The sequence below is a fragment of the Papaver somniferum genome, chromosome 2, assembly GCF_003573695.1.
Source record: "Papaver somniferum cultivar HN1 chromosome 2, ASM357369v1, whole genome shotgun sequence".
In the NCBI taxonomy this organism is placed as follows: domain Eukaryota; kingdom Viridiplantae; phylum Streptophyta; class Magnoliopsida; order Ranunculales; family Papaveraceae; genus Papaver; species Papaver somniferum.
Window position 1 is genome coordinate 117,617,701 of NC_039359.1, and position 60,948 is coordinate 117,678,648.

The window sequence follows — 60,948 nt, forward strand, 5'->3', positions numbered from 1 at the left end:
AATCTGCGAGTCTTTATCAAATACTAGAGAGATAAACTTGGATGGTACCAAAAACCAATATCCAAGTGTCAATCAATTTAAATCAACAACAAAGGTTGGATATTCTAATTGATTGATATTAGCGCACAACCTGTGATATTTCAATTATATAACAAAATATAATGCAGAATATAAATAACACAGACACCAGAAATTTTGTTAACAAGGAAACCGCAAATGCATAAAAACCCCGGGACCTAGTCCAGATTGAACACCACACTGTATTAAGCCGCTACAGACACTAGCCTACTACAAACTAACTTCGGTCTGGACTTTAGTTGAACCCAAATCAATATCACACTGATTCAAGGTACAATTGCGTTCCTTGCTTCTCTGATCACAGCAGGATACTACGCACTTGATTCCCTTAGCTGATCTCACCCACAACCAAGAAGTTGTTATGACCCAAAGTCGAAGACTTTAATAAATAACTCTGTATCACACAGAAAAGTCTACAAGGATAGATAAATCTGTCTCCCACAGATAAACCTAAGAGTTTTGTTTCGTCTTTTGATTAAATCAAGGTGAACAGTAACCAATTGATAACCCGGACTTATATTCCCGAAGAACAGCCTAGAATTATCAATCACCTCACAATAATCTAAATCGTATGGTAGCGAAACTAGATATTGTGGAATCACAAACGATGAGACGAAGATGTTTGTGATTTCTTTTTATCTTTCCCTATCGGAGATATAATCTCAAGTCAATTATTCAATTCAACTCAGACGATAGAAAATGGCAAGATCAGATCGCTCAACTACAAGAAAAGTAGTTTCGTCTGGCTTCACAATCCTAATGAAGTCTTTCAGTCGTTAACCTACAGGGTCTCGAGAAGAAACCTAAGGTTAAAGGAGAATCAGCTCTAGCAAAACCAACTAGTATCACACAGGAGGTGTGGGGATTAGTTTTTCCAGTTGCTAGATGTCTCCTTTATATATTTTTCAAATCAGGGTTTGCAATCCAAGTTACCTTGGTAACAAAGCATTCAATATTCACCGTTAGATGAAAAACCTGATTTAACCAAGCTAATATCTTTCAACCATTAGATCGAAACTTATCTTGTCACACACAAATGAAATGTATTTCATTTAGGTTTGAGTAACCGTACCTAAACGTGTACACTTAGTTGGTTCACAAATAGTTAACCAATGGTTAGCCATATGAGCACTTCCATATTAATTGTATTCATATTCTTCACATAACTAGTTCAAATGACTCATAAGAACTAGTTGAAGAGTTGTTCAATTGCTTAGGTCTTTATGAATAGACACAATTGAAACAAAATCGGTTTGATTCACTTGAATCAATTCATGAACAATATAACCACGATTTGCAAAGATTGTATTCCTTATTGATTTATTGTTTAAGTTCATGAACTTCCTATTTGAGAAATATAACCAGCTTGGGTACGCGTACGGGTACGTGTACCATACTACCGTATTTGAGTTTAGAAACTCAGCAGAAATTTCCGGTCAAAAACTTCCGTGGGTACGCGTACCTAAGGTGACTGGTTTAACAGTTTGCAAACTTACAAACTCAGCAGAAATTTTCGGTTGGAAAATTTCCGCTGGTACGCGTACCCAACCTGTCTCCTTCACCAATACCGTATGCACACATATGTACACACTTGGTTTCCCGCACATGGATTTATACCCTAATGTGCGAACACACTATATATGCTTATATCCATGGTTACGTAATCTCAGCTCTACATTTCAATCATTGGGACATTCTTCTATAATGTTATAACAGTCGTTATTCACAACTATCGTCATCAAAGTTATTTTCAAGATTGAAACGTCATCATGACTTTCGTCACGGGTTAAGATGAAAAGTGGTTAAAGCAAAAGCTTACCAACACATATTTCGAGAAAAATATAGGTGAGTAAACTCGGCTCGAAATAGCAAATGTGTAGTATGAAAACTATCATACTTATACGACTTTGTCTCAAGAGTAGGAGATAGAGTATATATAATTTTGAGTGATAGATAAGTTCAAGTCTCCACATACCTTTTAGTCGGATGAAGTTCCACTGGTTACTTGAGTAGTTCTTCATCTTCGTAAGATGATCGCGATGGAGTATAGAGCTCAACTATACTAAACTTTCCTAAACCGAGACTTAGCTATAAGTAGTCTAGAAATCAAGACATATAGTTTTGACAACTAAACTTGACAAATATGCTTGAGATAGCAATGCATGCGAGTTCGACCGAGCAATGCTATAACAAGTTTCATTTGAGTCATTTGAACTAGTTATGATGAAGATGAATAAGGTTGATATGAAAGTGATCATATGGCTAACCATTGGTTAACTATTGTTGAACCAACTAAGTATACACGTTTAGGTTTGGTCACCTTTATCTAAATGATGGTACATTTCATTTGTGTATAACAAGCTAAGTTCGATCTAACGGTTGAAATATATTATCTTGAATCTAATCAGGTTTTCATCTAACGGTGAATATTGAATGCTTTGTTACCAAGGTAACATTGATTGCAAACCCTGTTTTGAAGACTATATAAAGGAGAACTCTGCAACTGGGAAACCTAATCCCCACACCTCTTGTGTGATACTAGTTGCGACTAGAGTCGATTCTCGTTTAACCTTAGTTTTTTCATAAAACCCTGTAGGTTAACGACTTGAAGACTTCATTGGGACTGTGAAGCCAGACCCAACTATTTTCACTGTAGTTGCGTGTTCTGATCTTGCTGTTTTCTATTGTGATTGAGTACTATCTTCTCTAAGATTTGATCGAGATTTATTCTCCAATAGGCAAGATTGAAAAGCAGTCACAAACATCTTCGTCTCATCGTTTGTGATTCCACAATATCTTGTTTCTTTAATCGATTAAGATTATTCTGAGGTGATTGATAATACTAGGTTGTTCGTCGGGAATATAAGTCTGGTTTATTAATTGGTTCCTGTTCACCTTGATTTATCAAAAAACGGAACAAAACTCGTAGGTATATCTGTAGGAGACAGGTTTATCTATTCAATAGACTTTTCTGTGTGATACAGATTTGTTTATCAAGTCTTCGACATTAGTTATGGTGAGATCAGCTAAGGGAATCAAGTGCGCATAATCCGGCGTGGTTCAAGAGGCGTAAGGAACGCAACTGTACTTTGATCAGTGTGAGATTGGTTAGGGCTCAACTACATTCCAATATGAAGTTAATTGGTAGTAGGCTAGTGTATGTAGCGGCATAATACAGTGCGGTGTTCAAATCTGGACCAGGTCCCCGGGTTTTTCTGCATTTGCGGTTTCCTCGTTAACAAAATTTATGGTGTCTGTGTTATTTATTTTTCCGTATTATATTTGTTTATATAATTGAAATATCACAGGTTGTGCGTAGTTCAATCAATCAGATAATCCAACCTTTGTTTGTTGATATAAATTGATTGACACTTGGATATTGGTTTTTGATACCGTCCAAGTTATTTCTTATATCCAATCAGGCTCGCAAATTCCTATTTGTTTGATTGCAGAATGAATTGAGAAATTGAGATATAACTCCGTGATATACTTTTCTTAAGATTGATTCTGACTGTCTAGTTGATTCTCTTGAAAGTATATTGGAGTTAGTCCATACAGATTGCTAACCGAAATATTGGGTGTGGTTGTTAGACCTCCGTTTTTTTCAATTGGTATCAGAGCAGACAAACACATTTAAGACCTCATATGTTTGTGTTTATAGCGTTCTAACTATATGGAAAGTAAAGTCTCGATAAACGCTTCACTAGGATTTAACTCTGATCTTAGAGAAATTTTTGAAGAGCTTGTTATTCTCCAGGAAAAGTTGGATGAACACATCCGGATCAATTCTGATCTTATTGCAGAAATTGCAAAGTGTAAGGATTTGAAGTCTGTCAAAGTTTCTTCAATGGATTTGAATAACCCCTCTAACTATTCTCTGAAGAATTGTCGCAAGTCAGGGGATGCGACTCAAAACCACTCAAATAATATTAAAGATGTTGGTCCATGTATGTTTTGTGACTCTCACAATCACTTTCAACATACATGTACATCCTTCAAGAAAAGTTTAAAAGTTGCGAGTAATCTTCATAAGAAAGCTGAACAATTGTTTACTTCTCTAAAAAGGTGTACAAATCTAACAAAAAATCCTAAACGGGATAGTAGTGTTAGCATGGGAGATTTTGCTCTAAAATCAACATCGCCCTTTCAATGGTTTCTTGACAGTGGATATAGCCGACATATGACTGGTGATCTCTCGTAGTTTGTGAATTAAAGCGACTTTGAAGGAGGTCCCGTAACGTTTGAAGATGGGAGTTGTTGCTACATAAGCAAGAAGGGGACAATCAAACTACCTGGCATTCATGAAATCCATGATGTTGTATACGTTAAAGGTATGACTGCAAATCTTCTTTCTGTTAGTAAAATTTGTGACAAAGGCCATAAAGTTGTCTTTAATGCGAATGGATGTGACATTGTAGACAAAACTGGAAAAGTAATTTTTCAGGGAAACTGTTATCTTCTTGATACCCAGTTTAGTAATTGTTGCAATATGACTAAGGTGGAATCTACACATCTTTGGCATGAGCATTTTGGTCACATCAATCATCGCCTTCTAACTAAGATCATTAACAAAGAACTTGTTAGAGGCGTTCCCAAAATCAATGCAAAGTTTGATGGTGTCTGTGGTGCCTGTCAGAAGGGTAAACAAATGAAAGTTCACCATAAATCATCTCGAGATATTCTCACTAAAGCTCCACTTGATTTAATTCATATGGATCTCTTTGGACCAATTCAACAACCTACGGTTGCTGGTAAGAAGTATTCTTTTGTAATGGTAGATGATTACACCAGATTCACTTGGGTGGCATTTTTAGCTCATAAGAATGTAACCCTTGATGAATTCAAGATCATTGTTAATAGAATCCAGAATGAACAAGGTCGCAAACTAAAGAAAATTAGAAGCGACTGCGGAACTGAATTCAAGGACACTAAGGTGTTTGAATTCTGTGAAAAACTGTGGATTATTCAACAATACTCAACACCCATTACTCCTCAAGCTAATGGAGTTGCAGAAAGGAAGAATAGGAACATTCAGGAAATGGCCAGGGTAATTCTCCATAACAAAAACTTACCATTAAGGTTTTAGGGAGAAGCTGTTTTCACCGCATGTTATTTGATCAACCGTGTCTACCTACAGTCGAAAACCCTAAACACTCCTTATGAGTTGTGGTACGGTAGAAAGCCCAACTTACATTATCTCAGGGTGTTCGGAAGTAAGTGCTACATTCTGAAATATCGAGAACAGAAAGGGAAATTTGATACTAAAAGCGATAAAGGTATTTTTCTTGGCTATGCATCTGACAGTCGTGGTTTTCGAGTATTTAATCTCAGGACCCAAGTTATGATGGAATCAGCAAATGTTATTATTGATGATTTAAGCAATTTTCGTCATGATAACTCTCCTGCTGAATTGCCTCCAACAGAGACAATTGATAAAGTCAAAGAAATACCAGAATCAGTAGAAGTTGTTCCAACTGTTACTGATCCTGAAATTTCTAGTGACGAGGAGAAAAGTCCTAGTCAGGCAATTCCTGTTGAACAAGAACGTGCTCCTCCACGACATCTCTGGGTTCAAAGGAATCATGATACTAACATTGTTATTGGGGGAAAAGATTTTACCTTTAAGACCAGAGGACAACTTCAAAATATTTGTAATTTTGGTTGTTATCTGTCTCATGTAGAACCGAAAATATTGACGAAGCTCTTAGCGATTCCTATTGGGTGAATGCAATGCATGAAGAGTTAAATCAATTTGAAAGACAAGATGTATGGGAGCTCGTACCTTGTCCCCCCAATGTTAATATTGTTGGTACTAAATGGATATTCAAGAATAAGTCTGATGAATTTGGCACCATTGTTAGAAACAAAGTCGGACTTGCCGCTCAGGGATATTCACAGACTGAAGGTATCGACTTTGACGAAACCTTTGCTCATGTGGCAAGCCTTGAGTCCAATTGGTTATTATTAGCTCATGCTTGTTTTCTTAAGGTTAAGTTGTTTCAAATGGGCATAAAATCCGCGTTCCTAAACGGAAATTTAAAGGAAGAAGTCTATGTTGCTCAACCTAAGGGTTTTGAAAATCCTGATTTCCCAGATCATGTCCTTAAGCTCAAAAATGCATTATATGGGTTAAAATAAGCACCTCGTGTCTGGTTCGAAAAACTAACCACTTCTCTTCTTAGGAATGGTTTTTCGAGAGGTGGAGCTGATAAAATTATATTTACCAAATGGAGTGGGAAAGATGTAGTCATTGCTCAAATATATGTTGATGATATCATTTATGGTTCAACTTCTGAGAAATTTGCAAAAGATTTTCAAGTCTCTCTTGGCAAGGAATTTGAAATGAGTAATGTTGGTGATTTTAAAATTCTTCTTGGGTATACAAATTCAACAACACGAGGATGGAATTTACTTATCCCAAGAAAAATATGTTAGGGATCTTGTTACAAGGTTCGGTCTTGATAAGTCAACTCCAAAACTGACTCCTTTGCCCACTACTGGTAAACTACATCGAGATGAGAAAGGTGTAAATGTAGATCAAAAACTCTATCGATCTATCATTAGAAGTATTTTATATATCACAACTACTAGACCTGATATTGCTTTTAGTGTTGGTTGTTGTGCCAGGTTTCATGCCAATCTAAAGGAATCTCATCTTGCATCTGCATAAAGGATCATATGATACATTAATCACACTATCGGGTATGGTCTATCCTGTACTTTTGATATTAATATTGATCTTACTGCCTATTCAGATGCATATTGGGAAGGATGTGTAGAAGATAGAAAAAGTACTTCAGGAGGATTTTACTATGTTGGGTTGAATCTTGTGGCATGGCATAGCAAGAAACAAACCTCACAATCCATGTCTACATGCGAAGCAGAATATACTGATGCAGGTTCATGTTGTACTCAAATTCTATGGATGAAACAAATGCTTTCCGATTATGGAATTGACACTGGTGTAATGAAGATCTTTTGTGATAATTCAAGTGCGATTCGCATCACTGGGAATCCTGTTGAGCACTCAAGAACTAAGCACATTGACATAAGGTATCATTTTATTAGAGATCTCTATGAAAATGGCATCATCAATATGGAATATGTGCCTTCCAAACAAAAATTGGTTGATATTTTCACCAAACCTTTAGATACTACCACGTTTCAACACTTACGACAGTCTATTGGTGTTGTCTTGATTCATTAGTTTTCTAGTCTTTTTCCCCTAGACTCATTCATATCTTTTGGGCAATCAAGGCTTAGAACGGCAGTGTAGTGTGTTTCAATTCCGCATTTAATTTTATGTAGAAAACAGTTCTATTAGGTATCAAAGTTTTTTAAGAAAATAAAAATAAATAAAAAAATCCTTCTTTTCCTGTGAAAGTAAGGTCGCTCTTGTTGTTCCTTTGGTGATGACATTTTATGGGGGATAGTTCTTAACTGAACATGTGCTTAATTGCCAAATCTTTGTGGGGAGTGTGGCTGTGGAATATTATAGGGGTTATCTTGTATCTTTATAAATTCCTTGATGAATGCATTTAGTTTCGGCTATATGATTGCATCTAAACAAAGTTGATATGTGGTTCTGTTTTGGTCATGAAGTATCTTTACGGAAATTTCATTAGGATTCCACTAGTTTTTTGTACCTTTTCCAATTTATATTGACAAAAGGGGGAGAATTAATGTGTAGTTCACACTATAAATACATATGGTTTACAGATCATTATGTAAGGGGGAGTGGTTTTCATGTGAGATGAAGTATTGACTAAGGGGGAGTGATACATATCACCATAGTATTTTTGTCAAAGTTGTGACACAATTGAACTTTGATGTTGTGTAATAATACTATAACACTGTATAACAATGATTAAGCTATTGTTTTCTCATTGTTATAGCTACGGATCTTCAACAGCTATGATGCTGAGTTGAACACATTTAGAATCATTGAAGTACTTGTAAGTGACGAAGATTTCAAGTAATGTTGAAGAACCAAGGAGATCAAGCATTTGGATGAGAATCTACAAAGTTTATTTATTTTGTAATCCATATGTATTGATAGTTTTGTCACTAAAATTAACAAAGGGGGAGATTGTTAGAGCAGCCCGGTCGAACCCGCAACCGTTGCTATCTCAAGCTTGTTTGTCAAGTTTAGTTGTCAAAATATAAGTCTTGATTTCTAGTATACTTATATCTAAGTCTCGAATTAGGATAGTAAGTGTAGTTGAGCTTTAGACTTCACGGCGTTCATCGAATGAAGACGAAGAACTACTCAAGGGAACTTGTGGAACTTCATCAACAAAAGGTATACGGAGACTTGAACTCATCTATCACTCAAAAGTCTATCTTTATCTCCTATTTGAGACAAAAGTCGTATTGCTATATAAACTTCAATTATACACATTGATATTTCGAGCCGAGTTTATCTCGCTTATCTATTTTTCGAAATATGTGTTGGTAAGCTTTCGCTTTAACCTAGTTCATCTTTTATTCTTGACGAAAGTCAAAAGATGATCATGTGAAAATCGCCTTGTAACATCTTACATGATTTGTGTGAGACAGTCATTTGATGCAGACTCGGAATGTTTCGTATTGATCATCTGATCACTTGAAAATTGCTTTGAAGCTAATAGTTTGTGTGAGACAGCTATTGTCGTCTTCCAAGAATGTTTCAATGATTGAAATGAGGGTTTAGAACATGTAACCATGATTGGATATAAACATAGTGTGTATTCACATTTGTGTACCCGTACCCGTACTGGTTGGTTGTTGGAAGTCCGGGAACTAAGTATGCGTCCTCGTACGCAAACTGGCGGAAGTTCAAGTTCTGAGAATTTCTGCTGGAGTTTGGAAGTGTAATATGGTATTTGTACCTATACGCGTACTGGCATAACCAAACTCAGTCCGACTACTTAGGTATGCGTACCCGTTTGCATATTTAAGTAGGTTATGTTCTAAAATCGGTTTGTTCATGAACTAATACATTTATATAATAAGGAATGCAATATTTTGCAAACCGTGGCTATAATGTTCATGAAATGATTTGAGTGAATCAAAATCGATTTTGCTTCAATTGTGTCTTGTATACTTCTATGAGAATATAAACAATTGAATAACTCTCTAACTAGTTTCATTTGAGTCATTTGAACTAGTTGTGATGAACATGAATAAGGTTGATATGAAAGTGCTCATATGGCTAACCATTGGTTAACTATTGTTGAACCAACTAAGTGTACACGTTTAGGTACGATCACCTTTATGTAAATGATAGTACATTTCATTTGTGTATAACAAGCTAAGTTCGATCTAACGGTTGAAAGATATTAGCTTGAATCTAATCAGGTTTTCATCTAACAGTGAATATTGAATGTTTTTTTACCAAGGTAACATTGATTGCAAACCCTGATCTGAAGACTATATAAAGGATAACTCTAGCAACTGGTAAACCTAATCCCCACACCTCCTGTGTGATACTAGTTGCGACTAGAGTCGATTCTCCTTTAACCTTAGGTTTTTCACAAAACCATGTAGGTTAACGACTTGAAGACTTCATTAGGATTGTGAAGCCAGACCCAACTATTTCCTCTGTAGTTGCGTGTTCTGATCTTGCTGTTTTCTATTGTGATTGAGTACTATCTTCTTTAATATTTGCTCTAGATTTATTCTCCGATAGGCAACATTGAAAAGTAGTCACAAACATCTTCGTCTCATCGTTTGTGATTCCACAATATCTTTTTTCGTGAATCGATTAAAATTATTGTGAGGTGATTGATAATACTAGGTTGTTCTTCGAAAATATAAGTCTGGTTTATCAATTGGTTCCTGTTCACCTTGATTTATCAAAAGACGGATCAAAAATCAAAGTTATATCTGTGTGAGACAAATTTATCTATTCAATAGATTGTTCTATGTGATACAAATTTGTTTATCAAGTCTTCGACTTTGGGTCATAGCAACTCTTAGTTGTGGGTGAGATCAGCTAAGGGAATCAAGTGCGCAGAATCCGGCGTGGATCAAGAGGTATAAGGAACGCAAACGTACCTTGATAAGTGTGAGATTGGTTAGGGCTCAACTACATTCCAATCCGAAGTTAACTGGTAGTAGGCTAGGTCCCGGGGTTTTTCTGCATTTGCGGTTTCCTCATTAACAAAATTTCTAGTGTCCGTGTTATTTCTTTTCCGCATTATATTTGTTTATATAATTGAAATATCACAATTTGAAATTGAAAATGCGGGGTCTAACAACCACACCCAACAATTCATTTGGCAATCTGAGAGGACGTACTCCAATACACTTTCTAGAGAATCAACTAGACAGTCAGACTCAATCTAGATTAAAGTATATCAAAGAGTTTAATATCTCTAACTCTTAATTCAATACACAATCAGAAAATAGAAATCTGCGAGCTTGATTGAATATAAGAGGAATTACTTGAACGGTACCAAAGACCAATGTTCAAGTGTCAATCAATGTAAATCAACAACCAAAGGTTGGATATTCTAATTGATTGATCTTAACGTACAACCTATGATATTTCAATTATATAACAATATATAATGCGGAAAAGAAATAAAACAGACACCAGAATTTTGTTAACGAGGAAATCGCAAATGCAGAAAAACCCCAGGACCTAGTCCAGATTGAACATCACACTGTATTAAGCCGCTACAGACACTAGCCTACTACCAATTAACTTCAGACTAGACTGTAGTTGAACCCTAATCAATCTCACACTGATTCAAGGTACAGTTGCGATCCTTACGTCTCTGATCCCATCAAGATACTACGCACTTGATTCCCTTAGATGATCTCACCCACAACTAAGAGTTGCTACGACCCAAAGTCGAATACTTGATAGACAAATCTATCTCACACAGAAAAGTCTATAAGATTGAATAAATCTGTCTCCCACAGAAATACCCAACAGTTTTTGTTCCTACTTTTGATAAATCAAGCTGAAGTTAGAGTTTAATATCTCTAACTCTTAATTCAATCTGCAATCAGCAAATAGAAATCTGCGAGTCTGATTGAATATAAGAGGAATTACTTGAACGGTACCAAAGACCAATGTTCAAGTGTCAATCAAAGTAAATAAACAACCAAAGGTTGGATATTCTAACTGACTGATCTTAATGCACAACCTATGATATTTCAATTATATAACAAAATATAATGCGGAAAAGAAATAACACAGACACCAGAATTTTGTTAACGAGGAAACCGCAAATGCATAAAAACCCCGGGACCTTGTCCAGATTGAACACCACACTGTATTAAGCCTCTAGAGACACTAGCCTACTAACAATTAACTTAGGACTGGACTGTAGTTGAACCCTAATCAATCTCACACTGCTTCAAGGTACAGTTGCGCTCCTTACATCTCTGATACCAGCAGGATACTACGCACTTGATTCCCTTAGCTGATCTCACCCACAACTAAGAGTTGCTACGACCCAAAGTCGAAGACTTGATAGACAAATCTGACTCACACAGAAAAGTCTATAGGATTGAATAAATCTGTCTCCCACAGAAATACCCAAAAAAATTTGTTCCGTCTTTTGATAAATAAAGGTGACCAGGAACCAATTGAACCAATTGTTTGTGGTTACTTTTCTATCTTGCCTATCAGAGATATAAAATCTCGAGCCAATAATTTCAATTGTACTCAACACAATAGAAACAACAAGATCAGATCACGCAACTAAAAAGATAATAGTTGGGTCTGGCTTCACAATCCCAATGAAGTCTTCAAGTCGTTAACCTACAGGGTCTCGAGAAGAAACCTAAGGTTAAAAGAGAATCGACTCTAGTTATGCAACTAGTAACACAAAGAAGTTGTGGGGATTAGTTTTCCCAGTTGCTAGAGTTCTCCTTTATGTAATTTTCAAATAATGGTTTGCAATCCAAGTTACCTTGGTAACAAAGCATTCAATATTCACCGCTAGATGAAAAACCTGATTCAACCAAGCTAATATCTTTCAACCGTTAGATCGAACTTAGCTTGTTACACACAAATAAAATGTACCCTCATTTAGGTTTATGTAGCCCTACCTAAACGTGTACACCATGTTGGTTCACAAATAGTTAACCGAGGTTAGCCATATGATTACTCTCATATCAACCTTATTCATCTTAACCATAACTATTTCAAATGACTCAAATGAAACTGGTTAAAAAGTTGTACAATTGTTTAGAAAACACAATTGAAATCAAATCGGTTTGATTCACTTGAATCAATCATGAACGTTATAGCCACGGTTTGCAAAGATTGCATTCCTTATGATTTAAATGTTTAAGTTCATGGACTTGACCGATTTGAAAAAGTAACCAGCTTAAGTATGCGTACGGGTATGCGTACTTAAGCAACCGAATTTGAGTTTGTAAAGTTTCCAAACTCAGCAAAAAATTTCGGTTCAAAAACTTCCGCCAGTATGCGTACGGGTACGCGTACTTAAGGTGACTAGTTAAGAGTTTTGCCAAAACTAAACTCAGCAGAAATTCTCGGTTCGAGAACTTCGGCCACTATGCGTACGGGTACGCATACTTAACATGTCTCCTTCGCCAATTCCGTATACACACATATGCACAATCTTGGCTTCCGGTTTATGGACTTATACACTAATATGCGAACACACTATATATGCTTATATCCAAAGATGGTTACATCATCAACTCTTTATTTCAATCATTGAAACATTCTTCTATAATGTCAGTAACCGTTTTCACACACTATTAGCATCAAAGCAATTTTCAAGATATTGAAATAATCATTATTGAAACCTTCCAAGTCTTACACTAAATGATTGTATCACACAAACCATGTAAGATGTTACTCGGCAATTTTCTCATGATATAAGATGAACTTAGTCGAAGCAACAGCTTACCAACACATATTTCGAGAAATATGTAAGCGAGATATACTCAGCTCGAAATCTCAAATGTGTATAGAGAAAACTATATCGTAACACGACTTATGTCTCAATATAGGAGATAGTATAAATAAACTTTCCAAGTGATAAAGATAAGTTCAAGTCTCCACATACCTTTTGTCGAAGAAGTTCCACAAGCTCCCCTTAGTAGTTCTTCGTCTTCAGGAGATGAACGTTGAGAGATTTAAGCTCAACTACACTATCTATGTCCTAGTTCGAGACATCTACAAATAGGCTAGAAATCAAGACTTATAGTTTAGATCACTAACATTGACAAACATGCTTGAGATAACAACACATGCGAGTTTGACCGAGCAATGCTCTAACAGATATAAGTTGATTGACACTTGGATATTGGTTTTTGATACCGTCCAAGTTATTTCGTATATTCGATCAGGCTCGCAAATTCCTATTTGTTTGATTGCGGATTGAATTGAGATATTAAGATATAACTCTTTGATATACTTTTCTTAAGATTGAGTCTGACTGTCTAGTTGATTCTCTTGAAAGTATATTGGAGTTAGTCCATAGAGATTTCTAAGCGAAATATTAGGTGTGGTTGTTAGACCCCCGTTTTTTTTCCACAGATTGCCTAAACGAAATATTAGGTGTGGTTGTTGACCCCCGATTTTTCAAGATTATCTTGAGAGGCCGGGAGTCTTGAGAAGAATAAGCTGTGAACAATCTTTGCAGAATTATGGTATGCGATAAAGATGCCCAGAACAAGTTTCCCAAAGTGATTTTCCATAGGAACAGTCTTTAGGATCAAACAAACACAAACTTATTAGGGTTTATCGTGTTTTTTCCTGCTCTTCCAATTGAAAAAGCGGGGTCTAATAACCACACCCAATATTTCGTTTAGGGATGGAAACAAGTTCAAGTCAGTATTACTAACCACAAGTGGAAGGATGATGTCTTCGTTGTAGTCCTTACTTCTTCACATTCTTCAGCTCTTCAGAGTAGTACTGGTAAGTCTCAACATTCCTAGACTTTCTAGTCTAACCTAAACAAAATTGACTCTAATAATTAACCAAGCAATTCTAGATGAGTTTTGATACTAAAATATGACGACCGACCTTGACATACCAACGCTTGGTGGGTTCAACCGAGCTATGTTCTAACATGATGATACAAAGGTTGTTGATTTATATTTGATGAGGGCTGGGATTTTCCTTTTTTCATGGAAGAAAGTATTCGAGGAGTGGTGAAGCAAATCATTATTGTAGATTTTAATATTCATGAGAGTGATCAATTTTTTTGGAAATCTTGTATTACGGGTCAGTTTTCAATGTAACATACATTTCTTGTTATTTCTGATCACTTGCCTTGTCCATATTAGAAACATCTTGTGTGGTTACGAAAAAATATTCCTAGACCCTCTTTTATATTCTGGATTGCTTTCTATAAAAGATTAAAAAGAAGAAGTAATAGTTATTTCTGATGCTTCATGTGATCTTTGTGGGGAAGAGGGAGAAAATGAGAATCATCTTTTCCGGCCATGACTGTATTTTTTCCAATGGTATTTGGACTGGATTACTTCTGAATCTCGGTTTAGTTAGAGTGATAGCAAGTACTTGGCATGAAGAAATTAGTAGGTGCCTCAAAATTTCACAGGTCAAGATTGTGTCTCTATCATCAAATGACTTGATATAATTGGTCTCGTATATCATTTTTCGAGAGAAACAAATGACAAAATCTTTATATCTCTCTCAAATTCTCAAGTCCAAGTCAACATATTTATTGTTCAAGATGTGAGGTATACAATGTCTACTTCTATGTGTAATGAGGAGGATAATATGAATGTATGATGGTTTATGAGCAGATACAAAGTGGATTGTCTTTTTGTACAACCTGATATAATTAATTGAACTTGGCTTGCTCCCATCACTGATAAAATAATGATATATACCGATGGTTCAAAGTCTAATGATATGTTGGGAGTTTTCGGGCTATCATTCGGGATCATATGCTGAGGTTTTAAATGTAGCTAGATGTGAGAGCCCTCCTATTTTAATGCTTGCACATGAACTACAGGGTGTGGAATTGGGTTTAAAGATTTCTATTAAGATTTCTCAGTTTAGAGCTTGAAAAAGCGGGGTCTAACAACCACACCCAATATTTCGTTTAGGAAATCTGTATGGACTAACTCCAATTTAATTCCAAGAGAATCAACTAGACAGTCAGACTCAACCAAGGAAAATATATCCAAGAGTTATATCTCTATTTCTCAAATCAATCTGCAATCGAACATATAGGAATCGGTGAGCCGGATCAATATGAGAAATAACTTGGATGGTACCAAAGACCAATATCCAAGCGTCAATCAATTTCAATCAACAACCAAAGGTTGGATTTACCAATTGATTGAACTATGCACAACCTGTGATATTTCAATTATATAGAAAATATAATGCAGAAAAGAAATAACAAAGACACCAGAAGTTTTGTTAACGAGGAAACCACAAATGTAGAAAAACCCTGGGACCTAGTCCAGATTTGAACACCACAATGTATCAAGACGCTACAGACTCTAGCCTACTACAAGTTAACTTAGGACTGGAATATAGTTGTGCCCTAACCAATCTCACATTGATTAAGGTACAGTCGCGTTCCTTACGCCTCTGAATACCAGCAGGACTTTACGCACTTGATTCTGTTAGCTGATCTCACCCACAACTAAGAGTTGCTACGACCCAAAGTCGAAGAATTGATAAACAAATCTGTTTCACACAGAAAAGTCTATTAGAATAGATAAATATGTCTCCCACATAAATACCTACGAATTTTTTGTTCTGTCTTTTGATAAATCAAAACATGAACCAATTGATATACCAGACTTATATTCTCGAAGAACAGCCTAGAAATATCAATCACCTCATAATAACTTAACTATATGGTAGTAGAACAAGTTATTGTGGAATCACAAAGAATGAGACGAAGAGCTTTGTGATTACTTTTTATATCTTACCTATCGGAAAAAAATCTCGAGAAAATCTTAGAAAAGATAGTACTCAATACGATAGAACAAAGTAAGATCAGAACACGCAACTACAGAGAAAATGGTTGGGTCTGGCTTCAGAATCCCAATGAAGTCTTTAAGTCGTTAACCTATAATGGTTTTAGGAAAAACCTAGGATAAAGGAGAATCGACTCTAGTTGCAACTAATATCACACAGGAAGTGTGGGGATTAGGTTTCCCAGTTTCTAGAGTTCTCCCTTATATAGTATTCAAATCAGGGTTTGCAATCAATGTTACCTTGGTAACAAAGCATTCAATATGCATTGTTAGATGAAACCTGATTTAAGATTCAAGATAATATATTTCCACCGTTAGATGGTCTTTAGATTGTTACACACAAATGAAATATACCTTCATTTAGATATGGGTAACCGCACCTAAACGTGTATATTGAGTTGGCTCAATAACAGTTAACCGAAGCTAGCCATATGAACACTTTTATCTTAACCTTGTTCATCTTAAAACTTCTAGATCAATTGACAATCAAATGAATCTAATTGTGCTACTCATAGATTTGTTCAATTATTTATATTCTCATAGAAGTATACAAGACACAATCGAAGCAAAATCGGTTTGATTCAAAAAATTCAGTTCATGAACATTTTAACCACGGTTTGCAAAGATTACATTCCTTAATTTATAAATGTATTTGTTCATGAGTATGAAATCATATATAACAGATTTAAGAACTTGAACCACTTAAGTTTGCAAACGGGTATGCGAACTTAAGTTCCGGACATTGTTCACAAGCCGACAGTTTGCAAACGGGTACGCAAACTTTAGCTCCGGACCGAATTCAGTTGAAACCGTTTGCAAACGGGTACGCAAACTTGGATCTCGTACTTTAACAGTTAAATGATTTTGCGAACGGGTATGCAAACTTAAGTACCCTGACTTAAACAGCTGAATAAGTTTGCGAACGGGTATGCAAACTTCCGGTCCTGAATTTCGTCAAAACAGTTCGTACACTAAGTACACAAACCGTAATGTATCCAGACATGGGTTTTATCTCTTAACTCTCATTTCAATCATTGAAACGGTTTTAGAAGACGACAATAGCTGTCTCACACAAACTATTATCTTATAAGCAATTTTCAAGTGATCGAATGATCAATACGAAACATTCCGAGCCTACATCAAATGGTTGTCTCACACAAATCATGTAAGATGTTACCATGTAATTTTCACATGATCATCTCTTGACTTTTGTCAAGAATAATGATGAACTTGGTTAAAGCAAAAAGCTTACCAACACATATTTCGAGAAAGATATAAGCGAGTTAAACTCCGCTCAAAATATCAAATGCGTATAATGTAAAGTCTATATAGTTATACGACTTTTGTCTCAATAGGAGATAAAATAGAATAGACTTCTGAGTGATAGATGAATTCAAGTCTCCACATACCTTTTGTTGATGAAGTTCCCAAAGCTCCCCTTAGTAGTTCTTCGTCTTCAATCGATGAACGCCGTGAAGTCTAAAGCTCAACTACACATTCTATCCTAATCCGAGATATAGCTACTAGAAATCAAGACTTATAGTTTTGACAACTAAACTTGACAAACAAGCTTGAGATAACAATGCTTGCGAGTTCGACCGAGCAGTGCTCTAACAATCTCTCCTTTGTCAATTTTAGTGACGAAACTATCAATTCATTTGGATTACAAAATAACTAAACTTTGTAGCTTCTCATCCAAATGCTTGATTTCCTTGGTTCTTCAACATTCCTTGAATCCTTCGTCACTCCAAGTACTCAAGTGATTCTGAACGTGTTCAACTTAACATCGTAGTTGTAGAAACCATAACAATAAGAAAACAATTGTTCTCAATTATTGTTATACAGTGTTAAAGTTCAGTTGTATCACAAATTTGACAATAATGCTACGGTGATATGTATCACTCCACCTTAGTCAATACTTGATCTCACAATGAAAACCACTCCCCTTTACATAATGATCCGTAAACCATATGTATATGCAGTGTGAACTACAAAATAATTCTCCCCCTTTTTGTCAATATAAATTGGCAAAGGTACGAAAACTAGCGGGATCATAATGGAATTCTCAAAGAGACACTTCATGACTAAAAGAGAACATATCAACTTTGTTTCGATGATTTCACATAGTCAAAACTTAGTGTATCCATCAAGGAGTTTATAAAGATACAAGATAACTCCTACAATATTCCACAGCCGCACTCCCCACAAAGATTTGGAAATTAAGCACAAGTTCAATTAGGAACTCTCCCCCATAAAATGTCATTCCCGAAATAACAACAAGAGTGATCTTACTTTTGCAAGAAAAGAAGGATTTTTTTGGACATTAACAAATCTCATGAAACATGAATTTGTATCCAGAAGACCCAATTAAATTAACCACAAGGGAACCTTAATGATTCATTTAATCACAAATTCTCAACATAAGAAAACTTACGGAGCCACACAGTACTTTCACATAGAAGTGGATCAGGGAAAGATTAATACTGCGGAATATTCAAAGATTCATTATATTTTTCATCAATATTTGCATAATGATACCATAGACTTAATCTTTGACATATGATTCAAAAGTTCATTCTATTTTCCATCAATACTTGCATAATCACATAATAGACTTAACTTTTGACATACATGGGACAATCATAGTTCACAAACGTAAATGCACATATCCCATAACATTATTTGCAATATATGAAACCAATAAAGATTAATACTGCAAAATCATCTTCCAAATAACTTAGAATTTAAATAAATAAATGTAAAAACATTACAAGATGAAAATCATTGGCAATAGCAATGTGTAATCACAACATAAGCTATTCCAAACCCTAGTTATCCTTCTTAAAACACAAGAATAAATTCTCATAAGAAGTTTACTATTCAAAAGAAAAATGATAAGAGATAGAGAATCTAATCATCATTTTCATCATCGGAATCCATCTAAGAGGCTTGAACTTTTTCCATTTCTTCCTTGATTTCGGAAAACTTTGTAGCAATCACATGTAATTGTTCTTGCACACATTTTACCTTGGAATTTATCTTACGCACACCCTTGCAAATTTGATGAAATAGACTCAAGATGGTAGGATCACAAGAACCGTCAAGGGAATCATACCTTTGTCTCTTTCAAGCATTCGTCTTCATACGTTTGAAAGTAATCGAACGAACAATTTTGGGAGTTCCAATAGAATTTCCAATGGGAGCAATGGAATGCGCACGAAAAATTCTCCCAATTAAGCATGGAAAGCCTAACTTCTTGTTGGATGACGTCATCGAGATCATTTGATGAATAATAAATCCACAAATATCAAGACCTTGACCACCCAATTCAAGGAAATAGACTAACTCCGCAAAATCACGACTCCACCGAGAGTTCTCAATTGTGGAGGGGCAAAGATTAGGAATGCCAAGTTTTCCGAAAATCATCAAAGCAAGACTAAGGTCATTTGTAGGAAGCTTCCCTTCACACTAATCAACATTCTTGCCACAAACACCATTAGAGATGATTTCATAAGATGGTCTTTCTCCTTTTGGTCCAGGAAGACGAAAATTACCCAAAGGAATTTTAGTAATCCTTGAAATCAACTCTCTATCAACAAGAATCCTTTTCCTATTTATCATAGTCTTGAATTCTAAGTCATCAAGATTAACATCACAGATGTTAGCATAAAAGATTCTTGTGAGAGAGTGTCAAAACCTTCACCAAGACCATTAAAGATGTTACCAAGATTATATTTCTCAAAACAAATCAAGTCTTCCTTATGACCACATTCCAATTTCTTCTCTAGAATGAAATCACTAGAAGAAATCTTTTCAAAGATCTTACTACTAGAATAGTTGATGAATCTAATTCTAATAGAATCTTGGTCACTTGGAATATTCACACTCCTAAGAGAGGAAGAATCATGATTTTTTGACATCTTCTTAGTAACCTTTGTTTTGGGGTAAAAACTGATTCTGCTGGAGACGGTAAATTTGGGTGTATGCCGAGAAACGAATTTAAACCCTAAACAAATGCACTGCACGAGAGTACCTTAGATTTGAGAGATCAATTTGTACAATTCTGTCCTAAACCAAGAAATGGCCGTTGCAGCCTTGCTTCGATCACAAAGTGAAGGAGAAGGGTTGATCTTAGGGAGGGAAGCGAAGAAGGTGTTGAGATCTTAATGGTTAACTCTGAAGGTGTGGTTGTTTTATGACTTGTATCAGAATGTGGAACTCGCTTGCGGAATACAAGCTATGAGTTCTTTGGTGTTTTTCTGGATACTTGTGTTGATAAACGTTGTTGGTTAAAACCTATTTATATCAGTCATAGTTGCAGGCGCCCTGATCTCATAGGAAGTGGGAATAGTTGAGTGATGGAGAAGTGGGATCGTGTGAAAACCACGTCTTACTATGAGGGAAGACGGGTCAGTTTACACCAACTACTTCTCTGCTGCCACTAACTGTCCGCCTTTCCTGACACTTTCTCATAATGGGAGTGTTGTACGCCGCACGATGTAAACCGCCAGACCAATACCCTGATGAACATCCCCCAGTTTGTGACATGTTTGATATCTCGAGTATTTTCGTGGAAAATATGCAGCAGGTTGCTGACTGCGTCTTGTTTGCAAGACCTAGTTATTTTAACTAATTGCGTGCAAGCCAGGCGTCGGGCGGTCATATGTTACAAGTCAAATCATGAGACTTGCCGCAACAAATATCATGTAATGCTTTTAAGTCAAATAATTAAATTATTTGTAAAATCGACATTTATAAAACATCGTTTGTAACCAATGCGTATAAAGCATTGCTTTTAAACAAGTAGCTCAAAATAATCGATGCTCGTGAAGGATCGTTGTGTAAGGCTTGTATAAGTTAGTCGCGGAGCCTAATGTCTTTAAAGGAGCATGACCGGCCACATTCGGGAAGATACTAGGAGCTATTCACGCGCGCCAAAGGCAGGTCGGTCGGTCCATATAGGAGAGTGACGGCTGGCGATCACAGCAACATCTTATTGGTCGCCTAAAATTAGATCTAGGACGTTAAATTCGGCTAGCGAAGATAGACGACCGAGATGATTTGCGGAAGTTAATGGCTGTTGTTGAATTTATTAAAATTCCTAAATGCAGCGCGACTAGCCACTTTTGGGCGACCGTTTGGGGCCATAGAGGCAAGCCGCGGCTCGACCAATTGTAGCTTATGGAAGGGGGGTGGCCGGTGATCATGGCCATATCTTGTTGGCCGCCTAAAATAAGAATTAGGACGGCCGATTCTACTGGCGAAGTTGGGCGTCCGAAATGATTTGCGGCAGTTAATGGCTGTCGTTGATTCAATTTAGGTTTTAAAATCCGTGTGGCCAACCCATTTTGGGCCAACAGTTTTTGATGATGGCGGCATGTTGTGGACCATTCGACCAACCAGCTATAGTCGGGACACTAGTGAGCGTATCCCCGCCTTGTCCGTCGATCGTAATTGAATTTAGGCCGTCCAATTCGGCTGGTGAAGCTGGACGGCCGAGATCGTTTTTGGAAGCAATGTAATGTTGCTTAATAGAAATTATGGTTTTGTAAGTCGTGCGGCCAACTAAGTTTGGGAAATCGTTTAATGGCTCTATTGGCGAGTTAATAGGGCTACGATTGGCCGGAGTATTAGTGGGCCCACCGGTGTGGCTGATGACACTTTTCCGGTCGCGTCAGGGAGCGGCCAAGCTTGATAAATCAGCCGGCCAAAACGTGCGGCTGTGATCGTTTTGAGACTGACATGGGTAGCCTATGTCCAATTCCTTAAGGAATTAAGGGAATCGACCAACCAACTTCCACTTTTAATTGAAAGTGCATGTGGCGCTTTTAAAGCAATCTGATTGGTTGATGGGAAAGGATGTCGGTAAGCAGCAACATGGAGCGTGGCCAGCCGGCCACAGGTGGCGCCCGCTGAAGCCAATCGGTCGGCCAAGTGGCGCGGCCACGCCTCGTTTCGTCGCTTCCCTTACTTTCCGCAGTTCCTCTTTATTTCTTGTTTTCTTGTTTTTGGTAGGATCTTGCTCCTATCTGACGGATCAATTCCTAGTTTGCCTAGGTTTAATTTCGACCAATAGGGTTCAAATTATCGTGCAGGGCGCGAAAAACCTAATTTTTTCAAATTGATAAAATTAGATTAAAGAACTGAATTTTACGGGTTGCCGCAAAATCAATCAATTTTTGGTGAATTTTGCATACTGATACAAAAAATCACTAATTTAATATCAAAGGGCAGCATAACTTTGTGTGTCTCTGATTGAGTATTTCCACACACATCTTAATACTGACACTTCGGGAGATTCATGCTACTCGGCTGGGAGCGAGCATTAGTCGTCATGTCATGCCAGTATTAAGAGTTCAACTGGGGAAGATGACATGGAATAAATACTCAGAAATTTACAAAATATTTGGGATTGTTGCTACACGCACCATCTTGGATAAATTTCATATAAATTTAATGAATTGATCAATACACATGTAAGTAAAGAGGCCTGGGTACTCATCAATTTTAAATGGCTCCGTTTCTTTGCAGAATAAAAGCACATTAAAACACATGGTTTCACAATTTTAGTCCTGAACTAAAAACCACCATCAACATTAAGTCCCATGTTTAGTACGTAACAGTGACATTGTTGCGGGGTAAGCACTAGATGGTAACAGAAGAAAATAAAATTGAAAAGACGAAGCGGGTAGATATTACCAGGGAAATTCTAATCGTCCAAAAGCAGCGGAACCGCGCGGCCAGTGGCCTTCGTAGTAGCGTGTTGCTAGTTCGGCTATGGGGTATGAGTGCGGTGTGTCCAGCCATCTATTCCCGTTCATGGAGCAAGAAGGAATCTTTCTTCTGGAAACTCCATTCGTATAAAAAGGGGTATCGACCCTCTTCTGTTTTTTTGTTGCTCGTCCGGCTCCGTGCTTTCGTCAGCAGCAGCCGGCTCCTCTTTGTCACGGTCAACAGCTCTGTCACGAGTGTGTCAATCGTCAGCGACAAGGTAAGTACATCTTGTTATTTCTTATTATTTTTGCAAGTATGAACTTTAGTTGTACGTATAACTTCCACGGCTTTGAAATTTCATAAAATCCTAAGTGAACTCCATCGGTCCTCTCCGAAATGTGTAATAAGGTTCTGTCTCCAGAAGAATGAATACCCAGCCTCTCCAGTGGATTTCAAAATTTTCCATACTCCATTGTATTCCTGAGATGGATGGATGAGATATATGTTCGGCAATGACCATGTCAGAGATAATCTTGGAAAGTTTTGATGCGTTGTTGATCCGTCCTTGATAGGGCTGAACATGGTGTCGGTTAACCGTTGAAACCGACTGAACCAGACCAATAAGCAAGAAACCTAACCAAACCATTTAGATTTGGATTGGTTTGGTAAAAAATGTTGAAAAACCGACATTACTGGTTTGGTTTTGGTTTGACCTGAAAACCGAACCAAAAACCATTGGGGAACCGATTAATTTTTAAACTTAATTTCTACCGTCGATTTAAAAGTATTAGATTCTACCCATTAATTTAGAGGATAAATAGAAACCCTAAATCTAATATTTCATTATGATACTCTCCCTCTTTCTCTTTCTCCTTCTCTCAGCCGCCTCCCTTCTCCACCCCCAACTACAGCTGCTGCTACTCGACTTTTTTCTTCCCGTCTTCCTTCTTTTTTATTTGTCAATATCTAAATTAAGATATATTATATATCTTCATTTGATCTCTAGAATTAGAGTAAGCTTTAACTATTCTTGATTTTTTTTTTCTGTATATTTGTGTAAACCAATACTATCGGCAACTACAATTTTTTTATCTGTAAATTTGTGTATTTTTTTTTGGTTTGACATAATTATTGGTTAACCAAAAACCACTGGGACAAACCGAAACCAACTGGAACCATTTGGAAACCGAACCAATGGTTAATGGATTGGTTTGGTTTAGATTTTTAGAAACCAATAATATTGGTTTCGGTTTTGGTTTGGCTAGAAACCGAACCAAAACCGACCATGAACAGCTCTAGTCCTTGACTTTAAGTTATTTAATGTCTGGACTGCCGAGCCACAATTAAAACGCTCTTTAAACTCCTGAGAATTGACCGGAATGAGATTGTGTTTATTCTGGCTCTTTAGCTCATAGGATTTGTCTTTCCTTTCTAATTGCGATGATGATATGCTGGGGATGCTTCTTTGGGAAAAATCTTCTGGAGCCGTTAGGTGAAGTAGACGAGATGAGGGGCGTTCCGTTGCTGACGTGCTGCCATCAGGTCTTCAAGGACTTCATTCCAAGCGACACCCTTTGAATTGCCTTCTGAATCTTGGATTGTTGTATGGAATGGGATGCGATGAGCAGTACCCGGTTACACTTCAGATCCGATGGCATGGACGTATATGTGAAAATATCTCTGCGACGTACTTTTGGAGTCTTTGATGCAGTGTACGTCTTCATGTTGAGAAACTCTTGCGGCTCGTAAAGCTTTGATAGTGATAATGATGATATCAGAAATAACCTGATTGAGGGACGTGAAGGCATCCTGTGTTGGCAGTCCCCAGGTGTAATCATCATGAGTCTATTTTCTCATGAAAGATGTATTTCCATTGCATTTGTTGGTAAGGCGGTTGACGAATTGACGAAAGCAGCAATCTTTTGGATTCGTCATTTGTTAATCAATGGCCGGGAGTCGCACTTGATAGGCCTGTATTTTATCCAAGCATCCCATGCACCTCTTCCATAGGAAATTGGAAATCTAGAAACACCAAATCCTACTTTGTCGACTGATAGTTGTCGATGCGCAACTTCGTGTAGATCTTGGGTAGGCGGTACTGAGTAGGTGATGTGGCAGACATGATTCGGTTGGTCTGTGTGGATTTCTGAGGTGCGACTTTTTTCTTTGATTCTTCATTGATAACAGTGCTTATGGATGGTTGAACAAAATACTTCTTGTCGGTCAGGCGCCTTCCGGACAGGGAAGTAATGATATCCTTACGTTGCATCTTGGTTGACTGTCCTTCTTGAGTTGAAGAGGTCCTTGATTGATAGTGAAGGAATTCCATGTTGAGCCTCAGTCCCCAAGTGAGGTTTACGTGGTTATATCTTGTATGGTCGATGGGTTGACCATGATAAAGATATCACCATCTTGCATCCATACTGGTGACTCTGTTACTTCCTCCATGGTAAACTAAAATATGCACAAATTCGGATTACCTTTGTCCGTAGTGGTTGTTGTTATGATGAAGCTCTGGTTGGTATCAACAAATAAGCAATAACGGTTCTTGGCAGCAACTGTGATCGGAAGAGACTGCATTTTCATGGGAACAAAATAGGTTGGCTGGATCTTGGATGGATACTGTCACAATCCTTGACATGGAGGAGTGGTGATTATGGGCACAAATCTTGGCAGGGATGAGTGATGGATACGACCATGGATCTTGGTAAGGAGGAGTGATGGTGACTACGACCAAGGATCTCTGCAGGGAGGAGCACCAGCTACGAGCACGAACCTTGGATGACCACAGCCATGAACATTATTTTTTTTTCTCTCTTTATTTTTGGTGAAACAACTTCTTCCTGATTCCATGCGTGCGTAATCTCTCCTATTATTGTTTGCCTGATTGTAAGTGCGACCTTAGTGTATTGACTTGATGAAAATTTCAGATTTGTGTCTCCTTGCCAGAACGGCCACAAAATCTTCATCCGATGTAGATTTTCAGCTGTCACGTAGAAGAGAGTTTCGGCTCCAAATTCTTCACCAATTTGTGCCAGCTTCAGTTCTTCCAGAGGGAAGTGTAAAAACGTTTCGTGGGTGACGCTGCTGATGAGGTGTCTCTCTTTGTGAGTTATCTCTTGATGTGTTAGCACAACAATAGATTTGGAAGTCGAGGGCTTCACTTCTGGATCTCTTGACATAGTCACCGAGATGCCTGTTATTTTGCTGGAACATCCTGTCTAAGTCTTGAAAATGATCATCTTGAGAATGAAAAGATATTTATGGTCGGGAGCATTATCATCTGGAACCAATCAGATGTGTTGTTCGACGCGTTTTTTTTGTACCCGGTATAGGTTCTTCCGTTTCCCTGGGTAAAGGAAATATGGGAAACTTGGGTCCTTTTGGTGTAACAACTTCTCAGATCTCCTCTGCATGAGGTCATCTCGGCTGCGGATTCTTTCCTGGCATGATGACATGGGCATCGATATCTTCTTGAGGATGCTCTCTTGACGTGTCGGCTCCAGTAGATCTGAAGATTTCCCGGGATTGCTCTTGCTTGGGTTGGAAAAATATACGAACCCCTTTATGATAATTTGAAGATGTGTCAAGTCTCCTTTGTTATTGCAGATGTACAAATTCCCGGAATTACGCCATGGTCTGGATCTACACGTTTTGCTGATGAAGTGATAGCGGATATTCCTGACCATAAAATGGTAGCAATGGTGGAATAGAGATATGCCTCTGCTTTCGTGATCTCTACAGGTGCCTTTCTAGGATCCCACTGGTGTTGAGATTTGTTGTCGACTATCTCCATATTGGAACAACGGCTACGTGAATCTTCCCTTGTATGGACCTTGGCGACATTACTATCAGTGATAACTTTGAGGCGTTTCCGGCTTGCTCCATATAACACTTATGGTGTTTCAGGAAAGGCGATTGCTCCATTCGGATCTCAAGAGCAGCCATTGTGCCCTCTTTAGTAGTAGCCACGTCTTCTTGTGTCTCCACGAGGCTTTCTGGTCCTTTCATTTGAGAGATTTACTTATGCTCAGTTATCCAAGGTATTCCCAATAGCATCGCTTGAAGAAGCATTTTTGTGAAGCTTCTTAACGAATGGAACACCGGAATTGAAATTGGTTGTGTAAACATTGTTTGATGAGACTTACTTTTCACGAGGCCTCCACCAAAACTGAATTTTCCCGGATAATTTCTTCAAATCCAAATTCATTGTGTGACGCAGCCCTACCGATGAGAAGTTCCCAGTCGTTTTTTTATTGCTCTTGAAACGTCTGGAATCAGACGAAGCCATTGTTCCTTCGATAAATAGAAGCGTCTACCGAGGATGGCTATAACTAGGACCGTGAGAATATCTTTATGTCGATCCGCGGTAAAGTATAAGATCTTTGGTTTCTAGGCGCAACTCTCCTGAATTAATCATTTCTTGGACAATGTGCTTCAGACCCTTGCATTCACTGGTAGGATGATGGATGAACTTGTGATAGTGGCAATATCTCGAATCTAACATCTCTTGATCAGTTGGTGGATGCCATACGGGAGGCAATTGAACCACCCCGTCTCGTACCCAAACTTTCAGTAACTCCAGAATTCTTCTTATAGGGAGCCGGAAGCGCGGGTACTTTGAGTCTGGCTTCTCTCGCGTTAGCGGCTGTTGTGGTGGAAACTCTTGTAAGCTTTGACACGAAGATCGTTTCGAGGGCGAATTTGAGACTTGAGTGAGCGTTGGCTCAGGCACGGATCGCTTAGTTCGGCAATTTTGTTGGAATGCAACTTCTCTTGACGGACCTGCAGGTGCTTCTCTCTTTAGTAAGGTTAGAGCGGTCGTGGCTGCGGACTGCTGGAAAACTCTCTGAACTTCCGCGAGGGTCTGGAGATACAGGTTTTTAAACAAAGCTTCATGGGCCGGCTCCTTATCTTTATCTTACATATATTGTAACGCACCTGGCAGGTCTCTCCCCTTAGCCTTGTGAAACTATCTCAGCTCTTTGTCGTTGGTTGAGTTTAGTTAGTCATTTCCTTTCTGCTCCTGTCCGACGCGGCTATGTACTCTGTCTGCATTTTCGTTTGCGAGGTATAAAATTCAGACAAGGATTCAACATTTTTTGTGTCACTTCTAAAATTGGTGGCGTTCTCCGAGCGAATGTTCGCTGATTCTTGCCACAACCAGTTTGCCATACTCTTTAGGAGACAAAATGTCTCATTTTGAAGTTTGTTGATATTGGACTGATTTGCGACAGCGTCCTCCAACATTTTCGTCATACCTTCCATGGTGATTGGATTTCGAGCATTCGTGGTTTTGGAAGAGTTTGGCTGACCCGGGCACATCATAAAATGGAAAGTTGGAATTGGTGATTGAAATGAAGTTTGGTTAATGATTGAATTAGATCTAAGATCCACCATCTTGAAGTTGTGAAAACTGGAATGAAAATTTTGAATTGATTTTGCAACCGAGAGATTAATCTCCCACTGTGGTCGCCCGTTGTTTTGGGGTAAAAACTGATTCTGCTGGAAACGGTAAATTTGGGTGTGCCGCCGAGAAACGAATCTAAACCCTAAACAAATGCACTGCACGGGAGTACTTTAGATTCGAGAGATCAATCTGTAATTCTGGCCTAAACCAAGAAATGGCCATTCCATCCTTGCTTTGGTCACAAAGTGAAGGAGAAGGGTTGATCTTAGGGAGGAAAGCGAAGAATGTGTTGAGATCAGAATGGTTAATTCGGAAGGTGTGGTTGTTTTATGACTTGTATCAGAATGTGGAACTCGCTTGTGGAATACATGCTATGAGTTCTTTGGTGTTTTTCTGGATACTTGTGTTGATAACCGTTGTTGGTTGAAATAGGTTGAAAACCTATTTATATCAGTCATAGTTGCACGCACCCTGATCTCATAGGAAGTGGGAGTAGTTGAGTGATGGATAAGTGGGATCGTGTGAAAACCACGTCTTACTATGAGGGAAGACGGGTCAGTTTACACCAACTACTTCTCTGCTGCCACTAACTGTCCGCCTTTCCTGACACTTTCTCATAATGGGCGTGCTGCACGCCGCATGCTGTAAATCGCCAGACCAATACCCTGATGTACATATCCAAGTTTGTGACATGTTTGATGTTAGAGTATTTTCATGGAAAATATGCAGCAGGTTGCTGAGTGGGTCTTGTTTGCAAGACCTATTTATTTTGACCAATCGCGCGCAAGCCAGGCGGAGGGCGGTCATATGTTATAACAAAATCATGAGACTTGCCGCAAGAAATAACATGTAATGCTTTGTAACTTCTTTGTAACAATCAGTCCTTTGTTTTGCAACGCCATTACATCGTTGCAAACAATCAGTTTTATAGTTTTTCATTCTTTTAATCAACTTTTGGGCTATGAACAAATATTTTGAGCAAGTGATTAATATGAGGAGCTAAACCCCATTGCTGAGGCGACGGAAGAAGCCATTTTTCCAATTATTATGTGGTAAATTATATTTAATTTAATTTTTGTAATTCTTTTATGATTATTTGCACTGAACTGAAATCGAATATATGATTCTGATTAAGTGGTTGTGTTCTCAATTGATGGGTCATGCTTAGGTTAAGTCTTTTGTTGGTCCATGCTTTCGATTTACAACTATTGTTTTGAGAATCTACTTGTCTAGGCAAAAATATTAGAATCACTTTAAACGTAAAGAGTTGCATAAATATTGATTAGATTAAATCACATAAAAATTGGAGATTGGTGGAATCCTGAGTCTCAGTGCTTTTTATAATCTTGAATACAATTTCTTTTTAAGTTTTCTATTTTAATTTGAGTCTAAAATCGAGTCTACACAATCCGAGTTGAACGAACTTTACTACCACTTAAAAACTACATCCATTTTTGGCGCCGCCGACGCAGACTTGTATTTAGATTTGTTTTAGGTTTCTTTTTATTTTTATTATTTTTTGTTCTTTTTTACGCGTTTTGGTATTTTTCGATTCTTTTCAGATTTGGAGTGAAGCTACAAGGGAAGAAAAAGTGTTATAAAAGGAAAGCATCGCCAAAGAAGGAAACAAAAGAGGAATCCGAAAGGAGTGAAGAAGAAGATTTTGGAAGGACGACAGTTACGATACTGTCTCGGCCCCTCGGGTTCGTACATTGACATCAGAGTCGGTGGCCTGAGTCGACTTCAACGGTTCATCGCCCGTCTGGTACGGGAGGTAAGACTCTATCCACCCACGAATCCCCTGTAAGTGGGTTTTATTTTGTGTGACAACTCACACCCCTGCAATAGAATGTCGAACTGGTATTACAAGAGCCAATACAACGAATATCCGACTGATTTTCAAAGTGGACGTTACTACTTTGACCATAATGTGAATAGTGGTTGGGAACATCAGCCTTTTCAAGGTTATGGCTCATACCTTGATGAGCCCAATTACTATCCACACACGCACCGGTCATACGAGCAAAATTCTTATATTTCTCCTTTAGAAGAGTCCCTCAGGAAATTAGAGGAGTCGACACGTAAGTTAGATGAGATGAATAACTTAGTTTATGACGAAAGAGAACTTTCTATAGAGGAATCCTTCAAGCTGATAGCTGAGACGAACGAAAGAATTGCTCGAAATAATCTTAATTTCCAATACAGTGATTCCAATAGTACCCTTGAGAATGAGGATAGTTATTTGCATAATCAAGATGACGAGGATAAAATTGGTAACACTACTTGTTTAGATGAGGTTCAACCATTTTCATGTTATTATGATGATTATGATGAGGATAGTGTTGATGAAGAATTTGAAATAAGTAGGCATAGTGATCAGGAATTTGTTACTCCAATTGAGCTTAATAATGATAATGTTTCTAGTTCAAATCCAAATAATTTTAACAATTATTCACCTATTCAAAAGGACGAGGATTTGACTAGAGATACCCCCGTTTTAGACGATGTAGTATTTCTTTTTGATTACGAAGCTAATAATGGTTTAGAGGAACGAGTTTTTTCTGAGAATATTGTTTTAGAGTCTAACGATTTAGAAACATTGGTCTTAGACGAAGAAAATGAACTCGTACAACTATTAAATATGAGTGAGGATGCGTCACTTGAGTATAACCTAGAAGAATCAATTGACTATTTTCAGGATTACAACGATCTAGAAATTGAGGAAATTGTAGCTAGTCTATCTAGAGATACCCACAAATCTAAGTTTGGGGGTGATTATCATTCTGCATGTGCTTTAACTCTTACAAAGGTCCCTCACTTAGGACTTGACATATGTGCCTCAACCATTTTACAAGATTATCTTCATACACGTTTTCCTGAACCTAGTGATGTCCATAAGGAAGTTCAGTTGTTAGAAACCCATCCTCTGGTTGATGTGGTTTACCCAGGCTATGATATCCAAATTGACTTTGTTTTCCCACCAAACATTTTTCGACCAATTATGGGAACGTATAAGTTTCATATGTGTCAATTATTAAGTTTTGAGACTAAACCTAATTACTTTAGGAGATTAGGATCGACACATTTGTTTAAGGAAGACCACCACTCTCATTGTGGTCAACTGTGTGAGTCAAAACTGATTGACTTTAAGGATCCACAATTATTCAGGTTATTATTATGTGCTTCTAAGTTTTTACTTGAGTTTTTCCAGACTCTAATACCTGAACCGGACCTTAGCTTTGAGGAATTCCAGCGCATGAAAATATTTTATCTAGACCCTTTCATAGAACCTGAACCACAGCTAGATGTAGTTGTCTTAAACAGGAAACTAGACAAGGGTGCGCTTTATTTGTTAATTTTCTTGGCATGTTGCAGATTCCTTTTACTTGTGATAGCTCTATTTGGTTTTGATGACCCATGGATATTTCGGCTATTAATTTATGATACGAGGTGATTAATCCTTTCTTATGTCTGGCTGAAGACGTTAAACTTAGAACTTTTTGGGAGGTAACCCAATCTCATGCAACACGGTAATATCTTTCCTTATCTCTTTTGCTTCAAATGGTAACAGTTTCTCCTTGTTCATGATTTTAATTTTATCTTTAGAACATTGAGAACAATGTTAGATTTAAGTTTGGGGGTATGGGAGAAACTTTTTAGTTGCAAAATGAATAAATAAACTCCAGAGCCTAGGAATTTATGCCTGTTTAGGATGGCACTAACTAATCTAAGTGGATGAAAGCATTTTGATTGTAGGAGTTGAGGAACCAATATGATTAGATGGCAACATCTAGAAGAGTCTATTCATAAAAGCACGGAGCTCAGGTGTTAGAAATAACATGATAGTTTCACCATATCTCGTTGAGTCCTTTTCACTTCTATTTTTATTTTATTTTGTTTTTAAACTATGTTTCTAGAAGTGATTAGGTGGGGCCCACGATTCAAGTTGTTACCAATGCTAGGGTGAATTAGAGTGATTGAGTTACAAATAAAAAGAAAAAAAGACCAGACCAATTAGACCAAACAGATCAAAAAAAATAATATTCAGTGAATAAAGTCGACCACTGGTTCCTTGTATATGCTAGTTGTGTTGAACTAGAATTAGGATTATCGATCACTGGTTCCCTTGTATATGCCACTTGTGTTGATATTAGTCAGACTAAGTATCTCAATCCATTAGGATAGGTTCATTTTGGCGGAGGCCTTCAGACAGATATGGGAAACGCCGTTCACTTAGTAAACATCAAAACCATCTATGTTTTTCTATATCCATCTTCTTGATCTATCCATGTGATTAGTTTTGACTCCGGATATTGATGTCCATAGTGCAACTATTTGAGTAGAGCTCTGTCACTTTATATGAATTTTAGTATGCTTGAGTGCAAACTCGTGTACAACAATTGGAATTTCGCATCAGGGTACTTCCTCCTGTAGTCAATAAGTATGCCAACCAAGGAGATTATTTAGTGCCTTCCAAGATTCTGTGTAGATAGCTAGGATCTGGAGTATAAAGGTTTTGTGGGTATACCTCTGGTAAGCCCTCCCGAGACTATAACTGGGCCACTAGGGCCACCTAGGGGTTTAAAGGCATTTTGCATACGCTAAATGCAATCGACGATGCCTGCGACAACGAGTTAGGATTTTATTTTCTATTTAATTTGCTCGAGGACTAGCAAATAATAAGTTTGGGGGTATTTGATAGGCACATTTTTGTGTCTTATATAATCTAAATTGTATATATTATTAGTGCTCGATTTTATATTTATTATGGCTTTTTATGTCCTTGTAGGTATTTTTGGAGAAATAAGTTTTTGCGGCGAAATTGGCTAAAAAAGTGGTTTTTACGCTCGTGGGAGAAAATTACTATACGGACTCTCACTTTGGATAAGAGGTAACCTAATTACTAAGGGGTGACCCATTTCCAGGCATCTGCTAAAGGGAGACCAGCACAAGATAGGGGGAGGTCACTTTCTTCTCAAATTCGAATGAAATTTTGGCGGGAAAAATATCCAGCAAAGAACCAAACTTTGGGTTGGATTTCGAAGGTGTTTTAGAGAGATTCAATCGCTGAAATTTGTTGGGCTGGACGTGATTGAGCATAACATGCTTGGTATGTGCGCTGGAATCGATCAAATTGGGCTGGATAATCCAGAAAAAGGAAACAGAGTTTGAGTTTTGCACGGAAACTTTGTGGAATTATTTTAGGAATTCCAGGGAGACTAAAGGCGTGATATTATTTCCCAAGGTGATATTCTATCTAAGGAAGAGTTTCAGATGATTTGGAAGTCATAGAAACGCTTAAAGAAATCGGCAGAGAAGATTATTGCCGTGGCTTGCACGAAAAGAAAAAGAGGAATTTAATCGCTATTTTTAGGTTTCTGAGGAGTATAAAAGGTGTGTTCGAGTCCCAGGGAAGGGGATGAAGTCATTGGATCAGTCGCAGAGGAGTTTGTAACACCACAGAGCTGAAGAGATCGAGTTGCAGGAAAACCCGCGTTTCTGCTGCTGCTGCTGAAGAACAAAGGTTGCAAATAAGAACAACGTCTCAAATTTGTAACGCTGCTACAGTAACTTCTTTGTAACAGTCAGTCCTTTGTTTTGCAACGCCATTACATCGTTGCAAACAATCAGTTTTATAGTTTTTCATTCTTTTAATCAACTTTTGGGCTATGAACAAATATTTTGAGCAAGTGATTAATATGAGGAGTTAAACCCCATTGCTGAGGCGACGGAGGAAACCATTTTTCCAATTATTATGTGGTAAATTATATTTAATTTAATTTTTGTAATTCTTTTATGATTATTTGCACTGAACTGAAATCGAATATATGATTCTGATTAAGTGGTTGTGTTCTCAATTGATGGGTCATGCTTAGGTTAAGTCTTTTGATGGTCCATGCTTTCGATTTACAACTATTGTTTTGAGAATCTACTTGTCTAGGAAAAAATATTAGAATCACTTTAAATGTAAAGAGTTGCATAAAATCGAGTCTACACAATCCGAGTTGAACGAACTTTACTACCACTTAAAAACTACATCAGATAACGCTTGTCCGGTCGCATCAGGAAGCGGACAAGCTTGATAAATTAGTTGGACAAAACCTGCGGCTGTGATCGTTTTGAGACTGACATGGGCATCCTATGTCCAATTACTTAAGGAATTAAGGGTGTCGACCAACCAACTTCCACTTTTAGTTGAAAGTGCATGTGGCGCTTTTAAAGCAATCTGATTGGTTGATGGGAAAGGGGGTTGGCAAGCAACAACATGGAGCGTGGCCAGCCGGCCACAGGTGGCGCCTGCTGAAGCCAATCGGTCGGCCAAGTGGCGCGGCCACGCCTCGTTTTTTCGCTGCCCTTACTTGCCGCAGTTCCTATGTATTTCTTGTTTTCTGATTTTTGGTAGGATCTTGCTCCTATCTGACGGATCAATTTCCTAATTTTCCTAGGTTTAGTTTCGACCAATAGGGTTCGAACTATCGCGCATGACGCAAAAAACCTAATTTTTGAAAAGTGATAAAATTAGATTAAAGAACTGAATTTTGCGGGTTGCCGCAAAATCAATCAATTTTTAGTGAATTTTGCATACTGATACAAACAATCGCTAATTTAATATCAAAGGGCAGCATAACTTTGCGTGCCTCTGATTGAGTACTTCCACACGCATCTTAATCCTGACACTTCGTAGTGTAAGAATAAAGCAATTCAGAGATTGCTGGAGTTGAGAAGAGAAGAAAAGGGTTGAGAAAACAGAAAGAATAATAGGTTTAAAAGATGAGAAAGAAATATTGCTTTGAAAGAGTTGTTTTGATAATAATTGATAATAATAATTGTAGCTTACAAGAACGAAATAAGCGTGTTTATATAGGCATGACAAGAACCTAGAAATAGTGAAACTCTAAAAGAAGAAATAAGGAAACTCTAAAAGAAGAAGTTCTAGACTTGATAAACAAGTAAACCAAAGTAGATGCTAAGGATCAACTGTGAAAGTTAATACATCGTAAAGGGATCAACTATCATTGTTGATACGGACCAATGGATCAACTGGGACAATTGATACATTGAAAACAGGTAGATGCCCTACATCAGTCCCCCCTTCTTGAGAAAAACTCGTCTCTGAGTTGGTAAGAACAAGTAATAATTCATTATCACCATGAAAGGTAAAAACCTCTTGAACATTGAACACATTATAGATGTTCCAATCCTTAGGTAGATCAATGACATAAGTATTGTCACTGATTTTCTTCAAGATTTTAAAAGGGTCATACTTTTTCATCTTAGTTTTTTTATAGGTACCAACTGGAAAACGTTCTTTGCGCAGATGAATCATGACTAACTCTCCTTCCTGAAAAGTTTTGAATCTTTTATGTTTATCAACAACATCCTTGTATTTAGCATTAGACTTCTCAAGTTTTGTTTTGACTTCATAATGTAGTTGAGAAGCTTGCTCCAACAGATTATCAACTTTGACATTGTAATTATGTAACTTAGGAAGTACAACCAAGTCTAATAGATGATTAGGGACCTTTGAATAAATAATTTCAAATTGAGTTTTACCTTTGGATCTGTTTACAGAAGTGTTGAACGCAAATTTCATGTGAGGTAGCAAAATATCCCATTGTTTGTTGTTATCAATGCTTTTGGCTCGAATCAAATTTCCCAAAGAACGATTGAAAACTTCAGTCTGTCCATCTGTTTGAGGATGTAAAGTAGTGCTGAACTGCAAACTAGTTCCCAAATGCATCCATAATGTCTTCCAGAAATAACTCAGAAATTTTGTATCTCTATCAGAAGTAATAGACTTAGGAATGCCATGTAATCGAACTATTTCTATGAAAAATAAATATGCAACATTTGAAGCATCAATAGACTTTTTACAGGCTATAAAATGAGCCATCTTGGAATATCTATCTACCACAACCATCACTGAATCATCCAAGAATAAAATTCATAGTAATATCCACCCATGGAGCTTCTGGAATTGGTAAAGGAGTGTAAAGTCTGGTATTTTGAACAGTACCCTTAGCTTGTTGGAAAACCATGCATTTCATAACGTATTTTTGTACATTACGCTTAAGTGAAGACCAATAATAGCATTCATCTACAAGTGCAATAGTTTTTTCTTTTCCAAAATGGCCACCAAGTCCACTTCCATGCAGTTCACGTATTATATGAAGACGTAAAGAACCATTAGGAATGCAAAGATGATTACCTTTAAATAAAAAGTCATCTTGAATGAGAAAATCATCAACTCCATGAGCCAAAGAACTGCATTGTTCCCAAAGTGACTTAAAGTCATCATCCTCAGCATAAATCTCTTTGATATAATCAAAAGCAAAACTCTCATTTCGAATGGTTACCAAAATATGTCGCCGTCTACTCAGAGCATCTGCAACTTGATTAAGCTTTCTACTTTTATGTTTGACAGAAAAAAGTGTACTTATTAATTGTGGATAACCACCTATCATGCATACGGTTAACCTTAGATGAAGTCTGGAGGTATTTCAAAGCATGATTATCAGTATTAATCGCAAATTCTTGATGAACCAAATAAGTATGCCACTGTTTAAGAGCTTGTACAAGTGCAAGCAATTCCAATTCATATGTAGACCACTTTTTTTGAGTATCAGAATTCTTTTCACTGTGGTAAGCAACTGGATGTCCTTCCTGAGACAAAACTGCTCCAATTCCAAAAATATAAGCATCACAGTCAACTTGAAAAGGTTTGGAAAAGTCAGGCAGTGCAAGGATAGGAGCTGAACATAGTTTTTCTTTAAGAGCATTAAAACTTTTATCAGCTTCTTCAGTCCATATGAATTTTTCCTTCTTCAAACAATCAGTAAGAGGTGCAACAATGGTGCTGAAATTTCTTACAAAACGCCTATAAAAAGAAGCCAATCCATGAAAACTTCTCACTTGTTTGATAGAAGTAGGAACAAGCCAATCCATAATTGCTTGAACTTTAGAAGGATCTGCATGAATACCCTTGGAAGAGATTATATAACCCAAGAAGGTAACTTTAAATGACATGAAAGTGCATTTCTTCAAATTCACAAACAAAGAATTGTCTAATAATACTTTGAACACCTGAGATAGATGACTGATATGTTCTTTTGCACTTCTACTAAAGATCAAGATATCATCAAAGTATACAATGACAAACTTACTCAGAAAAGGTTGTAAAACCTAATTCATGAGCCTCATAAAGGTGCCAGGAGCATTAGACATACCAAAAGGCATAACTAGCCATTCACATAAACCCTCTCTTGTTTTGAAAGCAGTTTTACATTCATCCCCCACTCTTATTCTAATTTGATGATATCCACTCCGAAGATCAAGTTTAGTGAAAATAATAGACCTAGCTAAAAGATCAATCGTATCCTCAATACGAGGAATAGGAAACCTATAAGAAATGGTGATACGATTCAAAGATCTGCAACCTATACACATTCTCCATCCATTATCTTTTTAGGCACCAGAAAGGCAGTACAAGTACAAAGGCTATTACTAGGTCTAATTAATCCTTTAGTCAATAAGTCATTAACTTGACCCTGTAATTTTTCATGTTCAGTTGGACTTAACCTATTATGAGCTTGATTAGGTAAAGAAGCTCCAGGTATAAGATCAATGCAATGTTGAACATCTCTAAAAGGTGGTAAACTGACAGGCAATTCCTTAGGAAATAATGCATGATATTTAGATAACAAAGGTTGTACTTGAGTAGGAATTTGCACCATAGGCTTGTGGTCTTCATGAGAATTCAAAGTGTGAGATGAATGTAAAGAACGAGAGATAGTAGCCACCAAAGCAGTACTTTTGCAATCACTACATTCTTTAATTACTGAAGAATACTTTGAGGGAAACAGAGTTATCCGTTTACCATCCTTGTAAAAATTATACGTATTCTCAAAACAGTTATGAACTGCTCTAACATCATATTTCCATGGTCTTCCAAGAATAAGATGAGTTGCAGTCATATCGATAACATCACAGAGCACAGATTCCTTATATCCAACAAATGAGAACTCAATAACACACTGATGAGTAATATTTTTTGTGGAAGAAATATTCACCTAACCTACATATTAAGGAGAAGGATGTGGGATAGTTGCTAAACCCATTTTCTCCACAACAACAAATGCAATGTAATTGTCTACACTGCCACTGTCAATAATCATGTCACGGACTTTACCACCAATAAAACACTTGGTTTTTAAAATATTATGTCGTTGAGAAAAACATGGTTCAGTAAGCATAAGTGGACGAATCATCCCAACAAAGTGATCACCATAAGTTTCATGTAATTCAAGATTCTCAACTTCTTCATTTTCATCCTCATCACAAGCTTCAGTATCTTTTGAGTCACTCTGTACCTGATTTTATCAAATGAAACCATTAAATCAACGACAGTTAGAGGAAGAATGACTAGGTTGATTGCATTTATTGCATTTATCTCCACGAAATTTCGAATAAATATTAGTTGGCTTATTTGGAGGAGGAAACTGATTCTGCATCTATTAGAAAATCTGACACTTGTTGGTTTAGGTTGATGTTGCTGAATGGATTGATGCTCAATAGGAGATGGTAAGATAGGTGAAGTATTGGTGGTTGAAGTTGGATAAGCAAAAGAAAAGCTCATTGGTTGTTGTTGTGAACTAGAACTGAGGTCTTGTGGATGAACAACCATTGTTATCCCCTTTCACATTGGTTACCATAATAAGAATTTGATGGTCTGGAAGCTTTATAAAAATGTTGATAACGAGCTTGTCGTAGAGTTGTTTGTTTGGAAGAATTTAGTACACGCCTTTCAATCTTAATAGCCTGTTGAATAGCTTCAACCATTGTAAATACAGATTGTGTCATTCCCTGTTGAATTAGGTTGTTCAATCCATCTACAAAACGTGCAACTAACTGTTCTTCAGTTTCATTCTATCTGTTTCGAGCAATCAATGCATAGAAGTCAACTACATATTCTTCTACTAGTCTAGCTCCTTGTCGACAGTTTTGAAGTTTGAGAAACAACTGTTGTTTATAATCTTGTGGTAAAAACTTATCTCTTAATAAATCTCTCATTCTATTCCAAGTTCGTATAGGAGGTTTGTGATATTTACGTCGGTCGTCACAGAGAGTTTCCCACCAAGCTGCAGCTCCACCTTTAAGTTTATGTGCTACCAGTTTCACCTTAGAAGAATCAGGGACTTCCATAAAATTGAAAAACGATTCTACTTCATATAACCAATCCAACAAATCTTCAATATGTAAACCACCATGAAAGTTAGGTATTTCAGCCTTTAATTTATATTCTAGAAGATTTCCATAAGGACTCATCTTAGACTTTAATCGTCTTTCCTCAATCCATTGTTGTTCTTGGATGTCTTCGTTTTTGTCTTCGTCATCATTGTTGATAGTTACTGTTGCAAATTTTTTGTGAATATAACCTTCTAAAGGTTCACTGTGTTGAAGATTGTTTGAGACGTCTTTAGGAATAGAAGTATTCCGAACAAAATTATTCGTAACCTTTTTTGTTCCATCATCTTCTAGTCCTTCGATTTTCTTTTCTTCTTCTTCTTCTTTATCATCGACTAACTTTGGCATCACCAAGTCACCGAAACCAGCATGTTTCCATAATTTTTCTAAACACTCTCCATGAATATCAAGTCTTGTTTTCAGTGACTTTGTAGCTGAATCAAACTTGGTTTATAGAGAATCAATGGACGTTTTAATGTCTTCAAATTTGGTCCCAAGCTTGGTTTCAAAGATTTTTTCAATTTCAGCTAAGGTGATAGGTTTATCTTCCATTGAGTTTTAAAAAAGGAAAAATAGGATTTGTAGGTTGTTTAGGGTTTGAGTTGCGGAAGTGTTTAGGATCGTACTTTTAGATAAGAATCTAAAATCTTTGGTAACCGATACCAACTAGTATAGTACGTGTAACAAGAAAGCAATTCAGAGATTGCTGGAGTTGAGAAGAGAAGAAAAGGTTGAGAAAACATAAAGAATAATAGGTTTAAAAGATGAGAAAGCAATATTGCTCCAAAAGAGTTGTTTTGATAATAATTGATAATAATAATTGTAGCTTACAAGAACGAAATAAAGCATGTTTATATAGGCATGACAAGAACCTAGAAATAGTAAAACTCTAAAAGAAGAAATAAAGAAACTCTAAAATAAGAAGTTCTAGACTTGATAAACAAGTAAACCAAAGTAGATGTTAAGGATCAGTTGTGAAAGTTGATACAGTATAAAGGGATCAACTATCATTGTTGATACGAACCAATTGGATCAACTGGTACAGTTGATACATTGAAAACAAGTATATGTCCTACATCACTTTGGGAGATTCATGCTACTCGGCTGGGAGCGAGCATTAGTCGTCATGTCATGTCAGTATTAAGAGTTCAACTGGGGAACATGGCATAGAATAAATACTCAGAAATTTCATAATATTTGGGATTGTTGCTACACGCACCATCCTGGAACTCATAACTTTTAATGGATTTGTTTCTTTGCAGAATGAAAGCATATTAAAACACAGGGTTTCACAATTTTAGCCCTGAAGTAAAAACCACCATCAACAACCTTATCATCATTATTGATTTTCCCCATGAACCCTAAAGTTGAGAGTAATAAGAAAGAGAAAATCATACTTGATAAGCTCCTTGAGAATGATGATAAGCCTGTGTCTCTTATTTATCTCCACAAGGAATTTAATGGAGTAAACTCGTGAATCCTAGAAACAACCTTGCTCACGAACTCGGACAAAGAGCTGAAGATGAAGGGTACGCGTACACGAACCCTTAAAATAACCCGGTAGTGGGCCTGGACCCATACTGGTGCGGTAACCCATAAAGGGAAATATGATTCCAATTTTAAACCAGAACAAAGAGGTTTGCACACAGAGAGGAACCAGTGTGATGACGAACAAGGTGCATAACTGCAAAACATCAATTAACCTATAGTGGGCGGGAGGAATCCATTGAGAGAGTTTTTCCTCAAAAAGAAAGAAAAAAATAATTCCAAAAACTAACCCTTAATACAAAAAAATCATACCGTTACTTGCCCCACTTTAATATATATACAAATGGGGTAGAGCCAATCTTGTTACCAAGAGGCAAGATGAGCAGAGGAAACCTTCTGCACCTTCTCCGATCGATATTTGTGAAATGTACCAAAAGTATAATCATAGTAATGATGATACTCAGGGTTATTTGAAAATTTTGACTCATTTTTATTATGATTAAAGGAAGGATTTTTCCAATAACTGGAACTCGCAACACCACTAGTAAAAATCTTTTTATCGATTTTGACTGAGTTGTTGCCAAAATTCGAAGGTATGTCATGGATGACAGAATCAATTTTTTTTTCCAGTACAAGCCTTTTCCTTAATCAAGACAAGTCGTTCCAGAGATTTAAAAACGTTTTCAAAAGCCATAAATAGATCTTTGTCAATTGATCCATCACGATAGTATTCCTCAAAAAGATTAATAAGAAATCTAGTGAGGTTCCATATCCTTGAGTTTTTATTCACACGTTTCCTGCAACGAACCTTTTTGAAGAAATCATTAGTTTTTCCTTTAGATTGTTTTCTATCATCTAGGATTTCTAACGTCTTAGATGATGAGAGATTATCTTGAGAGACCAACAGTCTAGAGAAGAATAAGCTCTGAAAATCTTTGAGGAATTCTGGTATGCGTTACAGATGCTCAGAACAAGTTTCCCAAAGTGATTTCCCATAGGAACAGTCTTTATGGTCAAACAAACACAAACTTATTAGGTTTATCATGTTTGCCTGCTCTGATACCAATTGAAAAAGCGGGGGTCTAACAACCACGCCCAATATTTCGTTTAGGGATAAAAAAAAGTTTAAGTCAATATTACTAACCTCAAGTAGAAGGATGAGGTTTTCGTTGTAGTCCTTACTTCTTCACATTCTTCAGCTCTTCAGAGTAATACTTGTAAGTCTCAATATTCTTAGACTTTCTAGTCTAACCTAAACGAAGTTGACTCTAGTAATTAACCAAGCAATTCTAGATGAGTTTTGAAACTAAAATATGACGACCGAACTTGACATACCAACGCTTGGTGGGTTCAACCGAGCTATGTTCTAACATGATTATACAAAGGTTGTTGATTTATATTTGATGGGGGGCTGGGATTTTCCTTTTTCATGGAAGAAAGTATTATAGGATTGGTGAAGCAAATCATTATTGTAGATTTTAATATTCATGAGAGTGATCAATTTTTTTGGAAATCTTGTATTACGGGTAAGTTTTCAATGTAACATACATATCTTGTTATTTCTGATCACTTTCGTTGTCCATACTGGAAACATCTTGTGTGGTTTTGAAAACATATTCCTAGACCCTCTTTTATATTCTGGATTGCTTTCTATAAAAAAATAAAATCAAGAAGTAATAATTATTTCTGATGCTTCATGTGTTCTTTGTGGGGAAGAGGGAGAAAATGAGAATCATCTTCTCCATGACTGTCATTTTTCCTCTGGTGTTTGGACTGGATTATTTCTGAAGCTAGGTTTAGTTAGAGTGATAGCAAGTGCTTGGGATGAAGAAATTAGTTGGTGCCTCAAAATTTCCCAGGTCAAGATTATGTCTCTATCATCAAATGACTTGTTCTAAATGGTCTCATATATCATAAGTCGAGAGAAACAAATGAAAAAATCTTTAGATCTCTCTCAAATTCTCAAGATCAAGTAAACATACTTATTGTTCAAGATGTGAGGTATAAAATGTCTGCTTCTATGTGTAAGGAGGAGGATAATATGAGTGTAGGATGGTTTATGAGCAGATACATAGTGGATTGTCTTTTTGTACAGCCTGATATCATTAATTGAACTTGGCTTGCTCCATCACTGATAAAATAGTGATATATACTTATGGTTCAAAGTTTAAAGATATATTGAGAGTTTTAGGGCTATCATTCAGGATCATATGCCGAGGTTTTAAATGCATCTAGATGTGAGAGCCCTAATATTTTAATGCTTGCGCATAAACTACATGGCGTGGAATTGGGTTTAAAGATCTCTATTAAGATTTCTCAGTTTAGAGCTTGAAAAAGCGGGGGTCTAACAACCACACCCAGTATTTCGTTTAGGCAACCTGTATGGACTAACTCTAATATAATTCCAAGGGAATCAATTAGACAGTCAGACTCAATCAAGGAAAATATATCCAAGAGTTATATCTTTATTTCTCAAATTAATCTGTAATCCAACAGATAAGAATCTGTAAGCCGGATCAATATGAGAAATAACTTGGATGGTGCCAAAGACCAATATCCAAGCGTCAATCAATTTCAATCAACAACCAAAGGTTGGATTTACCAATTGGTTGAACTACGCACAACCTGTGATATTTCAATTATATAGAAAATATAATGCGGAAAGAAATAACACAGACACCAGAAGTTGTGTTAACGAGAAAACCGCAAATGCAGAAAAACCCTGGGACCTAGTCCAGATTTTAACACCACATTGTATTAATATGCTACAGACTCTAGCCTACTACAAGTTAACTTCAGACTGGAATATAGTTGTGCCGTAACCAATATCACATTGATTAAGGTACAGTCGCGTTCCTTACGCCTCTGAACCCCAGCAGGACTTTGCGCACTTGATTCCGTTAGCTGATCTCACACACAACTAAGAGTTGCTACAACCCAAAGTCGAAGAATTGATAAACAAATCTGTCTCACACAGAAAAGTCTATTAGAATAGATAAATCTGTCTCCCACATAAATACCTACGAAGTCTTTGTTCCGTCTTTTGATAAATCAATGTGAACATGAACTAATTGATATACCAGACTTATATTCCCGAAGAACAGCCTAGAAATATCAATCACCTCAAAATAACTTAACTATATGGTAGTAGAACAAGTTATTGTGGAATCACAAAGAATGGGACGAAAATCTTTGTGATTACTTTTTATATCTTACCTATCGAAGGTAAATCTCGAGAAAATCTTAGAGAAGATAGTACTCAATATGATAGAACAAAGTAAGATTAAAACACGCAACTACAGAGAAAATAGTTGGGTCTGGCTTCAGAATCCCAATGAAGTCTTTAAGTCATTAACCTATAATGGTTTTAGGAAAAACCTAGGTTAAAGGAGAATCGACTCTAGTCGCAACTAGTATCACACATGAGGTGTGGGGATTAGGTTTCCCTGTTGCTAGAGTTCTCACTTATATAGTCTTCAAATCAGGGTTTGCAATCATTGTTACCTTGGTAACAAAGCATTGAATATTCACCGTTAGATGAAACCTGATTTAAGATTCAAGCTAATATCTTTCCACCGTTAGAAGGTCTTTAGCTTGTTACACACAAATGAAATATACCTTCATTTAGATATGGGTAACCGTACCTAAACGTGTATATTGAGTTGGTTCAATAACAGTTAACCGAAGTTAGCCATATGAACACATTTCTTTTAAACTTGTTCATCTTAACACTTCTAGATCAATTGATAATCAAATGAATCTAATTGTGTTACTCATAGAGTTGTTCAATTGTATATATTCTCATAGAAGTATAAAAGACACTATTGAAGAAAAATCGGTTTGATTCAAAAGAATCAGTTCATGAACATTTTAGCCACGGTTTGCAAAGATTGCATTCCTGAATTTATAAATGTATTTGTTCATGAGTATGAAATCATACATAAACGATTTAAGAACTTGAACCACTTAAGTTTGCAAACGGGTATGCGAACTTAAGTTCCGGAATTGTTCACAAGCCGACAGTTTGCAAACGGGTACGCAAACTTTAGCTCCGGACCGAATTCAGTTGAAACCGTTTGCAAACGGGTACGCAAACTTGGATCTCGTACTTTAACAGTTAAATCAGTTTGCGAACGGGTATGCAAACTTAAGTACCCTGACTTAAACAGTTGAATAAGTTTGCGAACGGGTATGCAAACTTCTGGTCTTGAATTATGTCAAAACAGTTCGTACACTAAGTACACAAACCGTAATGTATCCATACATGGGTTTTAGCTCTTAACTCCCATTTCAATCATTGAAACATTCTTAGAAGACGACAATAGTTGTCTCACATAAACTATTAGCTTATAAGCAATTTTCAAGTGATCGAATGATCAATACAAAACATTCTGAGCCTACATCAAATGACTGTCTCACACAAATCATGTAAGATCTTACCAGGTGATTTTCACATGATCATCTTTTGACTTTCGTCAAGAATAATTATAAACTTGGTTAAAGCACAAAGCTTACCAACTCATATTTCGAGAAAGATATAAGCGAGTTAAACTCAGCTCGAAATATCAAATGTGTATAATATAAAGTTTATATAGCTATACAAATTTTGTCTCAATATGAGATAGAATAGAATAGATTTCTGAGTGATAGATGAGTTCAAGTCTCCACATTATCTTTTGTTGATGAAGTTCCACAAGCTCCCCTTAGTAGTTCTTCGTCTTCAATCGATGAACGCTGTGAAGTCTAAAGCTCAACTACACATTTTATCCTAATATGAGACATAGCAATAAGTAGACTAGAAATCAAGACTTATAGTTTTGACAACTAAACTTGACAAACAAGCTTTAGATAGCAACGCTTGCGAGTTCGACCGAGCAGTGATCTAACAGAGCTCATACTGCATTTGACTCAATGGAATCCTACAACTTGCTTTCCAATCCTGATCCTGAGCCACCTTGGAATGTCCTACATATTTGGAGAAGGGTTTAAGAGTTTCGAAATAGATTTGTGTTCTTGAAAGTTACTCATTGCTACCGAGAGACTAATAAAGATGCCGATTTTTTGGTTGGGTTGTATGCTGGTGGTACTTGGGTGGAGCTTCTTCATGATGATTTCTCTCAAGACTTTAGGGGAATTCTAGCAGCTGATAAGACACATCAGGTTTATCCTAGAAGAAGAAGATAATTTAGTTTTTTTTAGTTTTCTTTCTTTTGTTGTTGTTTTTTATTTCCGTGGTTTGGGTCTCCTTAAACCAATAGGATGTGTTAAAATCCTAGGCAATGTAACTTGGTTCTTTTTTTTATCAATACTAGTTATGTTGCCTAGGATTTCAAATTTTTGTCTAATAAAGAAGCCAAGCATTATAGAAGGTCTGATACTTGTGGAGAATGGTGGGGAATCATTCCCGATTCCCTTCCACTAAAATTGTAATCTCTATTTTTGGCTAATAAAACAACCAAGTATTGGAGAAGGTCTGATACTTGTTCACCTTTTCTTTGTTGATGATGTCATGATCTTCTTTAAAGGTAATATTTCTGCCGCCTCTATTCTTAAGATTGCTTTGGATAAATTCAGTTTATGCACTTGAATTGAAACGAACAATAAAAAAATTCCATGCACCATTCAGATGTAAATGCTGACATTTTGCAACAGATTCTTCTCATTTTAGACTGTTCTGTAGGAGAATTGCCTGTAAGGTACCTTGGTATCCCTCTTTTATCTACAAGACTTTCTTACAGGGATTGTATACCTTTACTTGAGAGAGTGGATGATAGAATTAACTCTTGGAAATCCATATTCCTTCCTTATCCAGGAAGAGCTTTACTTATAAAATTTATTTTTTGTTTTCATGTTTTATTCTTCCTAAAAGAATGATAAATGAGCTTAACTATAAGTTTAAGAAGTTTATGTGGGCTGGTCCTGAGTTAAACAAGAGCTATAATCCCATTAATTGGTCATATATCTGTGATGCTTTTGAGGAGGGAGGTTTGTGTGTTAAAAACTTGGAGTATACAAATGTGGTAGCAAATCTTAGGCATTGGGATCTTATATCTGGGAAGGAGACTATATGGAAAACATGGTTAAAGAGCAATCTTATCAAGAATCATGACTTCTGGACCATGTATGTTCCCCAGAATTCATCTTGTTACTGGAGAAAAGACTTAGAGCATAGGGAATTGACAAGACAACATATTGGTGTTATGATAGGGGATGAAACCATTACTAGCTTCGTATATGATAACTGGCACCCACAAGGGAGGTTAATGAACTTGGTTGATACAACTACTATAGAGACTATTGATGCTTCTGATGATACGAAGGTTGTTGATTTTATACCAGATGAGGGCTGAGATTTTCCTTTTTCATGGAAGAAAGTATTCAAGGAGTGGTGGAGCAAATCACTAGTGCACAGTTTAATATTCATGAGAGTGATCAAGTTTTTTGTAAATCTAATATTACGAGTCAGTTTTCAATTAAACATACATATCTTTCTATTTCTGATCACTTGCCTTGTCCATATTGGAAACATCTTGTGTGGTCTCGAAAACATATTCATAGACACTCTTTTATATCCTAACTTGCTTTCTATGAAATATTAAAAACAAGAAGTAAGAGTTATTTATGATACTTCATGTGTTCATTGTGGGGAAGAGGGAGAGACTAAGAATCAACTTTTCCATGACTGCATTTTTTTCCTTTGGTATTTCGAGTGGATTACTTATGAAGCTAGGTTTTGTTAGAGTGATAGCAAATACTTGGGATGAGGAAATTAGCTGGTGCTCTGAAAATTTCACAGGCCAGGATTGTGGCTCTATCATCAAAAAACTTGTTCTAAATGGTTTCACATATCATATTTGGAGAGAAACAAATAATAGAATCTTTAGATCTCTCTCAAATTCTCAAGATCAAGTCAGCATACTTATTTCTCAAGATGTGAGGTATAAAATGTCTGATTCCATGTGTGAGGAGAAGGGTAATATGAATGCAAGATGGTTTATGAGTAGATGAAGGGTGTATCGTCTTTTTTTCCAGCTTGATATCACTGATTTCACTTGGCTTTCTCCTAACACTGATGAAATAGTGATACATACTGATGGTTTAAAGACTGATGATGCTGGGAGTTTTGGGGGTACCATTCAGGATCATATGTTGAGGTTTTAAGTACAACTAGTGGTGAGAGCCCTCCTATTTCAGTGCTTGCGCATGAACTGCAGGGTGTGGAATTGGGTTTAAAGATGTCTCTTAAGATTTCTCAGTTTAGAGTTCATATTTCAGTTGACTCTACGACAGTCTACAACTTGCTTAACAATCCTGATCATGAGCCACCTTAGAATGTCCTACAAATTTGGAGAAGAGTTAAAAGAGCCGCGGAAGAAATTTGTGTCCTGGAAAGTTACTCATTGCTACAGAGAAACTAATAGAGCTGCCGATTTTTTTGGTTGGGTGGAGCTTCTTCATGATGATATCTCTCAAGACTTAAGGAAACTCTAGCAACTAATAAGGTACAACAGGTTTATCATAGAAGAAAGAAGAAGATAATTTAGCTTTTTTTTTTTTTTTAATCTTTTGTTGTTATTTTTTGTTTCCGTAACCCACCGGGCTGTGTCAAAATTAATAAAAAAAATAAGGTGTGATACTTGTGGAAAATGGTGGGGAATCATTTCTGATTTCCATCCACAAAACTTGTAATCAAGTGTTGTGCCCGTTAATTTGGTAGCCCAAGGTCGTGATTGTATGAGTTTAGTTTGGCACCCTTCAAGAAAGCAATATTTCCTCTTCTTTTTCCCTCTGAATTTTCGAAAATAAATTTATTTTCCAGTTGGATGACAATTTCAATTTTGTCTCCATGCCTGATTCTACACCGTCTTTTTCAGATTCCATCATGCCAGTACCATCAGCACTTCCCTCAAAACTCTTCTTCGCCTAAATCCCTAAACCCCTTTCTCCATTTTTCTTAAAGCCCTACCAAGTTACTGGTAGTACCAATGGCGATTTCAGTACTTCTTAAAGCTTTTACTCGGCGTGCTCAGCTTCCCATTGTTATTTCTTCTTATGAATCTGTAAGTTCTCTAACCATTTTGGGTTTCATTCAAAAATCTTGTTTTGGTGTTATTAGTCTTCTTCAAACTTATAACATGATCCTTGCATTTCTTTTCATTTTTACAATTTAGGGATTCAGTACTTTCACTGCATCAATTATTGCTTTTAGATTTCTTCAGTTCTTAGGGATTTTCTAGTTGTTTACACTAAGCATAGACATTTCAATAATCTAGTGTTGTTTCAAATTATAACCTTGTTTTTAGTTCTAAAGCATTAGTTGGACAAAGTGTAGAATTATCAGAATGGGGCATGATTTTTATTTTTAGGGCTTTATTGTTCTGTGAGTTAGAGTGCTCTGTCCAGTACCTTAACCTGCTTCCTAGCAACTGCACTGTGTCTACTAAAGGGAGAGATGCTGAATCTCTTTGAAGTTTTCTCCTCCTTTTCATTTACAGAAAGATTCAACCTAGGCAAGAATCAGCGGTGCTTTCATCTATGAAATTAGAAACTGTTGCATCATGAGGACTTTATTAGATTTGGCCCTATAGGGTGTTCTTGCAAAATTGGATGTGCTCAACTTCGACTTCATTGATATTGGCCCACTAGCTCAGTTTATAACCAAGATTGAGGGTATAAAGTTACAAAATACTCCCATGCTTGTGAAGCTTGCACGGTGTGGCTACACCGATAGATGGTTCATGGAACCTATTTCCTTTTTGCTATATGTGCTTTCTTGCGGGTACTGGAACAACATTTCTTTTTTAGTTCAAGGCCTACGAGTATACAAACAATCAATTTTTCTAATGGGCGGCTATACTAATTCGACAGGCTTACTGTCTTGTAACAACTATACACATATCCCATGTAACTACGACTTTGATTTGGGATTAGCTCTTATAAGGTACGGCTTTATAAGTTCCTCATAGAGGGGCTTATTGTATTAGCGGGAATATCCCTTTGTGTTTGAATGGAGTTACTTGGTGTTTGAATGCTGAATGTAAGGTGTGAGCTTCTTTTTGCTCATTCGTTGAGTAATACTGTTTTTACAACTATCTCCTGAATTAAGGACGCATTTCTAGTAATTCGCGAGTGAATGATCTAGCTTGAGCTGACTGGTTCCTGGGTCGCCCTTCTACATGTGAATGGAAATTGATTGTGCATCTCTTTTTTTTTTTTAATGTCAACGCCTGTTCATAACTGTTTGTGAATTTTTCTTTTCGTTTGGGTGTTCTGTATTCAGGTGTTTAGGAATGTTAACAACCCTTGGGTTAGTTCACCATTGAGCAAACCGTTCACAAGTAGTAGAGCATACTGGTAACTATGATTCTTTCCCTTTGCCATGACCATGAATGTGGCTGCAACTTCTTTCTTAGTAGATTACTAAACAGATTTTATATTTTTGTTTCTTGCCCAGCTCAAAACCATATCACAATGATCCAGTTGCGGAGGTTAGTTGTTTTATATATCCTTTTGGATCGTTGTCATCAAGTATCATTACTTTTGATTTCTATGTTTTACTTACTTTATTACAATAGTATGTGACAGAAACCAGGAAACTTCCCGAGTCCAACTTAACAAAGGTAGTTTTCAAGTATGTACGTGCGAATGATGAGTATCAAGAAGAAAGTACGTCCTTGAAGCCCGTAACAAAAGTACTTGAGATTCCCACGGGGTATAGATACTCTGAATTCAGACATGGAGATGATGTATGCTATTATAACTTGGGCGATTTTTGTTACTCCTTACTTATGCGATATAAGGAGGCCACAGAGTCAACCACTGGTAAAAGAGTATCAGAGATTTGTTTGGTAGAACCTTCATTTTTCAAAGAACGTATAAGAAGTATAATGGATAGTGCAGCTGTTGCTCAAGACGTACACCGCATGATTAATTATTTTGAGAAATCTGAAGACATTTTTCCAAGTCACATAAACTCAGGCGCTGGATCCCAACTCGTAATCAATCTTGCTGAATTATTTGAAATTCGTATTTGGGTATGTTACTGTATGGTCTATCTAAGAGAGTTCTCTGTGATGTTTAGATTTTCTACTACTAATCGCTGCTTGTTTTGCCTCTCATACCAGGAAAAAATAACTAGCGGTGATAAGCACGTGCTGGAAACTATTGTGTCCGAGCTACAGAGTAATGGATTGGACGTGACAAAAGATCCAGCGGCGCTCCAGAAAATTGAGGAAGCAGTTGAGAGGGCAATGACTCGAATGACAAATGCGATCAAGCTTAATCTGCCGGTTTCTGCTGGTGAACCTGACATGAGTACGACTATCAGCTGGGGTAAATGTGATGGTCTGCCTGTATTGAGATCTGTCATGTTCCTCCCAAATTTGTTAGTACGCCGTAGACAGTGATCTCCTTGTTTTGAATACAAGAAATGGATCAGTTAGCTGGGAAGAAATAAACCATGACATACTTAATATATGTAATAACCGGTGACTACTGTTTCTGTTTTTTTGTTCATTGAGCTTGCAAGTATAACGTACTCACAGTAATCCAGCACTGACATTTGCAACTTCATTTTAATTGAAAACAATGAGTACATGTTTTGTGATTTCTATCTTGCAGCTAACCTCTTTAAACTTATTCCACCATCGTTCAGGATTCATTGAACATAATTGTTCAGTCTGTATTCTTGGGAGTCGTCCGAATGTATGTATTTGTTCTATCTCTTTGAGTGGTTCAGATGAATTTGATTAACACGGAATCGAGTTTAGTAGGTGTAGCTGCATCTCTGGTCGCCATTGGAGCTGGTGCAGCTTGATACATCTTTTTCTCCTCCGATGTTGAGATTATTAGTCCCACATTGTTTGGGCAATCTAAGATCCTGCGGTTTATAATCCTATGGGCCTCTCCAGCTTGGTTAGACCCTGTGAAGTTCAGGATGACAATTTTGTCTCCATGCCTGATTCTACAGTTTGCTTTTTCAGATTCCATCAAATGGAATTTTCCAGTACCATCAGCACTTTCCTCAAAACCCTCGTTTGCCTAAAGCCCTAAACCCTTTTCTCCATCCAGTCTCCATCTTTTTAAAACCCTACCAAGCTACTACTGCTGGTATCAATGGCGATTTCTGTATTTCTCAAGGCTTTTACTCGCCGTGCTCAGCTTCCCAGTTCTCTTTCTTCCTATGAATCTGTAAGTTCTCCGACTATTTTGGGTTTCATTCAAAAACCGTTTTTTGGTGTTATTAAGCTTCTTCAAAGTTATAACATGATCCTTCCATTTTTTTTCATTTTGACAAATTAGGGTACTTTCACTGGGTCTATCATTGTTGTTAGATTTCAGTTCTTAGGGATTCTCTAATATTTTCCATTAAGCATGAATTTCAGTAATTTATGTGTCAAAAAAAAAAAATCGGTAATTTAGTGCTTTTTCAGACTCTATACCCTTGTTTGAGTACTGAAGTATTAGTTGGACAAAGTGTAGAATTATCAGAATGGGGCATGATTTTTATTTTTAGGGCTTTATTGCTCAGTGAGATGAGTGCTCTTTCCAGTTCCCTAACTTGTTTCCTTCCAACTGTTCTTTGTCTACAAGACATGTATTCAATCTAGGCAAGATACAGCAGGTCCTTCATCTACGGAATTAGAGATGCTGTTGCATCATGAGGACTTTGTTAGATTTCCCCCTATAGGGGGTTCGAGTTTTGCAAAATGGATGTGCTCCTACTAGTCAAGTCTACTTCATTGATATCGCCCCTTGGGCTCAGTTCATAACCAATATATAGGGCATAAAGTTACAAAATACTCCATTGCCAGTGAAGCTTGTGCTATATTCAGTTTCTTGTGGGTACTGAAAAAACGCATCTTTTTTCTTTTGATTTAAGACCTACGGCTGTGCAAACAATCAATTGCCCTAGTGGGCGACTCTACTGATTCAGCGGGCTTAATGACTTGTAACAACTATACACAGATCCCATGTAAGTATGTAACTGCGACTTTGGTTAGGGAATAGCTCTAGCCCAGTAGAGGGGTTTCTCGTTACCATGTGAGCTCCTTTTTGCTCATTCATTGAAGTAATGATGTTCTTACGACTATGTCTCGAATTAAGGACGCATGTCTAGTAATTCATGAGTTCATGATCTTGCCTGAACCACTTTGTGTTCTGTTCGCCCTTCTACATGTGAATAGAAATTGATTTCGGATCTCATTCTTTAATGTCAATGCCTGTCCATACTAACTGTTCGTAATTTTTTCTTTTCGTTTGGTGTTCTCTATTCAGGTGTTAAGGAATGTCAACGGCCCAGGGACAAGTTCACTATTGGGCAAACAATTCACAAGTTTGGGTAGAAGGGCATGATTAAGATTCTTTCCCTTTGCCATGAATGTTACTGCAACTTCTTAATTAGTAAATTGATTTTACATTTTTGTTTCTTTTCCAGCTCAAAAGCGTCGGTCACAGTTATCCAGTTGCGCAGATTATTTGTTGTTTTTCCCCTTTTGGATTGTTGTCATCAAGAATCATAGATTTTGATTTTATGTTTTTCTTATTGTGTAACGATACTATGTAACAGAACCAAACTAAGTCCAACCTAACAAAGGTAGTTTTCAAGTATGCATGCACAAATGACGAATCTCAAGAACACAGTAGGCCTGTCAAGCCCGTGGTAAAAAAGGTACTTGAGATTCCCAGTGGGCATACATTCTTTGAATACAGAGAAGGAGATGTCGTGGGCTGGTGTAACTTGAGCGAGCTTTTGCACTCATATCTCGTGCGAGTTAAGGAGGCTACAGAGTCAGCCAGTGGAGACAAGTTATCAGAGTTTTGTTTTGTAGAGGCTTCACTTTTCAAAGAACGAATAGGAAGCATAATGGATAGTGCATCCGATGCTTTTTTTGTGAAGTGCATGATTGATAATATTGAGAAAACTAAAGACTCTTTTCCCAATGGCAAAAACTCAAGATGCGGGCTCAAACTCTATCTCGATAACATATTTAAAATTCGTATTTGGGTATGTTACTATATGCCATATGGTCTTATCTGGTAAACTTTCCTGTGATGTTTAGATTTCCCCGCTACTAACTGCTGCTTGCTTCAACTCTCTTCTTAGGAAATAATAACAGGCGCTGATAAGCACGTGCCGGATATTATTGTGTCTGAGTTAAAGAAAATGGATTTGACTTCACAGAAGATCCAGTAACACTCCAGAAAATTGAGGAAGCAGTTGAGAGGGCGATGACACGAATGACAAATGGAATCAAGCTTCATCTGCCAGTTCCTGCTGGTGAACCTGATATGAGTGCGACTATCAGTTGGGGTAAATATACTGGTCCACCTACTGAAATCTATCCGTTTGGCCCCAAGTTATATAGCTTACGCCTTCAACGGTGATCTTCTTTGATGTTCTTGTTTTAAATACAAGAAATGGATCAGTTAGCTGGAAGTAAATTTTGACATACCTATAAGTGTACTAACTTGTTACTACTGTTTTTTTTGTTAATTGAGCTTGTAAGTATTCCAGCACTGACATTTGCAACTGCGTTTTGATGGGAAACAGTGAAGACATGTTTTGCGATTTCTATTCTTGAAACTGATTCCCAACTAGATACTAGTTACTACCATTCTTCACGATCCATTGAAAATCACTGTTCAATCTGTATTCATGGGAGATGTTCGTATGTATGTATTTTGTTCTTTCTCTTGGAGTGGTTCGGATGAATTTGATCTTTTAAATCTGTAAAACTTGTTCCCAAATCCTCTAATATTTGACAGTTTCTCTTGGAATGGTTCATATTTTAACTATCCTCTAATATTGCGCTAGTGTACCGTTAGACTTGTTCCCATGAAACAAATGAATGTGTTGTGGCTGCAAAGCTTTGTGTTGATAAACATTTTTTTTCTTTTTATAGGGACAACGCAAATCCCTAACCTATAGCTTGGGAACTCGACCCCTGGCCAACTGGGCTAATCTCCCGTTGGATAAATTTTTCTTGGATGAAATATCAAATGTTGCAGCAATTGGGCAATTCCTATGGGATGGTCACGTCAATTTGATCTCACAATGGGCTCAACAAAAGAGAAAAATGGTTTGGGAGACGGACAAACTTATACATTAGCCCATTACGGTCGTTGATCAATTGCGCGTCTCTTGTGAAGCTGCGCGGTTAAAAACAATCCGCGCGGTTCAACAAGAGTCACGCGGCTCAACTAAATCCCCAGGCGGTTTTAATCAATCCGCCAACGGATAAATCAAAAATCATTTTTTCAACGATTCTAATTTTTTCCCCCTATAAGTTCATCTCTTTCAACTCAAAATTCACATTAATTTTTCTCTTCATTCAATATGATTTATCAAAAAATGTCTCGACCCTTGTTAGCTCGGCGATCTCAGTATACTCAAGAAGAAGATTTAGGTATTTGCAGAAATTATGTTTTGTTACAAAGTCAGCTTGCTGAACCAAAATACCCGGGTGTGAATTTCTGGATAGTTATTTACGAGAAGTTTTGCGGTGACACTCGTAACCCGACTCGTCGTGTTATACGCGACATACAAAATCGTTTTCAAACAATTAAGAAAGAAGTAAGTGATTTTGCAGCCTTAACCATGCAAGCCAATCGATTTTTAGACTGAGGGGTGAAATTGATGCTGAGATGGTAAGAAGATCTTTAGATGAATGACGAAGATGGAAAAATATGGTATTCCGTTTTCAAGATTGTTTCAAAATCTTTAGGCAGTTTAACACGTTCAGCCCGATGTTGTTCCACCGAGTACGTCTCAATAAAGATGATCAATTACAAGTATTTGATTGTTCAATTGAGTTAATAAATTAAATGACAGTTTCCAACTAGAAGTAATTGTAATGTTTAATTTGTAATATGTAATTTGATTTTAACAGAAAGCACTATTTTTTTTAATAAAATTAGAATTACATTAGTAGCAGAAATAAACGTTACAACTCTTTTAATGTCAATCATCATTGCCTTCTTCACCTTGATTCCATTTTTCAAGACCCGGAATACTCCCACTTGCCAACAAACTTGAGAATTGACCTATATCTCCATAATTTTGAAAAACAGAATCGGGTGGTAGTAAAGGAGAAGTGCTACAAATGTAGAAGAGGTTGCTTGTGGTGGTGCAATAATATAATAACTTTGAGTCTGGTTTCGGGCCGAGTATGATGTTGAAAGGAGTCTTAGATATGGTTGAATTACTTGATGTTGGGGAACATGCACAATTTAGTTTTTTGTATCCGGCACTTCGTGCCATGATGCATTGCTCCTACAAGTATTGCCAGACCGATCACGACCATCAGGATTCATAGTTGGGCTCAATCCAAACATGGTATCCGTCTACCACCTCTGAACCATCTTCAAGTGCAATCTCGCTATTTGTTGATTTATCCAATACAAATTGTTAAGCTTTGTCTTCAATTGATCTTAACTAGCCTCCACATTGTAATCTGGATAGGTACGTACTATATCTGTCAAAACTATCGGGATCGTGATTGTCTCTTCTTGTAAAGTTAAACTTGGAAACTCCCAATGTATTTCATGCATATTTGGTGAACATTATGAAAAACTTCCATCTGTGGTGGGGTAAGTCATAAAACATGATTCTTCTGGAGGCGGTTGGCTAGGAACGAAGGTCATATTCAGACCCATACGTCCTAATTAGAACTGGAAAACGGGCGGGTCGGGGCTTGCCCGTTACGGGTTACACGGGTTCGGGTTAATACGGGTTGAAACCCGCGGGTTGAAATTCTTCACGGGTTGTCATTTCTTCAACCCGTGCCCGTAACGGGTTGAACCCGCGGGTTACGGGTTAGCCCGCCCGTTTCAGAACTGACAAGGGTTGCTAATTAAGCCATCTTTTCTTGTCCATATTGCCAAGGGTTGAACTCAATCGGTTGCACAACCTCGATTAAGCTATTCACTTTTGCTCTGTGTTCATTATACTTATAATTGTATTTGTAAATTGGTGTTTCGCCATATGGTGTAGTTACTACTTCATTAGTCAAGTCGAACCATTTTGGAGTAAATGTGTCGCCGTTGGCTTCTCTACTTTTCCTTTCCTTTCTCTGTCTCACCTCTAGGCTGTTTTTCTCCTTGCTGATTTTTGATAGTTCTCCCTTCTCAAGTGCATATCTATCAGGACGTAAACGAGAATCTGATGCCAACATCTGCCTAGGTGCAGTATCCAAGCTGTTTACCTTATGTGAGAAGTATGTAAACTGATATTTATCCTTGAGTGGAACATCAGGAACTCTCCACATCTGCATATCAAACAACACCGTTAAAATAAATCTATAAGCACCAAAATGCTTTTTCAAAGCGGGAAGTTATACTAGACTAAGAATACAAATCCATATTTAAACATGTGAACCAATTTGACGAGGATTAAGAAAACGAATAATAATGTTCGATATTAACTCTGACCTCTTTTGGTTCAGTTCCTCAAAGCGGTTTTCCTTCCTCATCGCATGGTTGATAACTCATACGCTCTGTCATTTTCCAGTCATAAGGATTTTGGGTTCCTTGGAAGCATTGTAAACATACCCATCCACTATAAAGAGGGTCACGGGTTTACGGGTTGAACCCGCGGGTTCACGGGCCGGGACGGGTTAACCCGTTTACTCACAAGCTGACATTTCTCCAACCCGAACCCGGCTTGTTTCAAAACAAGCCGAGCCGGGTTCGGGTTTTCACGAGCCGGGCACGGATTAATCCGCGGGTTTTGGCTTGTTTGCCATCTCTAGTCCTAATGCCAGAAAATCAAACCCATAAATGTGAATGTTGTGAAAACATATTGTAGGTTTCTCAATCGTCTGGTACCACTGGAGGTACTGGGCTTCAGTAATATGCGCTTGAGCGTTTAATTCATACCTCTCCCATGTCCGTTGCCGCAATCTATCAAAATCTGATTTGTAAACTTGCATCTCTCTTTGGGGGTTGATAGCAGTTGCAAAAGTATGTTTTAACTGAAAAAGTATTTTTTTTCCCAGATGCCAAATACCTATGTTCATTTATGAGGTGTAAAAAACAACTCTTTGGAGTGAATAATCAAGAATAGTTTGTACCTGCTGATCGGTGAACTTAGAAAATCTTTGTAAGGACGAACAACAACATTTCTGCAGCTCCGTGTTATTTTGTTGATACATATTTGAAAATGTGGGGTACCAAAATACACCACCAACTTTTCTTAGGTAATCTGTATGGACAAACTTAACACAATTTCGGGAGTTCAACTTAATGAATCTCAATCAAGGAATAGTATTTAGAGTTATATCTCTAACTCTCACAATCAGAAAGTTTACAAAGACTAGTCCGTGAACCTGATTTACGTGTGAGAATACTTGGGTGATTCCAAAGATCAATTTCCCAAGTAATCAAGTCGTATCCAACAAACAAAGTCGAACGTGTCTACCATGATTGATATACGTACAACCTGTGATATTTCCATTATAAAGATAAACAATATAATGTTGAAAAAAATAACACAGACACCAGAAATTTTGTCTACGAGGAAACTGCAAATGCAGAAAAACCCCGTGACCTAGTCCAGATTGAACACCAAAGTGTATTAAGCCGCTACAAACACTAGCCTAATACCAATTAACTTCGGACTGGAATGTAGTAGAGACCGAATCGAACCCTCCCAGAAATTCAGTTACATTCGCGTTTCTTACGCCTATTGAATCCTAACCGTACTCAACACAATTGATTACCTTGGATGACGTCGCACCAACTAAGAGTTGCTTCAACACAATTGAAGACTTTAAACCAATCTGCCTCCCACAGATAGGCCTATATATGTGATTCCCTTTTTGATCAAAGATCAATGAAATATAAATCGATAGCAATGGACAAAGTCTAGCTAACCTCAAAATACAGACTTATGCAACCCGAAGTGCAATAGATTATTATTCACTTCACAAGTATAAAATTTGTGGAATCAATAAAGTTTGAGACGAAGAGAACTTTGATGATTACTATCTATCTTGATCAAGTGAGAAGCTGAACAATCGATCAAGATCAGGATACTCGAGCTATCAGATAAACAATAGTTGGACCTGACTTCACGAATCCCTATGAAGTTTTTGTAGTCGTTAAACCCTAAAAAGGTTTCTGAGGAGGATGACTCTAGTTACAACTAGGACATACCAAAAAGTAGTGTCGAGATTCAAAGATCCAAGTTGTTTGAGGTTCTCCTTATATAGACATTCAAATCATAGGTTGCTTAAGGTTTAAGCTAAGACAGCTTTGGAACCAAGCAAACAACATCCACCATTAGATGAATCTTTGAATCTGATTTACATAATCTACACTTTGGTTAGGATGAACCATAACCGAATTGTGTATAAGACCACGCTCATGAATGGTTAGCCGAAGCTAGCCAACTGAACTGTTAGAGCATAGCTCGGTTGAACCCACCAAGCGTTGGTATGTCAAGTTTGGTTGTCATATTTTAGTGAGCCAAAGATCATTTAAGAGTCGCTTGATTATGTACTAGAGTCAACTTCGTATAGATTGGCTTGAAAGTATTAGGATATGAGACATTACAAGTATTGCGAAGACGTGAAGAAGTAAGGATCTACAACGACAACATCATCCTTCCACTTGAGGTTAGTGATATTTGACTTGCACTGTTTCATTCCCTAAAAGTATCTTTCAAGTCGTGCATATTGAAAACAAAACTGCGAAGCATGAATGATTTACTCTAGTTAGACATAGTATTAAGGAATACAATACGAGGTTTATTGCTTAACCATTAAACTTTGTAGATAAGACATCGACATAATCGTTTGAATTCTATTGTGATTATGTATGGGTATAAGGTGAAGATTCTATCCTAGGAAACAATGTTTTACATTTGTTTTAAGGAAGTAAATTCATGAACTTGTTTTGTGAATCAAAAGAGAAATCACCAGGCATTACTGGTATTGTTATTCATTGCATATCTTTTTAACTACCAATATGTGTGATTAGTATAACCACTCATGACTTGTTTATGTTCTTGGTAAAACTATTCACAATGGCCTGACTTTGTATTGGTATGACTTTTATTAGTGAAACCGATCTTAAGTAATCACCTAAGATGGTATGATCGATTTTGTGTTATTGGTATGACCGACTCTGGGTAAAGGGGAAACGATCCTAGTAAGAGGTGCAACTATCAAAAAGGGGAATCGATCCTTGTATGAGGTGCATCAAGTTTTTAGCAGAAAGCAGAACCGATCCTATGGACGTGTGCAACACGTTTTTAGGCAAAGGGGAACCGATCCTATGGACATGTGCAACAAGTACAAGTTAGATACCATATATATGTGGGGAACCAATCCTAGTACCTAGTCAACCGAATTTTAGAAAGCTAGTGTGACTATGCACAGTACTCACGTGGAGGTAGAACCGAAACTTGTTTTGGTAGATCCGTGAAACCCATGGTTTGTGATTGAGTGTTCTTGATCAATCACATAGTTCTTGAAAGTAAAATGAACCAATTCTAAACTTGTTTGGAAGTGTGGCAAATCGGTTTCAAGATTGTAAGTATGAAAGAGGACTTACAAAGTAAGGATGTCGACATACTTTGAACATGTGCAGTAACGCTTATCTTTAATTGTTCAAAGTTATTCCTTAATGGCTAAAGGAAAAAAATCCCAGATCGAATAAAATAAATTGAGAATCTTTTATTTAAGGTTTTTAATTTTATTTTAGAAAAATGAAAATTAGTAATGTGCATTTACTAGTTGGAGATTTTCCAAGAGATTTTCGGTCAATATTTTGAACAAAGCATTTCCAGGAATTATGGACACCGAATCTGGAATATAATGCATATCTTGAGAATATTTTCGGTTTTGGAAATTCATTGGTGTCCAAACTTCCTTGGTCTATAAATATCAAAGTTTTCATTTCGAGCAAACTAATCCTCGTACAAAAAGAACTATCTCAGTTGTGCTGCTACTGGTGAAGTCGCCTATTCGGAGAGGAGAGTAACCTAATTAGGCGAAATCTCTTACGTCCGCTCAGTTTAAAGTCTTCTTTGGGATTGAGAAGCTCTATTAGTACCGTTGGTGAGAAAC

At 37.2% G+C, this 60,948-nt stretch overlaps 2 protein-coding genes and 1 long non-coding RNA gene across 3 annotated transcripts; 2 read left to right on the forward strand and 1 right to left on the reverse strand.

The window, feature by feature from the left end:
* Window positions 1–48,511: 48,511 nt before the first annotated feature.
* Window positions 48,512–51,486, forward strand: LOC113353842 (heat shock 70 kDa protein 9, mitochondrial-like). Its single transcript, XM_026597319.1, has 5 exons — window positions 48,512–48,936; window positions 50,157–50,230; window positions 50,331–50,364; window positions 50,452–50,910; window positions 51,001–51,486. Exons 1-5 carry the CDS (start codon window positions 48,862–48,864, stop codon window positions 51,280–51,282), a joined length of 924 nt encoding a protein of 307 aa, XP_026453104.1. The 5' UTR covers window positions 48,512–48,861; the 3' UTR covers window positions 51,283–51,486.
* A 300-nt stretch (window positions 51,487–51,786) lies between these two features.
* LOC113353843 lies at window positions 51,787–54,496 on the forward strand. The gene is made up of 3 exons (XR_003361568.1): window positions 51,787–52,066; window positions 53,153–53,882; window positions 53,982–54,496. It is a non-coding gene; the product is annotated as an uncharacterized LOC113353843 (long non-coding RNA).
* Window positions 54,497–56,730: 2,234 nt separating this feature from the next.
* Window positions 56,731–57,763, reverse strand: LOC113351826 (oxysterol-binding protein-related protein 3C-like). Its single transcript, XM_026595752.1, has 2 exons — window positions 57,755–57,763; window positions 56,731–57,144 (listed from the first exon to the last, which is right to left on the reverse strand). Exons 1-2 carry the CDS (start codon window positions 57,761–57,763, stop codon window positions 56,731–56,733), a joined length of 423 nt encoding a protein of 140 aa, XP_026451537.1.
* Window positions 57,764–60,948: the final 3,185 nt, after the last annotated feature.

Bases quoted from the DNA above. Each gene is read 5' to 3' on its own strand.
- LOC113353842 (XM_026597319.1), top strand. From the start codon at position 48,862: ATGGCGATTTCAGTACTTCTTAAAGCTTTTACTCGGCGTGCTCAGCTT. The intron at 50,231-50,330 runs GTAACTATGATT...TTTCTTGCCCAG, and splicing joins ACAAGTAGTAGAGCATACTG to CTCAAAACCATATCACAATG. The intron at 50,365-50,451 runs GTTAGTTGTTTT...TTATTACAATAG, and splicing joins ACAATGATCCAGTTGCGGAG to TATGTGACAGAAACCAGGAA.